At 38.9% G+C, this 54387-nt stretch overlaps 1 protein-coding gene across 1 annotated transcript; it reads left to right on the top strand.

Moving 5' to 3' along the window:
* The first annotated feature begins 24597 nt into the window (after positions 1–24597).
* CD163 (CD163 molecule) lies at positions 24598–54094 on the top strand. Its single transcript, XM_015061346.3, is given in 18 exon segments — positions 24598–24755; positions 25839–25925; positions 26921–27241; positions 30212–30532; positions 32315–32635; positions 33596–33916; positions 43760–44074; positions 44173–44487; positions 45075–45167; positions 45250–45564; positions 46610–46927; positions 47635–47943; positions 48302–48337; positions 48539–48646; positions 49919–50014; positions 50879–50950; positions 50953–51013; positions 53884–54094. Coding segments are annotated over 18 exon segments (3447 nt in total). The 5' UTR covers positions 24598–24724; the 3' UTR covers positions 53891–54094.
* Positions 54095–54387: the final 293 nt, after the last annotated feature.

The following is a 54387-nucleotide window of genomic DNA, read 5'->3' as shown; positions in this document are numbered from 1 at the left end:
ACTGCAAATTCTTTGAGGATAGGGATGGTGTTTACTTTATTCCTTGCACTTACCAAAGCTGCTGGCATAGACGGAGTTGCATTAATTAAGTTACAGAATGAATGTACTAACAGATCCTTGAAGTGCAAGTGTTCTCCTTTATCTCAGACATTATCTCAGAACAAGATCCAATGAGGGACTGTATAAAAAATGTTTTTTTAGTTTTTAGAAATTTTAAAAATGTTTTATTTATTTTTGAGAGAGAAACAGAGTGCGAGCAAGAGAGGAGAGGGAGAGAGGGAGACACAGAACTGGAAGCAGGCTCCAGGCTCTGAGCTGTCGGCACAGTGCCCGATGCAGGACTTGAACTCAAGGACTGTGAGATCATGACCTGAGCCGCGATAAAGAGTTGGATGCTTCACCGACTGAGCCACCCAGGCACTCTTACATAAAAAGTGTTTTTAACAAAATACTTTGAAACTTCAATCATTCTTCTAATCATTTATTCAGTAAACTTATTTTTGTTTAGTGCTTACTATTTTGTACCAGACTCAAAAAAATTGCTCATCTATGAGTGGCTTTTAACTGTATCCTGTGACCGGTTTTGTAAACCTAAATTTTGTTTTTGATAATTTTGTTCTGGAGTTCATATTCCACATGTCTATTGATATTGTCTATCCCTTGCAATTTTCTTTACAGACCTTAATGACACAGTCCTACCTTCCTCTGTATTTTATTCCAAACTCTTGTCTTTTTTAGAACTCTGTTTTTCTTTACATTCCCTGGGTTTTAACATGCTATTAGCTGCTAATTTGATAAAGAAAGTTCTGTTAGATTATTAACAGATACTAATGAATTCGTATGTTATTACTCTAGGACAAAATATTTGTATTTTTATCTCAGAATCAGCTCATTACATTTTTCCCCCTAATATTTTGTGATTGATATAAAGTTTTTCCCAAGATAAAATTGCTTTGTACACACTTTAACCTTATGTATGAAAAGGTAAAATATGACACATATTTCAAAAATCGTTTAATCCAGACGGTTGAATATATCTTCTCACCCAAAGGTGAAATCGTCAATATCTGAAAGTGCAGTAAAAACTGTTGACATTCATTTTTACATAAACACAAAGTAAATTGGAGGAAATGTTTGCTAAGAGAGTGACTAAAAGGTAAAAGTCATGTTTGATTGGACAACTTTTGAAAGGGAGTCAAATAAGGGAAAAAGTAAATAAAAAAATCTGTGCAACTATTTTTCTAAATCAAAAATAGTAAACAGGCAAAAGATTCTAAAATATAATGTTTCCTAAAGACTGAGAAGTAAGATTTAGAGTGTTGTGAAACAAACTATAAACCTCAAATATGCATACGTATTTCAAAAGTGTCTTCTCAGGATGCAAGTAACTTGAATGATCCTCCAGTATTGTGGCAAGTAACAGAACTCACATTTCTCCCTCCTCTTTCCAGTTCAACCTAGCAGATCAAGAATTCAAACTCCCATTCATGGCGATTCCATTTATTTCTCAGCAAAGGGCACCGGTTAAATCTGTAAACCCTTTCTTCTTTCTACATGGTCCCATTGGAACTTTATACGTGCTATGGCGATAGAGGACCCAAATCAGTGCAACTAGGTAAGGCCTTTCATCTGCTCTAGGTTCTTGTTTTTCTTGTCACTTGTCTGATGATAAGTTAAGTTAAAAATGATCTGCCCTGCCTTAATTTCTAAGACCACACAAGCTGAACCTTTTGATGTTCACAATATTATTGTGAATATTATTCCCCTTTCTGAAACCACTAGCCCTTGACTGTGTCTGTTCCTGGAAATTGCAGTGACCAAGATCTTGTCATCTGTAGTGTTTCTTTAGAACGCTTTCACAGGGACTAGAAGTTATTAATGCAGTGGTCCGGTTTAAAAAAAAAAAAAAAAAACTGGGATGGAAAGAATGGGAAGTAGACTTTTCTTGGTAGAATTGCAGTGTAATTGTTTCTGGAATTAGTAATAGTGATGAATTGTTACACAATGACAGGGAAGTTCTGAGTGGGTGACCCAGAGAGACATTGAGGCTGGATTTTGCTCTGTTCCTGTTGTTTATCTCCCCTGGCTGCGATCACTGCTGAAAAAAAAAATGGCACAACTGAGCAGATAGGAACAATTTTAAATAAACACCTCAGTCCTCATCTGGGTCTTCTGTTTTGTCATGGACTCTACCACAACCTGTGCTATGTCACTTATTCATATTTCCTACACAAAAATAAAAATTACTTCACTGAAACTCTACATCAGCTCAATATTGACCTCCACATCACAAATCCAAAAAAACTCTCTTTAGTCCTCAGATCATTTGACACAGCAACTCTTTTCTTTTTTTGTTCCTAATATTTTCTTTTCTTGACTATGGAGCCTCACTCTCGAGGGTTTTCTCAATGTATCTGAGCATTCTTTCTCTGTTTCTTTGGAAAACCATTTCTCCTCCATCACACCATTCTATGCTGGAGTTTCTTCAATGTTCATCATTACCAAGGCTCTCATGGTAAATGATCTCTTCGATTTTCACGTCTTTAATTGCCATCTAAACACTTCTAAACTTACATCTCTGGTCTAGTTGGCTCCTCTACAATTCTTAGTTGCAAGTATATTGTTTTCTCATTGCTTCCTCTTGGATGTCTCAAAGAGACTTCAACTGTCACATGTCTGGTTCTAGCTCACTGTCTTTCGTTCCAATCTGTCCTTCCTCCAGTATTCCTTACCATAGTTCATGACAACCTTACTGGTGGTTCAATCCATCATCTTGAATTCTCTCATCCCTCATCATCAACTACCAAAGTTTATCTTTTAGACTATGAGAGTGTACTTTGCCCATATCCGCTGTTTTCTTCTTTCTCTATTCTTGGGTCTCAAGTAGGTACAGTTGAATCAATGATAATCTTTGGGCTATGGCACTTTGTCATTATTGGTACATGAATACACCTTATTTATTTATTCAGTCAGTGAGTCATTTATTTATATGAATAATTAATCGCAGATGAACCCACTGCTACATCCCATCATCCACACCACATCCTTTCTTACTGAAAACTCTAAGAGTCTCTTGTCTGGCATTATTACCCCTACCTTTGCCCTTTTGCAAGCTCTTTTTATAACATAGCTCGAGTAATTGTTGGAAACAGAAATCTGATTATATTACTACTCTGCAACCACTCAGGATCTTCTTTATGCTCTTAATGGAAAATTCTTTTTTTTTTTTAATTTTTTTTAATGTTTATTTATTTTTGAGAGAGAAAGACAGAGTTTGAGCAGGGGAGGGGCAGAGAGAGAAGGAGACACAGAATCTGAAGCAGGCTCCAGGCTCTGAGCTGTCAGCACAGAGCCTGATGTGGGGCTCAAACTCATGGACCGTGAGATCATGACATGAGCTGAAGTCGGACGCTCAACTGACTGAGCCACCCAGGCGCCCCTTAATGGAAAATTCTTAACATGGCCTTAAGTGTTCTATGAGAACTATTTCTGCCCTGCCTCTGAATTCAACAAATGCCAATCTTATCCTGTTTCTATGTTGCAAATATACTGGATTTTTAGCTCCTTCAGTGCACCAAGGCTGTTTCTTATCTCCTGGATTTTAAACATGCTTTTCCTTCTACCTGGAAAGTCTCCACTTTTCCATTATAGCCATCTAACTCATCCTTCGGAGCTCAACTTAAAGGACATTTTTCGGGGCGCCTGGGTGGCTCAGTCGGTTGAGCGTCCAACTTCAGCTCAGGTCACGATCTCACGGTCCGTGAGTTCGAGCCCCGCGTCAGGCTCTGGGCTGATGGCTCAGAGCCTGGAGCCTGCTTCCGATTCTGTGTCTCCCTCTCTCTCTGCCCCTCCCCCATTCATGCTCTGTCTCTCTCTGTCTCAAAAATAAACATTAAAAAAAATAAATAAAAAAATAAAGGACATTTTTCTTGGATGTCATACAAATCCTTTAGAATTATTTGCAGGGTGTTAAGTACCCTTGTTCTGCTCCTGCCCTGTATATTACATAGAACACTTTGTTAGCTAATATTTATGTCTGTCATTCCTCCTAATGAGGAATGCTCAATGAAATTAGAAGCCTTGAATGAATTAATTTCTAATGTATTCCAAGAAACAGAGTACTTGATACAAATAACATATGAATATATTTGTTTATTAAATGCAAAAATATATGGAGTAGAAACCATATTGCATTAAGTTGGATGAAAGGAAAGCAAATTGTGAGTATCAACTGCTTTTTCACAAATAAATTTTAAAAGGGAAAAGCTTGACTTGCAAGTCTATGATGAAGAACACTGGGCAACGAATAATCAAATGCTGAGGGTGTTGAAAACAACATGAAATCTAAGCTCCCAAGGATAAAATCAGAGTCCAGACTTAGAGCAAAAAGCTTATATTGTAGGCAATGTGGAGAAAGAGCAAGAAAAGATTAAGAACAAGGAGAAAGGTCAGTGTGGGATTATCCATAACATGTAATTCAATAGCTATTGTATATATATGGTGCAGTTGAGTTTGACTAGCTGAAATAACTAAATGAAGGCTAAGAAAATGATAATTTTCTGGGGCTATAAATGCATAAGGGTATTTACAATGTTGCTTTGTAGAGAAAAACAGTTTAGACTCAATATAAGAGAAAGCTATCCAATCTCTGGCTGGTAGTAAAACAGTATGAAGAAAAGATCTTGATTCTGTCTCCTACATATTGGTTGGAAAGCAGGACCCCTCATCTTGAAACACTCATCAATTTGGAGAGGTAATCAAGTTAGTAAGTGCAGCATAAATAAAGCATATTGGTACATGATAAAGACTGTCACAAGGCAGGGGCAAAGCAGAAGTCCATTTACTAGAATTGGGGGGAAAGAAATCAGAGTTTGATGGAATCAGAGTCAGCGATTAGTCATCAGCCTCCTGCAATGAACTCTTCATATGCAACGTACACACTTTGTATGTTCAATGTAAATGATGAGTTTGCAAATGTATAGCTTAAATTTGTGCTCAGTATGCTAGAATATGAAGAGAAAATACTCTGAGAACAAGGGCAGCACTGAGTGAGGGCCAAGAGCATAAAGGATTCAGAAGACATTGCACTCTGGGGTTTTGAGGGGAAGAGAAATCAGATACAAGGAAGGGATGAAGAACTATCCAGAAAGGCTAAAATAATAATAGTTGAAAAATCTGAAAACAAGGGACTTTTGGCACCTATCACAAGGATAATCAGATGTAGATGGCCATTCTCCATGAACTGCAATGGAAGACTAGACAATTACCTGAGGAAAGGAAAAGTGGAACTTGAACTTGCTCAGTGCTACGGAGACTGCGTCTTAGGCAAATTAGGAAGAGAACCCAGATATTCTCTAGGGGTGGGTGATGGAGGACTAAAGAAAAAGCATATGTTTGTTCCTGATTTGTATAATAATACTATAAACCTGCAACTGATATGTAGAGATTTGAAACAGCATAAAACACTAGGTGATTCTGACACAGCCAAGGGCTTCATTCTAGAAGGGATACAATGAGAATACGGGCACAGTGACTTTACTAACAAGCCCCAAATCTGTTTCAAAACTCCAAAGAAGTTCCAAAATCTGGTACTACCCTACTTCTCTATTTCTCTTCCTTCTTCCATCTGCCATGCACAGGCCCATATAAAAAGGTCACAGATTGCCAACGAAATTATGTTCTAACTTCCAGGTCCACCTAAATGTCTTTTTTTTTTTACATACTCAGTTCCTCCAAAACCGACTCTCACTGGACGGTTTGCCTTGCGCCTTGAGCTGTTGTAAACCTGAAAGATGGAGCTGACTTCTCCCTTTCTTTTATCTCCCACTAGTAATTGCTCACTAAAACTTTAATAAACAGCTTTATTGAGGAATAATTGACATACACTAAGCTGTGCACACTTAAAGTGTTCAATTTTTTAGTTTGATGTAGGTGTATGCCTGTGAAACCATCAACACAGTCAAGACAATGAACATATATATCACTTACCCCAAAAACTTTCATCATAATTACCCCCTGCTGTAATCCCTCCTTTCCACTCTTCCCGATCTATCCCTAAGCAAGCACTGCTTCCAGTCACAATAAATTGGTTTGCATTTTCCAGAATTCTATGTAAATAGAATCATAAAGTATGATTCCTTCCTCTTGTAGGGTATATCAGTAGTTTATTTTTTTTTAATTTTTTTAAATGTTTATTTTTGAAGGAGAGAGATACAGAGCATGAGCAGGGACGGGCAGAAAGAGAGAGAGAGAGAGAGAGAGAGAGAGAGAGACAGAATCTGAAACAGGCTCCAGGCTCTGAGCTGTCAGCACAGAGCCTGACACGGGGCTCGAACTCACAAAATGAGAAGCCATGACCTGAGCTGAAGTCAGATGCTTAACCAACTGAGCCACTCAGGTGCCCCAATAGTTTATTCCTTTTTAATGTTGAGTAATATTCCACTGCTTGTTTACTCGTTCACCAGTTGAAAGACTTTTCATTTGTTTCTAGTTTTGTCTATTACAAATAAAACTGGCAGAAATATTCAAGTCATTAAAGGGACATATGTTACCATTTCTCTTAAGTAAACTTAAGAGTTTGTTTAATATTTAAAAAAACAGTCAAACTGGTTTTAAAAGTGGTTACAGTATTTAAATTCCCATTAAGACTATATGATGGGGGGTGGGAGGGAGGGGAGGGTGGGTGATGGGTATTGAGGAGGGCACCTTTTGGGATGAGCACTGGGTGTTGTATGGAAACCAATTTGACAATAAATTTAAAAAAATAAAAAAATAATAATACACACACACACACACACACACAAACACAAGACTATATGAGAGTTCCAGTTCCTCAACATTCTCAACAACAGTTGGTGTAGTCAGTCTTTGTAATTTTAGACATTCTAATAGGTATGTAAGTTGTATCTCCTTGTGGATTTCTCAATATGTATTTTCTTAAGGACTAATGATGTTGAGAATTACTCCATGTGCTTATTCACCATCCTGGAAATTCCTTGGTGAAATTCTGCACGAAATTATTGTATTTTTTTAAAGTTTATTTATTTGTTTTGAGAGACAGAGATGGAGAGTAAGCAGGGGAGGGGCAGAGAGAGAGGGAGACAGAGAATCCCAAGCAGGCTCCACATTGTCAGTGGGGAGCCCGACATGGGGCTTGAACTCACAAATCACAAGATCATGACCTGAGCCAAAACCAAGAGTCAGATGCTTCATGGACTGAGCCACCCAGGCACCCAGAGAATTCTTTATAAAATTTGAATACAAGTCGTTTATCAAATACATGATTTGCAAGTATTTTCTCCCAGTCTATGGCTTGTCTTTCATTCTTTTGAGATTTTTGAAGAGCAGAGCTTTTTCATTTTGATGATATCCAATTTATCAAATTGTTGTTTTATAACTCATGCTTTTGGTGTTAGAAAATCTTTGCGGAACCTAAGGTCACAGAGATTTTCTCCTGGTTTTTTTTGTTGAAAAATTTTGCAGTTTCAGGTTTTCAATGTATGTTTATGATCCATTTTGAGTTAATTTTTGTATTATATGATGTAAAGATTGAAATTCATCTTACTGCATATGGATAGCCAGTTGTTCCAGCATCATTGGTTGAAAAATATATTCTTTGTCAAAAATCAGTTATTCATATATGTGTTGATTATACTAATACAACACTCCCTTTATTATGGTAGCTTTATTAAAAAATCTTGAAATAGGATAATGTTAACTTTCCAACTTGTTCATCATTTTCAAATTTGTTTTGGCTATTCTAGACCTTTTGCGTTTTCAAATAAATTTTAAAATTTATTTGCCAATTTCTATCCTTGATTTGGTTGGGGTATTGATTTTGGTTAAATTTAATTTATAAATCAATTTGGAGAGCATTGACATTTCAATAATACTGTCTTCTAACCCAAGAACACAATACATCTCTCCACTTATTTAAGTTTTTCCTAACTTCTCTCCATAATGTTGTGTAGTTTAGAGTGTATATGATTTTCACGTTTTATCATATCTATCACAAAATGTTTTGGGTAATTTTGATACTATTACAAATGGGATTTACTTTTTCAGTTTCAATTTCTGATTTATTTTGTGTGTTGATCTTGTATCCTGTAAATTTGCTAAACTCAACTATTTGTTCTCTCAGTCTTTTTCGTAGATTCCACCAGATATACTACAGAGATAATCATATTCATTCAAAAGAAAAAAAAAGACTATTTTACTTCTTCCTTTTCAGTATGAATGCCTTTTATTTATTTTCCTTGTCTTATTAAACTGGACAGCACCTCCAATACAGTGTTGAATAGAAATGTTGAAAGTGTCTTGTCTTGCTCTTAATCTAGAGAGAAAGCATTTAGTCTTGCAACATTAAATATGATTTTAACTAAGTTTTTTATAGGTGCCCTTTAAATATTTAGTTTTCTGAGAGTCTTTATTGGAAACTGAAATTGCATCTTGTGAAAGACTTTTTACATCCGTCAAGTTGAACAAATTATTTTTTCTGTGTAAGTGTTGTAACATAATGAGTTATGTTAATTGACTTTTGAATGTTAAATTAACCTTATATTCCTGGGATCAACCCTGCTTGGTCATGACATCGATGGTTATTTATATATTGTTGGATTTCATTTGCTAACATTTTGCTTAGATTTTTGCATGTACACTTGTGAAACATATTCATTTGTGATTTTCTTTCCTTTTAATGTCTTTTTCTGGTTTCGATAGCAAGGTACACTGGCTTCAAAGGGCATGTTGGAAAGTAGTGACCAGTCTTTATTTTCTGAAAATGTTTGTTTAGAATTGGTATTATTTTTTTCCTTAAATATTTGTTAGGATTTACCAATGAAGCCAATGGGGCTTGGAATTTTCAATGTGGGAAGATTTTTTTTAGGATTTTTTACAGGCTATTTCTCCTTTAGTGGGTTTTCATAGTCTGTCTTTTAAGGAATTTGTCCATTTCATATAAGTTGTCAATTTATTGGCAAAATTTTTTATATTTCCCTCTTCTCCTTTTTAATTCTGTAGACTTTACAGTGATTCCCATTCTTAATATTCCCATTCTTAATATCAGTATTCTTAATACTGATCATTCTGGCTTTAGTTTTATCCATTTTTTTGTATTCTCTTTAGTATTTCCTGTATTCTACTTACTTTGGGTTGGATTTTCTTTTTTCTTTTCTTTTCTTTTTTTTTCATGAAGATAAACTCTTTTCTTCTTTACATATTTATTTTGGATATGCCTTACCTAGATTAAGAAAAAACACAGATTTGAAAAGCACAATATCCCTTTTATTATAATTTCTTTATATATAACTTTTGCAACCTAGATTCAGATAACTACCTGTCTTTCCCATCAAAAGAAAAGGATCCTGTACATTACGACAGGTACAAAAAGGGCATTAGGGAATAAAATATTTTAAATTAATCCAATTTAATTTAAATTAATCCAATTAATCCAATTGGAAACTTCTCCTATTTTCCTGAGTACCTTGGAAAGTGGGAAAAAGACAGAAGGAGAGAAAAATGGTACTTCAAAGAACCAGACTGTAATAACCTTAGCTGGGTTTACTACAGTCTTTTTATTTCTTCCAACAGGTACAAAGGAGGTTCAAGTGCTCTATGTAGTTGCTTTTCCATACCTGAATTTTGTGTTTTAACTCCCAGTAATCCTGGCTAGTGTTTATGCAAACTCTCTGAAGCATAGTATGCCTCAATTATGCAGAATAACTGTTTCAATGATGCAGAATAATATGCAACCACAAACAAGGGAGAAGCACATCTCCCAGAAGTAATCCTTAGATCTCAACTACATTTTCCGAATTCAGAAGTGCCAATTCAAGATGGAGAGTATGCAGTGGGAAGAGTTATTAAAACAGTAATACAATTTGAGTAAGAGTAGGAAATGCAAAATTTTAAGATTAAGAGACCTCCTTGGAAGCACACTGAAGTAAACATCATGAGAAGCAGACAGGGAAAGGGAAGAAAGCCTCACATAAGACAGTTTTTACTTAACACTCTTCTGTGCTAGCATCCCTTTCTCAAAAGGAAAAAAGATAAAGTCCATGGACAATATTTTTTTTCTTTGAGAAGAAAATTGAAGCCTCCTTTACTATATACCTTCGCAGACTTACAATATAAATTTATTATTTTATTTACCTTTATTACTTGTGTGATTAAGTTTTTTTAGAAGTATGACTAACAGGGGCACCTGGGTGGCTCAGTCACTTAAGTGTCGAACTTTGGCTCAGGTCATGATCTCACAGTTCGTGGGTTGGAGCCCTGTGTCGGGCTCTGTGCAGGCAGCTCAGAGCCTAGAGCCTACTTCCGTTTCTGTGTCTCCCTCTCTTTCTCTGCCCCTCCCCCACGCATGCTCTTTATCTCTCTCAAAATAAATAAACATTCCATAAGAGGCTCTTAAAGACTGAGAATAAACTGAGGGTTGATGGGGGGTCAGAGGGAGGGGAGGGTGGGTGAGGGGCATTGAGGAGGGCACCTGTTGGGATGAGCACTGGGTGTTGTATGGAAACCAATTTGACAATAAATTCCATATTAAAATAAATAAATAAATAAATAACCATTAAAAAAATTTAGAAGTATGACTAATGGGCATGTGTATCTCACTTTTACAAGTTTTGTTGTGTCACTTATTTTTCTTTTAGGGGTTTTTAATAGTCACCTAGATCAGGCTTTGGAAACTTTGATGTACTTATGAACCACCGGAGAACACTATTAAGAGACAGATTCCGATTTACTAGCACTGAGATGGGGCCTGAGACTCTCCATTGCCAACGGGCACAAGATGATCCGGATGAGGAGCTGGGACCCATACTTTGAGAATATGCGCCTAGATTATGTCTCTTCACTGTGAGTCAGTCTCCAAGTGAATATTTTCTTGATGGAGAAAGCAAAAGAAAATGCATTCTCAGTTCACTCAGCCTGCAGTGCATTACCGTGCACTGTTTCTTTACTCTTTTACAACTTTAAATAAAACGAATTATACTTCTAGTACAGTGAAAGGGGACTGTTTTAATTTGATCACTTTATATAACTACAAATTTACTTCATTTGGATATTGGCCCAAGTATCCAAATTCTGAAAGAATAATGCTGAGGCAGTTCATAATTTATTTATTTTTTTGGTGGATCGGTTGTTTGATTGTCTTTGATCATATCTTTTTCTTTTTTTCCCCTCTTTTCAAATTTTTATTTAAATTCTAATCAGTTAACATGCACTGCAATATTGATTTCAGGAGTAGAATTCAGTGATTCATCACTTGCATTACACTCAGTGCTCATCACAATAAGTGCCCTTCTTGATACCCATCACCCATTTAGCCCATCCCCTGCCTACCTCCCCTCTAGTAACCCTCAGTTTTTCTCTATTGTTAAGAGTCTCTTATGGTTTGCTTCCCTCTCTCTCTTTTTTTCACTTTCCCACATTTTCATCTGTTTTGTTTCCTAAATTCCCACATATGAGTGAAATAATATATTTGTCTTTGACTGGCTTATTTCGCTAAACATAATACATACACTCTACCTCCATCCATATTGTTGCAAATGGCTAAATTTCATTCTTTTTTATGGGTGAGCAATTTTCCATCATATATATATATATATATCCATCATATATATATATATATATATATATATATATATATATACCACATCTTCTTCATCCATTCTTCAGTCTATGGACATCTGGGCTCTTTCCATAGTTTGGTTATTGTTGATAATGCTGCTATAAACATTGGGGTACATGTACGCCTTTGAATCAGCATTTTTGTGTCCTTTGGATAAATACCTAATAGTGCAATTGTTGGATCATATTTTTAACTTTTTGAGGAACCTCCATACTGTTTCCCAGAAGAGCTGCACCAGTTTCCATTCCCACCAATACTGTAAGAGGATTCCCCATCCTCTGCAGCCTCACCAACATCTGTTGTTGCCTGAGTTGTTCATTTTAGCCATTCTGACAGGTGTGAGTGGTGTCTCATTGTGGTTTTGATTTGTATTTCCCTGATGATGAATGATGTTGAGCATCTTTTCATGTGTCTGTTGACCATCTGAATGTCTTCTTTGGAAAACTGTCTGTTCATGTCTTTTGCCCATTTCTTCACTGGATTCTTTGTTTTTTGAGTGTTGAGATTGGTAAGTTCTTTATAGATTTTAGATACTAACTCTTTTATCAGATATGTCCTTTGAAAATATCTTCTCCCATTCTGTAGGCTGCCTTTTAGTTTTGTTGATTTTTTCCTTTGCTGTGCAGAAGTTTTTATCTTCAGGAAGTCCAAATTGTTCATTTTTGCTTTTGTTTCCCTTGCCTTCGGTGATGTGTCTAGTAAGAAGTTGCTATGGCTGAGGTCAAGGAGGTTGCTGCCTGTGTTCTTCTCTAGGATTTTGATGTTTTTTTGTCTCACATTTAGGTCTTTCATCCATTTTGAATGTATTTTTGTGTACAGTGTAAGAAAGTGGTCCAGTTTCATTCTTCTGCATGTTGTCATCCAGTTTTTCCCAACATCATTTTTCCATTGGATATTCCTTCCTGCTTTGTTGAAGATTAGCTGACCATATAGTTGTGGGTCAATTTCTGGACTCTTGTTTGTTGGGAGATTTTTGATTACTGATTCAATTTCTTTGCTGGTTATGGGTCTGCTCAAATTTTCTATTTCTTCCTGTTTCGGTTTTGGTAGTTTATAACTTTCTAGGAATTTATCTATTTCTTCCAGATTGCCCAATTTGTTGACATATCATTGCTCATAATATTCTCTTATAATTATTTCTACTTCTGTCGTGTTGTCATCTCTCCTCTTTCATTTGTAAGTTTATTTCTTTGGATCCTTTCTCTTTTATTTTTGATAATTCTGGCTAGGAGTTTATCAGTTTTGTTAATTCTTTCAAGAACTAGCTCCTAATTTCATTGATCTGTTCTACTGTTGCTTTTTTTATTTCTATATCACTTATTTCTGTTATAATCTTTATTATTTCCCTTCTTCTGCTGGTTTTAGGCTCTATTTGCCATTCTTTTTCCAGCTTCTTTAGATGTAAGATGAGGTTGTGTATTTGAGGCTTTTCTTGCTTCTGTGTGTGTGTGTGTGTGTGTGTGTGTGTGTGTGGTTCATTTTATTTTATTTTACTTTAATTTTATTTTTTTAATTTACATCCAAATTAGTTAGCATACAGTGCAACAGTGATTTCAGGAATAGATTCCTTAATGCCCCTTACCCATTTAGCCCACCCCCCCCTGCACCCTTTCCAGTTACCCTCTGTTTGTTCTCCATATTTAAGAGTCTCCTATGTTTTGTCCCTATCCCTGTTTTTGTATTATTTTTGCTTCCTTTCCCTTATGTTCACCTGTTCTGTGTCTTAAAGTCCTCCTATGAGTAAAGTCACATGATATTTGTCTTTCTCTGACTGACTAATTTCGCTTAGCATAATACCCTCCAATTCCATCCATGTAGTTGCAAATGGCAAGATTTCATTCTTTTTGATTGCTGAGTAATACTCCATTGTATACATATACCATCCATCAATGGACATTTGGGCTCTTTCCATACTTTGGCTATTGTTGATAGTGCTACTATAAACATTGGGGTACATGTACTCCTTTGAAACCACACACCGGTATCCCTTGGATAAATACCTAGTAGTGCAATTGCTGGGTCGTAGGGTAGTTCTATTTTTAATTTTTTGAGGAACCTCCATACTGTTTTCCAGAACAGCTGCACAGCTTGCATTCCCACCAGCAGTGCAAAAAAGATCCTCTTTCTCCGCATCCTCACCAACATCTGTTGTTGCCTGAGTTGTTAATGTTAGCCATTCTGACAGGTATGAGGTGGTATCTCATTGTGGTTTTGATTTGTATTTCCCTGATGATGAGTGATGTTGAACATTTTTTCATATGTCGGTTGGCCATCTGGATGTCTTCTTTGGAGAAGCGTCTATTCATGTCTTTTGCCCATTTCTTCACTGGATTATTTGTTTTTTGGATGTTCAGTTTGATAAGTTCTTCATAGATTTTGGATACTAACCCTTTATCTGTTATGTTGTTTGCAAATACCTTCTCCCATTCCTTCGGTTGCCTTTTAGTTTTGCTGGTTGTTTCCTTTGCCGTGCAGAAGTCTTTTATTTTGATGAGGTCCCAATAGTTCATTTTTTCTTTTGTTTCCCTTGCCTCCAGAGACGTGTTGAGTAAGAAGTTACTGTGGCCAAGGTTAAAGAAGTTTTTGCCAGCTTTCTCCTTGAGGATTTTGGTGGCTTCCTGTCTTACATTGAGGTCTTACATCCATTTTGAGCTTATTTTTGTGTACCGTGTAAGAAAGTGGTCCAGGTTCATTCTTCTACATGTTGCTGTCCAGTTTTCCCAGCACCACTTGCTGAAGACACTGTCTTTATTCCATTGGATATTCTTTCCTGCTTTGTCAAAGATTAGTTGGCCATACGTTTGTGGGTCCATTTCTGGGTTCTCTATTCTGTTCCATTGATCTGAATGTCTGTTTTTGTGCCATTCTTGCTTCTTGATAAAGGCCTGTAGTGCTATATACTTCCCTCTTATGACCCCATTTGCTGCATCCCAACGGTTTTGGACTATTGTGTTTTCATTTTCATTGACTTCCATGTACTTTTTATTTCTTTAATTTCCTGGTTAACCCTTCATTCTTTAATGTTCTTTAATCTCCTTGTATTTGTGGTATTTCCAAATTTTTTCCTGTGATTGACTTCAAGTGTCATAGCATTGTGGTCTAAAAATATGCGTGGTATGATCCCAATCTTTTTGTATTTGTTGAGGGTTAATTGGTGACCCAGTATGTGATCTATTCTGGACAATGTCCTATGTGCACCCAAAAGAATGTGTATTCTTCTGCTTTAGGATGAAATGTTCTGAATATATCTGTTAAGTCCATCTGGCCCAGTGTGTCATTCAAAACCATTGTTCCTTGTTGATTTTCTGCTTAGATGATTTGTCCGTTGTTGTAAGTGGGATGTTAAAGTCTCCTACTATTTTGTATTATTATCAGTGAGTTTCTTTATGTTTGTGATTAATTGATTATATATTTGGGTGCTTTCACATTGAGGGCATAAATATTTACAATTGTTAGATCTTCTTGATGGATAAATCCCTTAAGTATGATATAATGCCCTTATTCATCTCTTGTTACAATGTTTTAAAATCTAGTTTGTCCGATATAAGTATGTCTATTTTGGCTCTCTTTCAATGTCCATTAGCATGATAGATGGTTCTCCATCCCGTCACTTTCTGCAGGTGTCTTTAGGTCTAAAATGAGTCTCTTGTGGGCAGAATATAGATTTGTCTTATTTTTTTTTAATCCATTCTGATACCCTATGTCTATTGATTGGACCATTTAGTCCATTCAGAGTGATTATTGATAGATATGAATTTAGTGCCATTGTATTACCTGCTAAGTTGGTGTTTCTGGTGATATTCTCTGTTTCTTTCTCATATTTGTTGTTTTTGTCTCCCCACCCTCACACTCAAAGTGAACCCTTTAATATTTCTTGCAGGGCTGGTTTAGTTGTCATTAACTCCTTTAGTTTTTGTTTGTCTGTCCTATTCTGAATGACAGCCTTGCTGGATAGAATATTCTTGGCTGCATAGTTTTCCCATTCAGTACATTTGAATATATCCTGCCACTCCCTTCTGGCTTGCCAAGTTTCTATGGACATATCTGTGAACCTGATCTGTCTTCCCTTGTGGTTAAGGACTTTTTTCCCTTGTTGCTTTGAGGATTTTTTTCTTGTCTGTGTATTTTATAAATTTGACTATGATATGTCAGTGATGGCTGGCTTTTGATGAATTCAGTGGAAGCTCTCTGTGCTTCTTGGATGTTGTTGTCTGTGCCCTTCTCTAGATTAGGGAGGTTTGTAATTTATTTGTTCAAATAAACCTTCTGCCCCTTTTTCTCTCTCTTCATCTTCTAGGACTCCTATGATATGAATGTTACTATGCTTTAAGGAATCACTGAGTTCCCTAAGTCTACATTTATGATCCAACACCTTTCTTTCCCTCTCCTTTTCAGCCTCATTATTTTCCATAATTTTATCTTCTATGTAGCTGATTTGTTCATCTACTTCATCCATCCTTGTTGTCATGGCATCAGTTGGGTTTGCATCTCAGTTATAGCATTTTAAATTTTGGCCTGGCTAGTTTTTAGTTCTTTTATCTCTGCAGTAAGGGATTCTCTAGTGTCTTCTATGATTTTCTCAAGGCCAGGTGTATAATTGTTGTTTACACTCCAGTTCAGACATCTTACTTATATTTATTGATTAAATCTGTGGTTGTTACTTCATCCTGTTCTTTTTTGGGGGGGGGGTGGGAGGGGATGAATTCTTCAGTCTTGTCATTTTTGTCTAGATCACTGTTTTTATTGTGTGTGTGATTGTTAAGAAAGACTGTTATATACCTGCTCCTGAGAGTAATGGCTATATGAAGAGCTCCAAAAGAGTGGGGAGGAGGTGTGCTATATGCACACTTCTGTTGTGTTTTGGATGCTCCTACCCTCAAGTCAGTCCTCTGCAGGGTTTCTCCTTGCCTGCAAGTGGGGTTGTTTGGACCTTGTTTACATGTGGCAAGTTTTAACCAGGTGTGTTTTGGTCTGCTTCTTAAAAGAAACTAGATCAAGAAGAAGAAGAAGAAGAAGCAGCTAGATCCCATTTCCCCTAGAGCTGAAGCTTTACAGCACTCTTGGATCAATAGACTTGGTGCATGAGAAGGGTTTGTGCTGGTCTTCTGCTGCACTGATTCTTGGGCCGACTTGCCCTAATGGAGATGCAACTGCAGGATGAAGGGGGGTGGGGCTTGGTATATGAAGCTCCAATCTCCACTGGGGGGTGCTGTCTCCTCCCTGGAGCCAGAAGTAGGGAGTTCCCTCCCACCATTGTTCAGGAAGCCCTCACAGAAGAGCAATCACCCCTCTTGTGTCTCTGGCTTCTGTCAGATCCCTGCCTTCATCCTGTCTGCCTCCTAGCTGTCCATCTGCCAGGTGGCACAGTACTCCTGTGTTTTATCTCAGGCACGTGGCTGAGTTTCAAAACTCGTAATTTTAGGGACCTGCCCAGTGTTGATTTGTGGGATCCTCTAGGGGAGGATCTTGCCATGCTTTTGCCATTTGCCAGTTGGTACCAGAAAAGCAGTTGCACAACCACACAATGGTTGGGAGTTTATGGTAAAGTGCAACAGAAAGCTGGTACCAAGATTTGCTGCCCTCAGTCATTGTCTTTGTTCCTATCCTTGGGAATAGGGCATCACGTTGGCACTGCTGGTTCTCTTGTTCCCTGAGATGCCATGCTACCATTCCCATATGCATTCCAGGAAGGGGTACTGCTTTCCCCCTCACAGCCCCGGGATCCTCAGATCATGCTACCCACACCCTGGTCTCTACCCTCCTTCCCCAGTGGAGGACTGCCAAGCCTGCCAGGTGATGGCATGGACTTCTAAAACTTCAGACTTTGTACTCTCCTGGTTATAATAGCTTGCAATAGTTAGCCCCTATCCTTTACCAGTCAATGGTTTTAGGGAAGAGCTTTTCTTGTGCTTTCTCCTGCCTGCTGCTTCACTCTTTCTTTCTCTCTCTCTCACTCCTCTTTCTGCGATCAAGGCTCCCTTCTTTCTGTAGCACCTGATGTTCTTTTTGCCCCCAAATCAACTTTCTGCAGCTCCTACCTTCTACAAGGTGCTCATTTTTCTACTTGTAGATGTAAAGTTTTGTTCTCTCAGTCCTCAGATTGATTTCTTGGGTTTTCAGAATGATGTGGTATTTTTCTAGCTGTGTTCAAGGGATGAGGCAAGCTTGGGGTCCCCCTACTCCTCTGCCATCTTAACCCCAAGGACAATATTTTAAAATTGATTGCAAACTGCTATAAAAATTTACTGAAGCAAACTGTAGGCAAATGGTATTTGTGCAGAGGACAAAAGAGGAGAAGGAACAGAAAGTTTCTAATTAGAAATAGCTTGTTGCTTTTGGAGGGGAGGAGTGTGATATAAGAAAGATCATATTTTCCCTCTATCTCATAAAGTTTTTTAATGCAGTTTGCTTTTGTGTGGGTGATTAAAATATCTGATGACTAACTTACAGAGACAAAGGAGAAGATAAATGGGATGAAGACAAAACGTAAGTGTGGGGTATAGATGCTAAGGAATGAAACAGTACGAAATGGTCTTAAACTGGGAGTGGAACAATTTTGTTGGAAACCCACTCAATCAATCTATCTGATTATTTTTTCTAATGTACTCAACACACGAAAGTCAATTCCAAATCCTTGCTGTGGGCAGGAAAGCATATTCTACATCTCTCTGTCTTTATTCCATTTTCTATGGAACACAGGATGGCAAATTTGTCACACTCTGAAAAGAAACAATAGTGCATTTAAGACCATTCACTGTAGGTAGGTGTCTGACACCCTATTCCTTGTGGTCCCTACCACTGGCACTACTTTCAAAATTGATATTTTGTTACCTCTCTTTTTGGGGAAAAATAAATCAAAGAGAAACTTTGTAGTTTTATTGTTTGTGAAAAACAAGTTGTTTCTTATTTTGAGGTCAGTAAAACTTCATTCTTTCCAGCAGCCATCCCACATTTCTGACAATGAATAAGACAAGCCTTTAACTCCAGCTTATGAGGTATACAGAAGGACAGAAACTATGCTTCTCATTCTCTAAAAATGAGCCAAGGGACACCTGGGTGGCTCAGTTGGTTGGCAACTTGACTCTTGATTTCAGCTCAGGTCATGCATGATCTCACAATTTGTGAGTTCAAGCCCCACATCAGGCTCTGTGCTGACCGTATGGAGCCTGCTTAGGATTCTCTTTCTCTCTCTCTACCTGCCCCTCCCCTGCTTGTTCTCTCTCTCTCTCTCTCTGTCTCTGTCTCTCTCTCTCAAAATAAATAAATAAATAAATAAATAAATTCAAAATATACATAAATATGAGACAAAATAGGTTTTTAGTCTTTTGGGACTTAAGAACTTCTGCAAAAACACCACCTGTCTCTCCCATGGACAGTAATAAGCAATCCACACCAAGAAAATCCTTATCTCAATGAAAATGGTAATTCTTGGATTTTCAGGTGAAAGCCAAAGCCATTACTATTATACAGATTATTAATTTTGTCTATGGAAGTCTTTCCTTTTCTGAAGTGTGATTAAAAGAGAAACCATACAGAGAAATTTTCTTTGTCTTAAAACCGTATGACTCATGGACTATTCTTTCACTAATGGCAGTGTCCTTCAATAATTGAGGCCTGGAATGAACCAATGATAAAGCAAAGCAAAACCAAAAACCAAGCAAAGGGTACGAGTTGGGCCAATAGGAAGGCACATGGAAAGAAATGATGGGTGGGGGGGAAGTATAAAGGAAGAAAGGAAGAAAGAAAGAAAGAAAGAAAAAGAAAATAGATTCACAAGAGAAACTCTTTTATTTGTAAGTCAGACCCTAAATAATCCTTCTCATCCCCTCAAAATTCCTAAATCTCAATGCTCTAAAACTCAAAGAGCACTAAGTACTGAAAACCAGCATCCTTTCCTAAAACTGCTTTTGAAAACACATTAGGCTACTATAGTGATTTTGCTAGTGCTGAGAATCACCTCTCTTTAAAGGACACTGGAGAGCTATGATTTTAGAGGCTTGTTGGGCTTCTTCAACCCTATATCTCGCCTTCAGAAGTACCTTTTATGGAAAGAACCCTAGGTCAGAATAATCTAAAATAATGTAACCTCTCACAGCCCCACAAAATATGGCAATGAAGGCCAGAAAGAAAAGAAAAGAAAAGAAAAGAAAAGAAAAGAAAAGAAAAGAATGAAAGAAAAGAAAAGAAAAAAGAAAGAAAAAGAAAAAGAAGAAAGAAAGAAAATAAAAAAGAAAGAAAAAGGAAAAGAAAGAAAAGAAAGAAGAGAAGTCAGACTTTCCATTAATAAATAAGGAGTTTCAGGTTTCACAACACAAAACACACATTCAAAATGCAAATTTCTGCCATTAGTCTGGGACTTTTCTCACTGATACAGAGCCCTTATTATGTTCAGAGAAACCATTAGAGGAGGGTAGCCCTCTCCCTGTTGGGAGTCTGCCTCCAAGCAAGTGAGTATCACTAACTAGATGGAGGTGTTGGGAGGGGACCGAAGTTCTGGGGTCACAGAGGAGGGAGGTGGTCTCCACAAATCCTTCCTTTCCAAAACCCAGCAGGGAATGGAGGAAATGGGGATGAGTGAGAGAGGTAGGTGTATTGTTTTAACAGCTCACCCTGCTAAGGGCCTAAAGTGCCAAGTCAAGCTGCCAGCCTCCAGATATTAGAACTGTATGATGCTTTGGGGGTAAGTGTGCTGCACTGGGAAAAAGCCAGAACCATATGGCAGCAGTGAAGGAGAAGGGGTTTAGAGGACAGTGATATACTATTGAGAATTAAAAGCTGATCCAGAATACATCAGAGCTACAGGTTGGAGAGAGATCTGCCAGTCCTCTTCTTTTTCTAAGGTGACAATTGGTGACATTTATTTATTTATTTGTTTATTTTTAATTTAATTTTTTATTTTTTAAAATTTACATCCAAGTTAGTTAAGATATAGTGAAGCAATGATTTCAGGAGTAGATTCCTTAGTGCCCCTTACCCATTTAGCCCATCCCCCCTCCCACAACCCCTCCAGCAACCCTCAGTTTGTTCTCCATAGTTATGATTCTCTTCTGTTTTGTGGTGACCTTTATTTTTCATTTCTTGTTTAATATAGGAGTTTAGTGCTATAAATTTCCCCTTGCATACTATTTTAGTGACATCCCACAAATTTTGATGTGTTTTATTTTCATTTTTATATGTTCTTAATATTTTTAATTCCTTTTTTATTTCTTCTTTGACCGTTGGATTATTAAAAGTGAGCTATTTAGTCTCCAGATATTTGAAGTTTTCCAGAGATATGTTTGTTGTTGATTTCTAATTTCATTCCAGAAATGATCAGAGAAGATATTTTGTATGATTCAAATTACTTTAATATATTGAGAATTTTTATATGTCCAGAAATATCTTAGGAAATGTTTTGAATGCACTTGAAAAGAATGTATATTCACTTGTTATTGAATGAAATGTTCTGTACATGTTGATCAGGTTAAGTTGATTGATAATTTTGTTTCATTCTACTATACTCTTACTGATTTTCTGCCTAATTGTTCTATCAATTATTGAGAGACAGAGATTGAAATCTCCTATCATAATTATGGATTTGCTATTTTTCCTTGCAATTCTATAAGTTTTTGTTTCATGGGTTTTGAAGGTCTCATGTCAATTTCATAAACAGTATTCATATGTACTCTTGATAAATGGACCCATTTACCATTATGAAATGATTTTCTTTGTCCCTGGAAATATCTTTTGCTCTGAAATCCATGTTCACTGATTTTAATATAGCCACTCTGCCTTTCTTTTCATTGATGTCAGCACAGCTTCTTTTTCCATCCTTTTACTTTTAACCTATCTTTTTCCTTTATATGATTTAGGCATCATATAGTTGAATTTTGCTTTTTAAACCAGGCTGCTAATTTCTGCCTTTTAATTGGGTGTACTTAGACCATTTACATTTAGTGTGATTATAGTTATAGTTGAGTCCAAAACTATTATCTTGCTCTTTGTTTTCTATTTGTCTAATCTATTCTTTCTTTTTTCTCTCTTTATGGCTTCCTTTGTATTAACTATCTTTAATGATTCTACTTTATCTATTTTATTGGCTTAAGAACTATAATAGCTATAATAGCTATTTTATTGGCTTAATAGCTATAACTCTTTGTTTTGTTATTCTAGTAGCTGATTTAGGTTTATACTATACAATTTATCTCATCGTGGTCTACCTTGAAAAGATATTTTGCCACTTTATATATATTACCTAAATTTTTTTTATCATATTCTTCCATTTGTCTACTTACCCTTTGTGTTATTATTGTTATTATTATTAATTCTTCTTACCTTTTAATTATAACATGTCATTTATGTAATTTAAAAACACAAACAGGCAAAATTCATTTTACAAGTCTGCACATATGCATATTTGAGGATCTGCATCAAATATACTGGAGTGCTGCCCCATGACAAGGCCTGGGGAGAGAAGAGGGTGCAGGCTGGGGACAGAAAAGGGTAAAAAAAATTAAAGTGACAAGAAATAACAAATAGAGGAGTCATATATTCAACTTTTTAAAAAAGAAGACACATTTCTTATGCTTGCTATATTAAGACTAGCAAGTAAGATGAGCAATAAATAATTATAAAAGGTATGAGTTACAATCTTCAAAGTACAGGTTATATGATAGACAAATAATGACGGTAAACGGTTTTCAAAATTGGAGTATCAGAAAGATGCTTTGGTTTTACATTTTATCTTGTAGCAATATTGAGGGTGACCAGAGGCAAGGGTGGTAATGGAAAGAAATGAGAACAAGAGTAAATGCAGTGAAGGTAGAATGTTATTTTCTATTTTTTTTAATGTTTTATTAAGTTTATTTATTTTCAGAGAGACAGAGACAGAGTGAGCGGGGAAGGGGCAGAGAAAGAGGAAGAAAGAGAGAGAATCCCAAGCAGGCTCTGCTCTGCCAGCACAGAGCCCGATGTGGGGCTTGAACTCACAAACCGAGAGATCATGACCTGAGCCAAACTCAAGAGTCAGACACTTAACCGACTGAGACACCCAGGTGCCCCAATTTTTTAAATCTACTAACAGTATAAGAAGGGCCTAATTGAAAAAAAAATAGTAGAGGAATGAAATGAATAGACCACTGGAAAATTAAAAAGATAAAAATCTTAGTGAACAAAAAATTTTTGCTTTCATTAAAGATGAAGAAAAAAGAAGTACCTTTATCCTCCCACCTGAAACAAGTGAAAAACAGACAAAACATATGAAACAAAAATTTTCAAGGCACTGAATATCAGGCAACAAAGGACAGTAATCTGTAAGAGATGAGAAACTAACAAGGTAAATCCCATGATTGCTCTAGTTTACTGCCCTGAGTTTCCACGCCATGGAATAGACCTTTATAATATAAAGTTCAAATTCTTTAGCGTGGCCCATGATGTCCTTCCTCATGTAACCTTTGTTTACCTCTGCAGCCATAATAACATTATCAACAACACCTATTACTGTAACAAAATATAGATGTTATCAAGAGCCTACCATTTGGCAAAGGCTGGCGGGTGTCTAGTTGAAAAAGAAGACACAGTTCTTATCCTTGGGGTATTAAGAGTAGCAAGTAAGATGAACCACAAATAACTATAAAAAGTATGAGTTATCATCTTCAAAGGGCAGGTTACCATGAGTGCACATTTTCTGGAGTAATTCAAGGTTAAAGTTATTTTTCCTAGTGAAGTGGTGTTTAACTGAGACATAAAAGATAGATGAGTAAGAGTTAGCCCGGTGAAAGACAGTACACACAGAAGGAACAACGTGGGTGAGAGGTTAGGTATGTCCAAGAAATGGACAGATGTCAGTATGCCCTTGAGGAACTGGATTGTAGTGAGTGTCTCCTTGGAAGACTGGGGATGCTTCTTTAACTCACCTGTTCTGGTCCCCTGGTCACTAATACCTGAGAATATTTATGCCATCATGAACCATCAAATTTCCATGTTTTCACACGCCTGTATTGTTTCATATGGGTTGTTTCTTACGCTTTGAATCCTTGTAGCTTTTCTTCGTTTGGGCAAAGTCCTCCTCATATTTTAGGACACAACTTAAGCATGTCCTCACGGAAAAGGGTTTTCTGACTGTTTATTCCTGTATCCCACTTGGTATGACCTCTTTTTTTCTCTATTTTTCACCCTGCGCTTTGAACCTATGTTTATCATCGTTAACGTGTGTGTTTCTGTCCCTCGAATTTGCGTTACTTGGAGCTAAAATTATGTCTTGTAAATTTTCATTTCACCATTTTTAGGATCTGTAATGGTCATGGCTGATTTTATTGTTGCTCTTCATTTCATTAGAAAAGAAATACAAGTGCCGTTGTATACACAATCTACACAAAATTATTCATTCATACCACATTTGATTATGGTAATAGTATTCAAAGTGCTTATAATGATAAAAAATTATTTAATTACACTTTGCTTGTTTCTCTTTAGCTTTTTGGCACAACTTGACTGCATGATTGTCCTTTTGGTTTCTTTTTTCTTTTTATGTTTGTTTGTTTTTGAGACAGAGAGACAGAGCACGAGCAGGGAAGGGGCAGAGAGAGAGGGAGACACGGAATCAGAAGCAGGTGCCAGGCTCTGAGCTGTCAGCACAGAGCCTGACACGGGGCTCCAACCCACAAAGGGCAAAATAGTGATCTGAGCTGAAGTCGGACTCTCAACCGACTGAGCCACCCTGGCGCCCCTATCCTTTTTGTTTCTACTGTATTTGTCCAAAACAAAGTACAGAAATATAAATATTCATTTCAATAACAACAGTCCATGAGTTAATATTTCCCCTTAATTTTTGTAAATCCGTAGTAAATATTTCTCAATTTCCTTTGGTTGTTTCATGTCCCATACTGCAGAAAACATGAGTATTAAAGGGAACCTCAGTTTTTTGAATGACTTCCCTTTTTTGATTGACTCCACCTCCTGTTATGTAGCCTTTCTGGATTTGTATGTGTGTGTGTGCAGAAGTGAGATAATGTTTTAGAATTTTTCGCGGTCCTCTTCTTTAGCAGAACACTCCTAGGGAATAACACAAGAGGATTCAGAAAGCGTTCAAACTTTGGACTGGACAAACTCAGAATGGTGCTACATGGAAACTCTGGACCTATTGGTAACATTTCTTATTTATTCCCCATTTACCTTTTAATGTAGCATAAAATGATTCTGGCAGTCAATGGGTCTTACATAATAGTGCTTCCATGGCAGTAACTTGTGTCTGCTATAGATTCAAAATTGAAGGTGGGAGATAAAGATTAGATTTGGCATCCATTTCGTCAAACCGCTGAGGTGAGACTCAGAAAGGGGCTGAAATGAACTGAACAGTATTGAGTCTGGAAACAATGGTTAGAAAAGATAGAACGCGCTGGAATGAATATTGATTGAAAGTTGATCACCTAGAGGAACTTTACAATAGCATCCCTGCGTGTTGAAATCTGCTTTCTGATTTCTATGAATGTGCTAAACTCATTTAGCACTTTTAATTTTTTTTCAGAGCTTTTTTATCAAAGGATAGCATGCCACATGAAAGCATGAGTCATAAGCTTACAGTTCAGTGACTTATCCCAAAGTGGGTGTTCCTGTGTGGTTACCAAAGCATTCGGACTTTTACGCAAGTGTTGGGTTAGAGTAAGACTAAGAAGTGAGAGTGATAAAAGCTTTAGAGTTTTACACTCTATACAATATTTTGGTTTTTCACAAAGAAACATGGTCACTTTATTCCATCAATGTTCAGCTACTCTTTAGCAGGCAGTATACCAGGTATTGGTGAAACAGCGCTGAACTTGATAGGTATAATCCATTCCCTCATGGAACTTTCCACCTAACCATCTGGATCAAGTGGGCTTGGAGACGGGGCATCTGTAGTTGAATATTGTTTTGTGCCTGTGGAGGGAACTGCTCCCTGATAAATTTCACAGATGCTGTTTTGATTTTCCAGGTCGTAAAGTCTGCTTTTGAAATTCTTCTCCATCCTCAACTTGCTTCTAATTCCTCACCTCTGGGTTGCCTACCAACATGAACAGTTTCAAAGCTATTTCATTGAAACTGTATGATTCTGGGTGTGAATGTGTCCATTCCGCCTTGCCATTTTGAAGGAAAGGTTCTTTGTCTTGGTTGGACTTTCCTTGTTAATCTCAAAATTCTCCAAAGTCTCTTTGGGAAGACAATACTGTTGTCCTTTTTTTTTCCCCCATAGACTTTAGAAGATGGTTTGTTCTCTTGAGTCCCTCCACTGTGGCTGTGGTCTCAGTTCTCAGTTCCTGCTTGATCACCAATTCTCTTGGTGAGTGCTTTGTCAAATTTACTTGCAGTCTTAGCCAGTCTGACAAAAATTATTGAAAAGCAAACAATTCTCCTGAAGGCTGAACAGCATCTAAAAAACACACTTCACGATTTCAAAGGATCAGATATTAAAAGTACAAAGTAAGATCCTAACCATGTGACATCAAAAAAGGAACAAAATATTAGCACACTTTCCCCCCAAATAAAATAAACTGTTACGGGGGGGGGGGGGGGCAGTGCATTTTGTTTAAAGATTTGAAATAATGTCTACCTAAAAAAAGAGGGAATAGGGTTTTTCTGGAGAAAAACCTCAGAATTATTGGGATGAAATGGAATTTTCGGAACACTTCAATAAATTCAAATGCCAAAGTTTACCTAAAAATGTACTGAGGGAGGTCAGATATATATGCGTGAGAGCACAGATTCTTAGGTTATTTAAAATAATCATAGGATGGGAGCTGAGACCTTTGGGAGGGGTTGGGAAGAAGAAGGGATTATTTTATGGTAGGAGACAGTAGGAAAATATCTCCATGTCAATTTCCATTTAAGTAGAAAAGTTTTGATCAGATTGCGCGTAGTATTTTAAAAATTCATGGTGTTTTACATATATGTATACAATGGGTGTTAAATTCCTTATGACTGGTCTCTTCATCTTTACCATTTTAGGAATTTGGAGAAACTTACATGGCTCATCCCTATACAATTCTGAAGTATGCTCTTTTAATAGTAAACTTTCCTTGGAGATTATGCAAGTTGACATTATAAAGAATATCAGAATTGTGTTACTTAGCTTTACTGGTTTTAGGTCATTACTTTATCTGAAACCTGTGATGCTGATATGTGTATTCCCAAATAGCATTCTCCTATCGTACCGTGGATGAGGCCAGGCATGTTTCTCCAATTTAGCTTTGAAAAATAAATAGTAATCGAAAGAATACTAATTTTCAACTTGCTCTTTGGATCCCGACCAACTGCTGCCTTTATGCATTGTTGCAGGAGAAGCAGAGAAGGAGCTGAGGCTGGTGGACGGTGAAGACAGGTGCACTGGGAGAGTGGAGGTGAAAGTCCAGGAGGAATGGGGAACTGTGTGTAATAATGACTGGGGCATGGATGAGGTCTCCGTGATTTGTAGGCAGCTGGGTTGTCCCACTGCTATCAAAGCCACTGGATGGGCTAATTCCAGGCCAGGTTCTGGACGCATTTGGATGGATCATGTTTCTTGCCGAGGGAATGAGTCCGCTCTCTGGGACTGCAAACATGAAGGATGGGGAAAACATAACTGTACTCACCAACAGGATGCTGGTGTGACCTGCTCAGGTAAGACTTGCAAAAGTCCAAGCCTCCGGTGCGTGGGTGGCTCAGTCAGTTAAGCGACTGACTCTAGGTTTCATCTCAGGTCATGATCTAGAGATTCATGAGTTTGAGCGCTGTGTTTGGCTCTGTGCTGACAGGGGAGCCTGCTTGGGATCCTCTCTCTCTCTCTCTCTCTCTCTCTCTCAATCTCTGCCCCTCCTCAGCTTGCACGCATGCACACACACTCTCTCTCAAAATAAATAAATAAACATTTTTAAAAAGTCAAAACCTTGACATGAAATGCTTTGTGGGAGGAACCAATATGTAGATGGGTTGAAAACGAAAAGGGGCCAGTTTGCTGTAAGTCCTCCAGTCCATGTATAAAACTACCCAATCCATTGCCAATAGACCAGAAAATGCAGACAAACCCCCTAAAAAAAAAAAAATCAAAAGATTCTGAACACTGCAATCGACGAGGAAGTGACCAGTTTTAATTTTATGGTCAGTAAACCTCCTATGAGTTTCTACTCCTTACATAAAAATATCATGATATCTAAGTTCATTCCTTGTCCTCTTTCTCAGTGACACACTGCTTTCATGCATTCACCTTTTTGTCCATTAACTGCTAATCGACTTATTGGATCAAGAAATAAATATTCCTAGCGCTAATCCTGGAGGAAGGATGTTTTGCAAAGTATTATTGCTTTCTCCGGTGCACAGTGCTGTTCATTTCATTTACATGGTGGTTTTAATTTGCAAAACATTTCGTAAATTTTATCTCAGTTGACCTTACAATAACTCAGAAAGTTATGGGTCAGACCTTTCTGCTGACAGATCCCAAGGTCATATTTATGACCCAATTCAGATTCCTGGGCTTCCCATTTCTCCTTGCTTATTTCACTGGCTTTTATCAACTCTCTCACCTCCTAGCCTCTTTCTTAGAGACCATCTCCTCCACGAGACTGGTTTTAAAAAGGACTAATCCCTATGCAGACATTGTGGTGTACGTGAGCAAGACAGGCTAGGATCTAGAAAAGTGAGGGACAAAATTCCAACTCAGACACTCGTTAATGTTATTTTGTTAAACCTTTCTGAGCTTCAGTTTCTGGAAACTCCGTGCTTAAAACATGTGGAGCTACTGGTCTAGTAAGTGGTAAAAATTAACTTTAATTTCTGCATAGCTCACTGTTTCTCATTACTTGACAACTCAGTTCTCTTTCTTTTCCTTCCTTCCTTCCTTCCTTCCTTCCTTCCTTCCTTCCTTCCTTCCTTCTTCTCTCCTTCCCTCCTCCTCCTCCTCCTCCTCCTCCTCCTCTTTCTCTGCTATCATTAATCATTATGGGGGAAGATTCGGAACAACAATAGTAACATCTACATCGAGCATCTACAGCAAAGTTAAAAATCATAATAAATTTTGCCAGGCTCTCACTATATTGCAATACAGAGCTGAGTGTTTAAGCTGAGACCCCAGTGCAGCTTTTAACTCTTGTTTTCAGTGTTTTATACTTAAGGATAGAACTAATCAAATTTGCTTTTGGAAGTTTACACAGCTAAAGCTCCAACTGGTGCACGCCTAGCCACTCAATGACTCCCTAGTTTCACAAGTTTTCAGAACCCGTATTTCTGAGATTTCCCCACCCTGACTAATGCTCAATCCTCAATGCTCTGCCTCTTGGGAGATTTTGCTATTATCACACGCACTGGGACAACAGAGTATAACAGTGAAGACAATAAACGCTGGTGTTAGACTGCTTTTTCTTTTCACATCCTGGCTCTACTCTCTTCTGGGTGTGTGATCCTGTGACAATTAGGCAAATTGAGAATGTTCTAAGTAGGGATAATGGACAATTAGGATCCTTACATAGTGGGGGATTTTAATCTTTTAAAGTAACTAACAACTAGGATTTTCATCTACACCTGCTTGCCAAAGACGATGTTTTACAGATTAAAATTTGCTTTCTGTTTTGTTTTGTTTCCTGTGACAATTAGGCAAATTGAGAATCTGTGAAGGAGGGGTAGTGGAAATAATATATAATGCCTAATGTTGTGAAGAAGGTAGCATCTATGATACAGCCGGGACACCACATGCCTATTTTAATTGCGAATTATTATTTTTCTTACTATAAATTGTCAGGATAAAAAAATCCTGTTAAGTAGAGGTCTTTGCCTGGTATTTAGAGCTTTTAAAAGTGGGTTACTTTCTCAGAAAAAAAAAAAAAGCGGATCTAAACATTTTGTTTAAGCACAGATTTTGTTTTTCGGATGTCCCCGAATTTCATCCCAAATCTCCTTTTCTTGGGTATTTTAGTTCTCACAGAAAAATCTAGGGAAGAGTGTATAGAGAGAATTTTCTTTATGAGAAAGCTGTTCTTTGCTAAAAATGGTACCAGATGCGTTGGGGAAGGGGGTAAAAAAGCTTTGATTCAAACAGGATATTGGTAGGAAATGAATTATTTTGATTTATTTTTCCTCAACTTTTATTAATTTGGTGTGCCAGAGGATGCTTTTGCAAACCATTGTGCATGCTCATGCATTTTTATTTTTCACTTTTTCCTGTTTCTAATCTTCATGCTCTCAACTGTTGCTGATAAAGCAAGATTAAAATCAAGATTTCAAATGTTCAACAAATGACCAGCTTGCCATTTTTTGCTACTTTGTTGTATGGACCGACTTTATTTTTTCTAGTCTTTTAAATAGGTGTTTGGAGTCAAATTTGTCTATTTCTACATAAAAGAGTGTGTGTTCTGTCTTAATCCTGGAGGGAAACAAAACAAAACAGATTTTAATCTGTAGAGCATCCTCCTTGGTAAGTAGGTAGAGATGAAAATCCTAGTTGTCGGTTGATCTTTAAAAGATTAAAATTCCCCACTGTGTAAAGATGGGCAGCGTCCAAAATGAGGCACCATTTTCAAAAACAGCATCAAATCTCAAGTATCCAGAGGAAGCTCATTTCCTAAAATCACTTCTGAACTCTGGTTCTTTTCTCTGCTCCAGATGGATCCAATTTGGAGATGCGGCTGATGAATGGAGGCAACCAGTGTTCTGGAAGAATAGAGGTCAAGTTCCAAGGACAGTGGGGAACAGTGTGTGATGATAACTTCAACATAGATCATGCTTCTGTGGTTTGTAAACAACTTGAATGTGGAAGTGCTGTCAGTTTCTCTGGTTCAGCTAATTTTGGAGAAGGTTCGGGACCAATCTGGTTTGATGATCTCGTATGCAGTGGAAATGAGTCAGCTCTCTGGAACTGCAAACACGAAGGATGGGGAAAGCATAACTGTGATCACGCTGAGGATGTTGGAGTGATTTGCTTAGGTAAGGACTGATCCGGGTCTGTTCTGTTCTTCATGAGAGGACAAAAGAAAGGGGGTGAGAGTCTCAAAAGCTTGAACTCTTAAAACCATAATGAAGCCTGCTTCCTTGATCACTTTATTGCCTAATTTCTGGTTCCTGATCTGATACCTGTGGAGTTTTTACCGCAGCTGAAATGAGGCTCCCTGCGTTAGCGGGGAAGGATGAACAGTGAACCCGAGATCCAAGTCATGAAGCTAGAAGGAGGTGTTTAGAGAATAATCCAATCATCCTCTCTCTTCCCCTGTACCACCCCCCACCCCTGCCAAAAAAAAAAAAAAAAAAAAAAGAAAAAGAAAAAGAATTAAGGAAAAAAAAGCAGCTTAATTAGCAACTTGTGCTTTGTGGATGAGTTTTGAAAAGAAATCACACCCCTTATCGTCCTCTACCTGCAGAGGGTTTAGCCACATTAAAACCCACCCCTTCCCAAATATTAGTTCAAATTCACAGAATCAAATGGTAAAAATTAATTTGGTTTTCTATTAAGACCTCCTTGATGCTAGTGCTACGGTACGAATAGGTTCTGTGTCTATCTGGAGACTTTCATGTTCCATGCTTACTCAGGGCAAAGGGACATTGGATTTGCATGTACAGGAATGACACTCTCCTTTTGTCACCTGAGTTCTTATGTGGAGGCAGACCTAGTAGGTCTTGAACCCCAGAGAACATTTAGAAAATATAATAGAGTGAAGATGTCCCTATATTCACCAGATACCTCCCCCCTCCCACCCCCCCCCCCTTTTTTTTTCAAATGAGGAAACTCAATTCAAACCAACTTTAAGGAAAGAGAATACTGACTCAGGAAACTGGGGAATCCACGAGGTACAGTTGGTTTCATGCATGGCTGGATCCAAACACTGAACCAATGCCATGGGGGTTTTGGGTTTTTCCTTCTTAAATTGGCTTTTTCGTTGTTGTTGAAAAACATGACCATCTATTGTTCGAACCATAAAAAATGGGACTCCTACAGAGAAGATAGATTTAGTTAGCAGAAGAAAGCGAAAGGGATATGGGAGAGAAAAAAACCACAATGGTACCTCCCATTACCATTTACCCACCAAAATCCTTCTAGGTCCTCGACCAGTACATTTCTTCTCAATGCTGAGGAATCATAATAAACAGCGTTGTGGCAGCAAATGCTAAAACCACCACAGGAAAAGGGCAGTTTTTTTATTGTAAGATACCACTCAGAATCACGTTCTGTTCTTTGAGGATATTGATTGGGGGGAAGGTGAAAGTAGTCATGATGAGGTCCCTTTTCTCTTTGCTCACTTTTGGACTGAGGAGCTGGTCCATCTATCAGGTCCATCTATCAATGGACACTTGGGCTGCTTCCATAATTTGGCTATTATAAATAATACTGCAATAAACATAGGGGTTCCCATGTCCTTTTGAATCAGAGTTTTTGTATTTTGGGGGATAATACCTAGTAGTGCAATTACGGAATCATAGGGTAGTTCTTTTTGTTTTTTGAGGAACCTCTGTACTGTTTTCCACCGTGGACCAGTTTGCATTCCCACCAACGGTGCACAAGGGTCCCCTTTTCTCCACATCCTCGCCAACACTTGTTTCTTCTTGTCTTTGTGATACTGGCTATTCTGAAAAGTCCTGTCTTCTTGCCCAAGGCACTCCTTCTTCACATCCAGTGGTTTTCAGTGGTATTATATCACTCTTTTCTGTCTCTATTTATATTTGCCCCTTATTCTTGTTTCTTTATCACTGATTTGTTTTGTGTCCCTCTTACAGATGGAGCGGATCTGAGCCTGAGACTGGTGGAAGGAGTCACTGCATGTTCAGGAAGATTAGAAGTGAGATTCCAAGGGGAATGGGGGACAGTGTGTGATGATGGCTGGGATAGCAATGATGCTGCTGTGACATGTAAGCACCTGGGATGCCCAACTGCCATCACCGCCATTGGTCGAGTTAACGCCAGTGAAGGAAGTGGACACATTTGGCTTGACAGTGTTTCCTGCCACGGACACGAGTCTGCCCTCTGGCAGTGCAGACACCATGAATGGGGAAAGCATTATTGCAACCATAATGAAGACGCTGGTGTCACATGTTCCGGTAAGTTAAGAGAAAAACAGAGAAGGAAGGACTTGTGTTCTTTAGGAGTAGGCATGGGGAGGAGACGTGAGCAATAGAAATGTCAGCTAATGTCCTTGTTGGGGATTCTTTCACAGTCTTGAGTAATCTTAAACATAGTCTTTATTTGGCTGGTTTGGAGGGTTGTCTGACTATTTTCTGCAGTAATTATTCAGGCTGCTCTCAGGGACCACATTTAAGATTCTAAATCTCCCTGGAGCTCTGAGACACAAAATGTTATGTCTTTTTCAAATATCTCTGACATGCTGCCATTGACAATTTTTTTTCTTTTATTTATTTATTTATTTATCTATTTATAGAACAAGCTGGGGAGAGGCAGAGAGGGGGACAGAAGATCCAAAGCAGGCTCTATGTTGACCTCAGAGTGTCCGATGCAGGACTCGAACTCACAAACCTTGAGATCATGACCTGAGCCAAGGTCAGACGCTCAACTGACTGAGCCACCCAGGCGCCCCCCATTGACAATTTTTCTTAAACTTTGAACCTATAATCCTGTTTGTTTTTTCTTCTTATTTTTCTTTTTTTTTTTTATTTTTTTTAACGTTTATTTTTTTTTGAGACAGAGAGAGACAGAGCATGAACGGGGGAGGGTCACAGAGAGGGAGACACAGAATCCGAAACAGGCTCCAGGCCCTGAGCTGTCAGCACAGAGCCCGACGCGGGGCTCGAACTCACGGGCCGAGAGATCATGACCTGAGCCGAAGTCGGCCGCTTAACCGATTGAGCCACCCAGGCGCCCCCCTATAATCCTGTTTTTAACCAAAGTCATGGCCTCTACTGGCCATTAAAAAAGCGAGGGGATGGATAAGCCATAATTTCCAAATGCCTCACGGTATCTGGGAAGGAGCAAGGTAAAGAATATATCCTTTGGGAGCTAACCTCCATGTGTATCTGTGGCCTAAGTGTGTGCTTCTTTTGCAGATGGAACAGATCTGGAGCTAAGACTTGTAGGTGGAGGCAGCCGCTGTGCTGGGACAGTGGAGGTGGAAATTCAGAAACTGGTAGGGAAAGTGTGTGACAGAAACTGGGGACTGAAAGAAGCTGATGTGGTTTGCAGGCAGCTGGGATGTGGATCTGCTCTCAAAACATCCTATCAGAGTTATTCCAAAACCAAGGCAACAACAACATGGCTGTTTTTAGGCAGCTGTAATGGAAATGAAACTTCTTTCTGGGACTGCAAGAATTGGCAATGGGGTGGACTTAGCTGTGATCACTACGAGGAAGCTAAAGTTACTTGCTCAGGTAAGACTTTCTATCAACATGTGAAGAACGTGAATTTCAAGAGTGTAAATTTCCAGTAACAGCCTTGAAACTGATGAAAGACATCGGTCCCTAGGACTAGACATCACTCAAGCAACCAGAAAATATCTATCCCATTGCGCAAATTTCAGAGAAACTTGTCATTCATTTTGTACCTTGGTCGCAGGTTTGTTTTTATTTTTGTGTTTGCTTTTTGTCCATTTTAGCTTTTGAGTAATTTTTCTTTTTGTTTCTTTTTTTTTGTTTTTTGCTTTTGTTTTGATTTAAATTCTGATTAGTTAACATACAGTGTAATATTAGTTTCAAATGTACAAGTTAGTGATTCAATACTCACAGGGGTGCCTGGGTGTCTCAGTCAGTTAAGGGTCCTACTTTGGCTCAGGTCATGATCTCACAGTTCACGAGTTCAAGTTTGAGCCCCACGTTGGATTCTGTGCTGACAGCTCAGAGCATGGAGCCTGCTTCTGATTCTGTGTCTCCCTCTCTCTCTGCCCCTCCCCCACTCATTCTCAGTCTCTCTCTCTCTCTCAAAAATAAATTAAAACATTAAAAAAAATACTTACATACAACACCTGGTGCTCATCACAAGTGCCCTCCTTAATACCCATCATCCATTTAACCCATCCCCCTGCCCACCTCCTCTCTGGTAACCATCAATTTGTTCTCTGTAGTTAAGAGTCTGTTTCTTGGTTTCTCTCTCTCTCTCTCTCTTTCTCTCTTCTTTTCCTTTGTTTGTTGGTTAAGAAACAAAACAAAACAACTGAGTCATTTTTAAATCCGTAGAAATATGAAAAATTAAGAAGGATCAAAATTTTTAAGGTAGACCTTAAAAGTGTCTTTCATGGGAATGTCAACCAAATGATTTTTAAAAGTATGTGAAAAGTATGTGATTTTAAAAAGTAAAAGAAGGATTTTCTTCTCTCCGAATATTTTTGTGTGTTTCCCTGCAACCTCTTTTAAATGTTCCAAAATGAGCTGTGAGTTGGCCTGGCTTATGGATAATCTCTAGTATTTTATGCTAATCACATTTATACGAATGCTAACATTGTTGAAAAGTGGTGCCTTTTTAACAACTGTAGGGTAACATATTGCAGATATGGTAAAAGAAAGACTTCAGAGAAAGCAATGTAAGAACAAAACCATTGAACACATGGAGATCAAGTCATACGGTGCTGTGTGTCCACGAACCAATGGCTTTATTCCAGATACATCCTAACCTAGTTGTGCCCCTGGGTGGATTCCCTGATGTTACACAGTAGAAGTGTCTACTTCTATTTACATAGAAATTATCCTCTGACTGTAAAAAGACAGTTTTTTAAGATGCAAATTTGAGGATACATATCTGCTTTTCAATCATCCTTCTTTTCATTTTTTTTTTTTAATTTTTTTTTTAACGTTTATTTTTGGGACAGAGAGAGACAGAGCATGAACGGGGGAGGGTCAGAGAGAGAGGGAGACACAGAATCCGAAGCAGGCTCCAGGCTCTGAGCCATCAGCCCAGAGCCCGACGCGGCGCTCGAACTCACGGACCGCAAGATCGTGACCTGAGCTGAAGTCGGACGCTTAACCGACTGAGCCACCCAGGCGCCCCATTCTTTTCATTTTTAAAAAAGATTTCTGTAGGGTGCCTGGCGGCTCAGTTGGTCAAGGGTACAACTTCAGGTCAGATCATGATCTCACAGTTCTTGAGTTCAAGATTCAGCCCTGCATTAGGCTCTGTGCTGACAGCTCAGAGCCTGAAGCCTGTTTCAGATTCTGTGTCTCCCTCTGTCTCTCTGCCCCTCCCCTGCACAGACTCTGTCTCTCTGTCTCTCTCTCTCAAAAAAAAATAAACATTAAAAAAAAATTTTTTTAATATATATTCACATGGTTTACACTTCAAAATTAAAGTGTAAGCTCTTCCCAAATGCTATCCCCAGCTGTCCAATTCTACTCTACACAAACAAGTCATGTGGTTGGGGTATTTATATATTCTTTAGGAGATATTTTATGTAAATACAAACAAATCCATGTATAAGTTTCACCCCATTTTGTTGTTCAAATGGTGGCATATTAGGTAAATTGTTCTGTACCTTAGTATTCACTTCGTAAAGTATTTTGACCACAATTTTGTACCAATATTTAGAGACCTTTCTGAAATTACTTCTCTATCCAGGACATTTCTCTTCTGATCATTTATTATTGTATGATTTTATTTATGCTTTTAATTTCTTTTATTAGAGAAAGTGAGTGTGGTTTATTTAGCGTTTTTTTAATGAACTAGCATTTAGATTTTTTTTAATTAATCCTATTTTTGTTTTCTAATTCATTACAGTTTGCTTTTCTCTCTATAATTCCTTTCTGATTTCCTCCTAACTTAACTTCTTGAGTTCAGGGCTTGACTAATGTTGATTTTTTTCCTAGTTATTAATATAAATATGTGAGGTTATAGGTTTTTCACTGAGTATACCAGTGACTGTATCATATAATTGATGAATTGATGCTCTATGAATCTGGGACATAGATCTTCCTATGACTGTTATGTGGTCATTGTGAATTGTTCTTTTTAGTATTATAAAGTTTCCCCTTTCCTTTTTAAAATTTTTTTTAAATGTTTATTCATTTTTGAGAGACAGAGAGAGACAGAGCATGAGTGGGGGAGGGTTAGAGAGAGAGGGAGACACAGAATCTGAAGCAGGCTCCAGGCACTGAGCTGTCAGCACAGAACCCCACGTGGGACTCAAACCCATGAACCATGAGATCATGGCCTGAGCCAAAGTTGGACGCTTAACTGGCTGAGCCACCCAGGCACCCCTCCCCTTTTCTATGGTTAAACGATTTTTGTCCTGAATCAGAGTTGTCTGATGTTATTACCATCAGACTTGTCTGATGTTATTACCACAACTATTGCTTTATTTATTTTCAACCTTTATGAATCATTTTGTTCTAGGTGCATCACTTGTATTCATCATAGAATAATGATTTATTTTCCAAAAAAACTCTGATTGGATTACTTTTTAGAGATGGGAGATATATTTGACTTTAACTTTAGTCATATTATGCATTTTTATGTTGTCATATGATGTATACATAATATTTATTGTCATCATGCATTATGCTACAACTATGAACTATATTTCTCTATATAACTTTTTGGGGGGGACTTTGCCTGTGTTTGAGCATGTGTAAGCATATTCGTATGTCTGATTATTTTCTTCTATTTAATTTTTAAATCCTTTTATGTTTATTTTTGAGAGAGAGAGAGAGAGAGAGGGAGCAGGGGAGGGACAGAGAGAGAGGGAGACACAGAATCCTAAGCAGACTCCAGGCTCTGAGATGTCAGCACAGAGCCCAACATGCGGTTCAAACTCATGAACCATGAGATCATGACCTGAGTCAAAGTTGGACGCTCAACCAACTGAGCCACCCAGGAGCCCCTTCTATTTATTAATTTTTTAAGTTTATTCGTTTATTTTGAGAGAGAGAGAGAGAATGAGCAGGAGAGGGGTAGAAGGAGAGAGAGAATCCCAAGCAGGCTCCCCACTGCCAGCACAGAACCTTGAAGGGCTCGACCTCACGAACCATGAGATCTTGTCCTGAGCCAAAACCAAGCATTGGACACTCCACCGACTGAGTCACCAGGCGCCCCTGATAATTTTCTTCTAAATATTTTCCTATAATTGTATTTTGTATTAATTAGAATTAAGTTGGGCAGCATCCAACTTGGCCGAAAGAAAGCCAAATAAGAGTGGCTAAAGAAAAGCTTACTTTTTTTTCATTAAAATAAGTCAAATAGGTGGCACCTGGGTGGCTCAGCTGGTTAAGCGTCGGACTTTGGTTCAGGTCATGACCTCGCAGTGTGTAAGTTCGAGCCCCGAGTCGGGCCCTGTGCTGACAGCTCGGAGCCTGGAGCCTGCTTTGGATTCTGTGTCTCCCTCTCTCTTTCTGCCCCTCCCCCAATTTCTCAAAATAAACCTTAAGAATTTTTTAAGTAAGTCAAGTAGGTAAGCAGCTTAAGGCTGCTTGGGTGGTTCTGTGGTCACCAAGAAATAGCGAGAGTTGTTTTGCCGCAGTAATTACCAAACCTTATTGGTCAAGAAGAATGAGTTGCCCTGCAACTGACTGAGTTCCCTGGTAAGCGAATCTCATAGGCCAGGTCCTGCCCTCTGAAAAGTTGTCCTCTGTCCGCTGTCCTTCCTGGGCCCAGGTGCTCTTCTCCGGGCAGTTTCTCCTACGGGAGCTCTCCACGGTCATTGCTGAGTGCGGTTTGAAGGCTGAACACCTTTCACAATCCGCTTTCTGCTGATATTGGCTCAGGGGCCCTTGGATTGCTTTATGGGTTATCGTTCACAGAGGTCAGCTGTCCTCAAAGTCAGCAAAACAACTCTCCCCAAACTTAGTATGCTTCTGGTCTGTTTTCTTTCATCTAATGCTACGTGAAATACCCACAGTCAAGGAATATATTTACAAACTTTGAACTATGCTGTGAGCAGCCCGTTCCCCTTGATTTATTGGCCACTGCCCTAAGGTCATTTGAAACCAGGGGTCTGGGAGGAAAAACAGGACTTAAATCTTATCTTTGCTGATAGGCTCATTGTCTATGTATGTGGAGAATCAATTCTATTTTCTGCTAAGCCTACAGTTTTATCACCACCTCAGTTTGGGGGACAGGATACTTAGGGTTTGTTTTTTGTTTTTTGTTTTTTTTCGATCTTGCAAGTTCCAAATGATAGGCCTGTCAATTAATTATGCATTAGTAGCTGCAAGGAGAGCATGCCTCCTTCACAAAATTGGTATTTTTCTTTCTGTTTCTGCCTTGCTGTCTGGCTACGTCTAGTCTTGAGTTTTTCTCTCCCATAAATGCGGAAAAAGTGGCAAGGAGGATTTATGTCATGCCAACATTCTGATTTTGTTTTTTTTGTTTTTTGTTTTTTGTTGTTCTCTGATTACGTTCTCTGAGTTTTCGGCTTCAGCAAGGATGTGGTTTTCTTTTCAAGGTGACATTTGTCCAAATATCTTCCCTAGGATAACAAGACATTAGCTTTCCAGCCTATAACATCTGGGTTATTATATATTTTGTCCATCGATTCCATTCAACTGCATCCAAAATTTACCTCACTTACGGTAACATATTCTGAATTAGTTAGGGTTCTATGCAACTGCATGTGATAAAAATCCTGAGTAGCATAAATTTGCAGCGTGAAGTGGACCTCTTTGTTTCCAGGACTTTCTTTTCTTTCTTTCTTTCTTTCTTTCTTTCTTTCTTTCTCTTTCTTTCTTCTTTCTTTCTTTCTTTCTTTCTTTCTCTTTCTTCCTTCTTTCTTTCTTCTTTTTTCTTTCTCTTTCTTTCTCTTTCTTTCTTCTTTCTTTCTTCTTTCTTTCTTTTTTCTTTCTTCTTTCTTTCTTTCTTTCTTTCTTCCTTTCTTTCTTTCCTTCTTTCTTCTTTCTTTCTCCTTTCTTTCTTTCTTCCTTTCTTTTTGCTCGGTGCCAGGTGTGTTCACTGCTGTCTTTTGTAAATTCTTTTGTCATAATCATGTAGCTTTTGCAACCTCTTCTGCTGGCTTGGGGGCATAGGTCTTTAGCTCTCTTCTGGTTTTGCTAGAAACAGAATTTGTAATTTTGTGTCTTGATTTCTTGATACTTCCAGAAGATTTCCAGGGGGAACATCATGGAAACACTATGTCTCTGCCTGCCAAGTTCAAACTACAAATTCCATTATCTGTTTACATGCTTAAGAGTTCTTAGTTTTGTAGAGCACAGGGCTTTAGGGATGAAAAGGGCCAAAGAACTCAACAGGGTAGGAAGACTAGATAGATAAAGCAACAATTTATCTCTGATGCACAGTTTAGCAAAGCAGTCACAAACAGGTCTAGGAAATTTTGCTATAAAACTACTTTGAATCCTAAACATTTTGTCTGCGACAGCGGTTTGTGTGCTATAGTTTCCTAAAGTTTGAGAAATAGTTTTGATACTAGAGTGATTTAAACTTCTTCAGAGTCTGAAAAGGAATAAATGATAAAAATGTATTAATGCTTCTTAAAATCATATTGTGCATTTACCTATTATTACACAAAAGGAAGTATTTCTAACAAATTCTTTCTTATATTTGTTCTATGTGTCTTCATTTGAATACAGATTCAGTTACTTATGCCAGGGGAAAGTTTAAATTATTGATCAAAGGAGCTAAATCCAGGCACAGAAATCCAATTTACGGCTTTTATGTTAAAATGCAATCACAGGTTCAGCAGATAAGAAATCTCTTAAAGGAGTAAATCTTGACTATTCTAACCTTGTATGCAGATAAATAATATAAGGAAGCCAACTCATGGTGTAGATCAATGTGTTACTATCAGATTTATGGGGGAAAAAAAGCTAGAATGGAATCTCCAAGTCATTTCAGCATGGGAGAATTTCCCTTTGTCCAGAATTCAAAATTTTAGGAAAAAGGAAAAGAGGATATTTAAAGAAGGGACTTGCTTAGCAAGTTTTCGCCATGAAAGAGAAAATTGTTTCGTTTCATGTTTTGGTTGGTTTTTGCATTGGTCGTTATTTTATTTTGTTCGAGACGGATCCAGGTGAGAGAGAAAGAGGTTATAAGAAAGCTGAATTTGGCTCAATCTAGGAAACTGATTTTATTTAAAGGTTTAGGTCTGTCCAAAAGTGGGATGGGATCAGATGAATACCAGCTAATGATACCTTAGAGGAATTTCACGCTCAGATAATGATTTAACAAGAGGAAATTAAGGACTCAGCTCCAGAGTCTCTCATTATTTGTGGCGTAGAAGGACTATTTGCTTTATACTTGGGAACTGCGTTTAGAAAGCAACATGTTCTTCCACTCACATTAAGATAGAAACTCGCCTTGTACAGATTTAATGGATAAGTGGTGAAATTTTAACATGTTGGGTTGTTTTATACTGCCACAATACAGAATATAGTCAGATCTGAAACATTTTAGGAAATTGGCAAGTGCTGATAGGATATCTGTGTCACACTGAGAGTGATGTCAAGGGGTCACAAGAATGAGTGATCTTTGACAGCAGGCATTTCTAAAAGAAGTATGCTCTTTAGAAGGTCCAATTTCAAATACACTTCCTTTCTTTAAAAAATAAATTAAGGGGTGCCCGGGTGGCTCAGTCGGTTAAGCGGCCGACTTCGGCTCAGGTCATGATCTCGCGGTCCGTGAGTTCAAGCCCCGTGTCGGGCTCTGTGCTGACAGCTCAGAGCCTGGAGCCTGTTTCAGATTCTGTGTCTCCCTCTCTCTCTGACCCTCCCCCGTTCATGCTCTGTCTCTCTCTGTCTCAAAAATAAACGTTAAAAAAAAATTTTTTTTTAAATAAAAAAAATAAAGGGAATAGTTTGTATCTCCCAAATAATTTGAATCAGTTTCGAGTGTGCCAAAAGAAACCCCTACCTTGATGATTGGACTCCTCAACTTGGTAAAGAGAATCCTTAAAGCCTGAGCTCCATTTCTTTAGCTTAATTTCTGGTGTATCTTTTCTTTACGTTTTTCAATCCCACTCATACTGAATTATTCATAATTCCTCAATTACACTGTGCTGTTTCATGACTGTATCCTTTAGATGCAGATTCACACACTGTTTACTTGTTAAATTCTGTATCTTCTTATTTCAAAACTCAGTTCTGACTTATGGCACTCTCTATAGTTTTCGTACCGATCCCCAAACAGAGCTGGTGACACCTTCATTTGCTAGTTTTGTACTAACATATATTTTTAGTTTTGGACCCATCATTCTATGAACATGTATACGTATATCTTCTGCTAAACTGTGTGTTCTTGGGGGCGAGGGCGATCGGTAAGAAACTGAGCAACCTTGAAAAGAAGTAGCTTTTTCCCAGGTACATAGGTTGGGAAATATAGACGGAGAAGTTTCTGCAGAGGCACAGAAGCGTGGCATGACCAGGCTTCTTTAAGGCTGGGGCAACAGGTATGATTGATAGAGTAATAGATACGAAAGCCTTCAAGGTGACGTCATAAAGCATTTTAAAGTTTGCGAAGAAATTGGTATTTATCATCTCTCTTTAATTTTAACAGATGGCTGCCATTAGGGAATCTCCCAAAGCTCTCTGTATTTCCATTCCCTCAAAAGAAAAGTGATTAGTAATTAATGCTACTTACTTCGCAGGAATTACCCAGTGAGTGATCAACACGTGTTAACTGCTGTGGTTATGATTGGTAGTAGTAGATAGTAGTAGTATTTATTCGCACTGACGGACTGAACTGTGACCGACAGTTTAGGCCACACAAATGCCTAAAACGTTGTAGGCACTTAACACTATTTGTTGAAAGGATAAACTGTTGTATAAGTAGCAAAGAAACATTGTCTTGAAGACAAAGAAATCATGTGAAAATACTTGAAATGTTATAACGCATCTGTGATCGTGGCATAAATGTATTAGAAAGAGGGCTCGGAAAAAGGAGATTATTCAGGAAGCCATTGCAAAGGTCTACGTGACATGGTAACAAATTATGTTAAAGTAGTAGCAACAGATGTGGAGGACTGACAGACCTCAATGATTTTCCACATGTGCAGCATACCGTGAGGGGCCATATTCTAGGCTCTGGAACATACTGCCTGGATCAAATCCTGGCCTTTCACTAACTCCTTACGTGACTGTTGCAAATTACTACACGTCTCTGTTTCAGTTACGTTGTTTGTAAAATTGGGATGATATTAATAATTATCCCCTTAGGGATTGATCCTTAAGGATTATATGGAGTGGTGTTTGTTCAGTACTTAGTAAAGTGCTACATAGAAAGGCTCTCGTTTAATGTTCAGTACTATGACTGTGACCATTGTTTATGAGATAAATTAGATAAAGAAGTTGTTGGATTTTAGGTGATGCTCTCTCTCTCTTTTTTTTTTTTAAGTGTATTTATTTATTTTGAAAGAGAGAGAGAGTGAGCAGGGAGGGGCAGAGAGAGAGGGAGACAGAGAATTCCAAGTAGGCTCAACACTGGGCTTAAACTCATGAACCATCAGATCGTGACCTGAGCCAAAATCAACAGTCAGACACTTAACCAACTGAGCCACCCAGGTGCCCCTTCAAGTGATTTTAATTTGGTTTGGATTGCATTAATTGAGCAAAGAATACTTACTGTGTTCCTGTCAGTGCAGTAATTCACTCACTTTTGAGCCCATCATGTTCTGATGTCCAAGAAGATATGTTTATGAACATAAATTTAAAGAGAAACATACGGATGAAAACATATGTATGGGCAGTTAAGGGAAGGTGAGAGAATGGAGGATAGAACCTTGGTCAGGGAAAGCGTGAAAGGTTCTCATAAAGCAGGTCAGGCAGGAAAGAAAACAGGAGAAAGGAGCATGTCATGTGTCAAGCGTAACATATAGCAAAGGGAAGAAGAAATCCCACGATTGGTTTGAAAACAGGAAGTATATTGCAACACTTTACATAGAACCATTCAGAGAGATCAGGCCACCACCAGACTGCAGTGGGTAGAGATCTGAGTATATGGCTAAATAATACAAAAAGATACACAGTATCTAATACAAAAAGAAGATACACAGTATCTATGGTCTTCGGTGTTATGAATAACGTATATAAAATATTGAAAGGAAAGAGCTATCATGCTTCTGGGAATGGTTGATTCCAAGAGACAAAGTTCTAAAAATTCTCTCAGGTACGTTGGTCCAATGAGGAATGGGGAGATCTAGAATTCACTATGCCCAACTGTAGGCAGAACAGCCAAGGGGGACAAGTATGGTAAAATCATTAAACACCCTAGCCTCCCTTTTCTAACCCCATCACGAAGGAAAATCTGGGAGTGATGTCATTTCTCACTGAAATACTATTATTTTTCAGCCCACAGGGAACCCAGACTAGTTGGAGGGGATATTCCCTGCTCCGGTCGTGTGGAAGTGAAACATGGCGACACATGGGGCACCGTCTGCGATTCTGACTTCTCTCTGGAAGCTGCCAGTGTGCTGTGCAGAGAATTACAATGTGGAACAGTCACCTCAATCTTAGGGGGAGCTCACTTTGGAGAAGGCAACGGACAGATCTGGGCTGAAGAATTCCAGTGTGAGGGACACGAGTCCCATCTTTCACTCTGCTCAGTAGCCTCCCGTCCAGATGGGACTTGCGGCCACAGCAGGGATGTTGGAGTCGTCTGCTCGAGTGAGACCCAGAGGACATGTTCAGTTTGTTCCCGTACTGCCAAGAGGGTGGGATGAGGTCATCACAGACATCTTTTTAAAAGTCCCGTCTCCTTCCAGGATACACGGAGATCCGCTTGGTGAATGGCAAGTCCCCATGTGAGGGAAGAGTGGAGCTCAAGATACTTGGGACCTGGGGATCCCTCTGCAACTCTCACTGGGACATGGAAGATGCCCACGTTTTTTGCCAGCAGCTCAAATGTGGAGTTGCCCTTTCTACCCCAAGAGGAGCGCAGTTTGGGAAAGGAAGTGGTCAGATCTGGCGGCACATGTTTCACTGCACCGGGACCGAGCAGCACATGGGAGATTGTCCGGTAACTGCTCTGGGTGCATCGCTCTGTTCTGCTGGACAAGTGGCCTCTGTAATCTGCTCAGGTAAGAGGATGGACAGCTGGTGACGAGCTTTTCCCGTGGTGGCGTGCCTTAGAGGCAGGTGTACCTGTAGGGGAAAAGGACAAAAATAACAGGGCATGCTCTATTTCAAAGGATCATGAGAAGTGTGCCAGAATATTAATCTCCTGTGTCTTTTAAAAAATATATTTTTTATGTTTTTATTTTATTTTTGAGAGAGAGAGAGAGATCACGAGCAGGGAAGGGGCAGGGAGGGAGGGAGACACAGAATCAGAAGCAGGCTCCAGGCTCTGAGCTGTCGGCCCAGAGCCTGACGTGGGGCTCGAACTCACAGAGGGCTCATGACCTGAGCAGAAGTCAGACGCTTAACCGACTGAGCCACCCAGGCACCTCTCTCCTGTGTCTTTTTAGAAAGAAAGGAAACTTAATTTTCACAGACCTCATCATTACCCAGCGCTTACCACATGCTGGCTTTTTCAAAGCACCTGATTCATTCCCCCCCCCCCCACCCCGGTTGGCCCACCACCTTCCTGTTTGTTCTCAGCTCATCTGTCCCCTCCCTTCCTTACCCTTTTTGTATCTTGTATAACTGAGCAGTTTGGTGTTTGCAGGAAATCAGAGTCAGACACTATCCCCGTGCAATTCATCATCTCCGGACCCAACGAGACCTACCATTCCAGACCCCAGTGCTGTTGCTTGCATAGGTGAGAATCAGTGACCAAGCTATAAAAAATGATCTCAAGCCTTAAGAATGTGTTTTATTAATACTTTATTTTCCCTTTCCAGGGAGCGGTCAACTTCGCCTGGCAAATGGAAGCGGTCGCTGTGCTGGGAGAATAGAGATCTACCACCAGGGCTCCTGGGGCACAATCTGTGATGACAGCTGGGACCTGAGTGACGCCCACGTGGTGTGCAAGCAGCTGGGCTGCGGAGTGGCCATTAACGCAACTGGCTCTGCTCATTTTGGGGAAGGAACGGGGCCCATCTTGCTGGACGAGGTGAACTGTAATGGAAAAGAAACTCATATTTGGCAATGTCGTTCACACGGCTGGGGACACCATAACTGCAGGCATAAGGAAGATGCAGGGGTTATCTGCTCGGGTGAGTTCTGCACATAAGCTCTGGTCACAATTACATAAGAAAGGACGGGGGGTGGGTGGGGGAGCAAAGTGTAGTGAGGGATATTAATCTGAGGGAATCCTGAAAAGCAGGTTCAGAGGCAAGGTAGTATAACCTCAGAAGCGAAAAATACAGAAATAAGCTTGCCCATCATGAACATGACCCCAAAACTATTATCGAGAAGCCCTTTTATAAGTATATGTGGAGCTTCCTATCACTGTCTAAAGAAATCGATTAAAAGGGACAGGAAGAAATACACCCAGCACTCCGTTCTACAGAGCAAAAGATAATTATTATACCCAAGTAATTTTTCATGATAGCCAAATGAACTTTACTTGTCACAGGAGCAAAAATTATCATAAGAGGCCACTGCCTTTATTGCATATACATGGCGAGCTTTAGAAACTACTGTGAAGCAGAAAAACGGAGTCCGTCGTAATGTATTGGGGAAAACAAAACTATGACTCACTTAGGGAAGTGAAAAGTCCCATACGCGTTTAATGACATAACCTGGTAGAGGACATACACAGCCGACTGTGAAGAGTCAGAAAAGGAAATATTTCATTTCAGGGTCAGGTACACAACATCGGCTGTAGTGCCTGAGTGTCTCCCTAAAATTTGCCAAGAGAGCTGCAAAAAGAAGGCTAATGAAATAAAGTCTTCAGGCTAACATTGCAGTCATTTAGGGAGAAGAATCCAAACTGTGTAACGGATAGAGACGTCTCTGAGCTCTTGATTAAGACTGAGAAATCAATTTCGAATCGTCGGAGGCATTCTAAAGAGTTCCTTAAGTACAAAACTCCATACTAGAAAAACCGTAAGCCGTATACCTAACTATACTGTATTTAGTCTAGAAAATACTGTATTTTACCAAAATCGACTGAAGCATCCAGAAGTTACGAAAGAATTACTGGTAGTTGACATTTCATACCTATTTTTAAAGCTGTGCTCACCTTAGAATAAAGGGAGGGAGTCCTCTGAGCCTTCAGAGAAAACGGGAAACTACTAACTCTGTGTTTTACCCCAGAGTTCATGTCTCTGAGACTGACGGATGAAACCAGCAGAGACCCCTGTGCGGGGCGTCTGGAAGTTTTCTACAATGGAGCTTGGGGCAGCGTTGGCAAGAGTAATATGTCGGCAACTACTGTGGCGGTGGTATGCAGACAACTGGGCTGTGCGGACAGAGGGACCATCAGCCCTGCATCTCTGGACACGTCGTCCAGGCACATGTGGGTGGACAACATTCAGTGTCCGAAAGGACCCGACACATTATGGCAGTGCCCGTCTTCTCCATGGAAACAGAGACCGGCCAGCCCTTCAGAGGAGACCTGGATCACGTGTGCTAGTGAGTACCCGCCAGCCTGGATGAAAACTCTATATTCTAATTCCCACTCGCCTCTTCGGGTCTCACGAAGTAGGCCTGAATGACCTCTGGTGACAATTCTACCCGGATGGCTAATCGGTTTCATTTCATTTGGCCGATAGGTATTCAGGATCGGGGATTATTTTTCCAAAAAGCGTGACACGCCCTGTGGTCTTCTTTAAAGTTTATTCGGTTGCTTTCTCTGAGAATGAATGAGGAGCACGGAATACGTAATTCAGTATTTGACTCGTGAACAGTCTACCTTCCCTTTCCCACTTTTCTTTCAAATATTTTCTTGCTCTACTCATGTAAGAAGGGAAGCCGTCAAAGAGACCAGTGCTGAGGTATTTTGCCATGCCATTCTCTATCTACTTAAACTGGAAGAGATTTTTTTTTTTATGTACCTGTCTCCTAAACCCTTTCTCCTTGAGAGAAATTAACATTATGCAATGTTCATTTTGTTCATTTCACATTTCCTGAGTGGCAGGCATGAAATGCACCCAGTTTGCTGAAAAGACACAGAGTTTCAAAAAGGATAGGTTTTGTTAAAATATATTTTTAAATGCAGATTAAATAAGTAAAGTATTCAAATAGAGATTTAAAAAGAATTTAAAATCTCTCTTTTCGCCTGTGACCTCTTGGAAGTTTTTGTGTTCTCAGAAATGATCTGGGTGTCTCTGACTTTTCAGACAAGATAAGACTGCAGGAAGGAAGCTCTAATTGTTCTGGACGCGTGGAGCTCTGGCATGGAGGTTCCTGGGGGACGGTGTGTGATGACTCCTGGGACCTTGAAGATGCGCAGGTGGTGTGTCGACAGTTGGGCTGTGGCCCAGCTTTAGAGGCCCTAAAAGAGGCAGCATGTGGTCAGGGGACGGGGCCCATATGGCTCAATGAAGTCAAGTGCAAAGGAAATGAATCTTCCTTGTGGGATTGTCCTGCCAAAGCCTGGGGGCACAGCGACTGTGGGCACAAAGAAGATGCTGCTGTGAGATGCTCAGGTGAGTATCTGGAGCCTGGACTAAGTGTGGAATCCCTGGCAGCAAAAAGGGGGTGGGCAGTGAAGCGCACTGTGCAAAGACTAGACGCATCAACCCAGGGAATCTAGTAGGAAGAGAATCATGATGCTTCCAATCTGAAGGAATGAAGAAAACATTTGTGGTTGTACATTGGCTTCACCAAAGGAAGAGCATGTAACTATATGTATCTCTGTACGGAAGGAATGAAAACAAGGGGACCCTGGTATTAGGTGGGAAGAGTAATTTACTTGGTTGCCGGGCACCAAAGGCTCACATAGGAAATAGAAATATTTGTTCTACATATTACTCCCCAAAGTGAGTCTTCTCTTTTCTCCTGCAGAAATCGCCGTGGCCCAGAGATCATCAACGGCTGCAGGTATATCATGGGGTTTATGAGCCTGGGTCCAATTGCCTGTGTTATTTAGAATCTTTTCTGCCAAGAGACTTTAGGTCAGAGGTAGTTCTGAGGATCTGAGGTGTACTTTGGCAATCCTGTATTTCAGAGAAGGATGGTACTAGAGATCTGGGTCCTCCAGCTAAGACACGATCGTCTCTTGTGATACTTCCTTGCCCTTAGGTCGCTCATCGCTTGTCGTATTTGGGATCCTTGGCCTCATTCTGTTGGCCTTTCTCGTTGCTCTCCTCTTGTGGATTCAGAAGCGAAGACGGCGACAGCGGCTCACAGGTATCAGCCAAATTATGGTCTTTCTCATGTCTCTATGGGATTGAAGCTTCTTGGGATAAAATACTTATTATCTCAGTATATATCCATAGTAGACGCAAGGATATGCATATTAGACTCAAGTATAAAACAGCCAAAAGGATGGAATCTAGAAGAGATTTAGGCAGCTTCTCAAACAGAGGGAACAAGATTTCAGAGGAGACAGGGGTTTGGGCTGTTTGATGATTTCTGCATTCTATCTGTATGCTAATTGGGACATTCTAGAATTGATAGTTTGGGATGAATATGCTTATATGGTTTAGGAGGAATCCTTTCTTGCCCAAATACTTATTTGCTGTCACTATGTAGTTCTTATTAATTTTACTGTTCAGTGAAGCAACGTGCTAGGCTCTGGAGATACAGACATCGATAGTCAAGTGTTTTTGTCTCCATGGCATCTCAAGTCTAGTGGAAGAGATATTCATGCAGACAAATAAGGTGCAATGTGATAGTGCACAGTAAGATGGATAAGGAAAAAAGTGGCACAGAAAAGGCAGTAATTAACTGGAGGGGCAAGGGGAGAATCGGAGGCTTCTAAGAGGCTCATTCTGAAAATCAAGTTCAAAGAACTGGGTCAGGTGCTTCATAGGGAAAGAGAAAAAATATGTACAAGGGTGGAGAAGCTTAAAGGATGGGCATATATGCTGTTTTGAGGGGAAGTAAAAGTTGGGTTGCAGGAGAGAAGCTGCCGGTAAGTCGGTAGAAGGAGGAGGAACAGAGTATGTAGTCGTGTACTCCGTGGTAAGAAGATTAATAGTCAAAGAATACTATGTGTGTGTGTGTTGGGGAGGGGGTGAAGTAGTCAAGCTGTTTTTCAGAAAGTTCTGTTTGATGACAGGATGTATGAGGGGTTGAAGGAAGACCATGTTATTGACCAGGGTAGCATTTCGAAATCGTTCAGATGGAAAATGACAGGGGCTTTAGTGAGAATGGAGAGAAGAGGAGAGATTTTAGAGAGATTTTTTTTTTTTTAAAGCTCTGATGAGTTAGAGAAGACCACTGCCTGCCTTAGGGGAAGAAACTGGGAAGTCAGGCGATGGCTATAGGGGAGGTTTCGCCTCCTCCTATTGACTTTAATCATGGCCTTGTAAGGGAAAAGCTTGGTAGTAGAACGGATGGAAACAAGACAAGGGCATGGGTAAAGATTCAGTACGTTTGCATTGCTGCGGAAAAGCACTGGTAAGGAGGGCGACTTTTATTACGAGCTGATCCCTAACCTAGGGCCTCTGTTGGCAGTTTCCTTGAGAGGAGAGAATTCTGTCCACCAAATTCAATACCGGGAGATGAATTCTTGTCTGAAAGCCGATGATCTGGACGTGCTGACTGCCTCAGGTCTGTGGGTTCTTTGAGGGTTCTTTGAGGGTCTGTAGCCCTGGGGTTCAGACGGGTAGCTACAATTACAGTGGAGGCATTCCACTGTGCACAGCAGTGGAAAGGAATCTCGAACATGGAATAGGAAGTTATGATGCACAAAAGGAAGAGAGGCAGAAATGAACGACAGATTACTCTTGGAGAACATAAGAATTGCAACCGTGCAATCTGGCTTAGAGATCTATGATTATGTCTGATGGAGGGACAGGGAACCATGTAAGAAGCATATTATGACTTGGACCTCATCTTCTTGAAACAGAAACTAATCTTCTAAAGGGTGGTTTCACTCGTCACGTCTCTCATAATTTCTTGCCTTCTTACCTCCTGCTGCTTTCCTTTCTCTTACTTGCTATTTATTATATTTCCCCCTAAAAGTCTGAAAGCTTAAAATTTCTGTATCTTTATCCCATAGAAGCCATCACTATTCACAGGATTACTCTGATTTCCCATTACATGATTCTTCTTTCTTTGTCCTCCAACTTCTGCTTAGTGACAGTGCATGAATTCTGTCTCTGGGCGGCAGAATTCTGCTGGGTTGGAAGAAATCTCTCCACACTCACTTTCTCCACAAACACTCAACACCTTCTCAGTATTCCTTACCATCTGACAAGGGCCCACATCACTTCTTCAATCCCAGGGACTTGGTATTTGCTGCAGCTGTGTCAGGAAAACATGTACAAGGCCTGGGAAAGACTTTCTGTGCCCCTTAAATCACACTTGGTTGCCTTCCTAATTGTGGGCAATGTGTTTAGATGTTCAAAGAGCTGCTAAGGCACTTGCGGGGAGGTCTGATTTATTTCCCAGTAATTATTTTCTTCCTTTCAGAAAATCCCAATGAGTCAGATGATTTTAGTGATGCTGGGCTAATTTCTGTGTCTAAATCTCTTCCTGTTTCTGGATGAAAAAGAAGACCATTCTGAGGTGCACTGAAAAGGAAAATGGGAATTATAACCCAGGGAGGTGAGTGAGGAGAATTTATTCAGTGTTGTTCAAAACAGGTACATTTTGTTTTTGAAAGTTGAGAACTCCTCTGGTATTAGGAAAAAAGAATATATATACACGTTTCCATATATATTAATATATATGTATATCCACTTTCGGAATATATAACAGCTCTTTACAGATGTGACTCATTTTTTTGTTTATTTATTTCTGAGACAGAGACAGAGCATGAGTGGGGGAGGGGCAGAGAGCGAGGGAGGCAGAGAATCAGAAGCAGGCTCCAGGCTCTGAGCTGTCAGCACAGAGCCTGACGCGGGGCTCGAACTCACAAACCATGAGGTCATGACCTGAGCCGAAGTCGGTCACTCAACCGACTGAGCCACCCAGGCACCCTGATGTGACTCTTGGCCAACTCTTAGTTGTATATTCTAAGCAATAACAATGGTAGATCATAGAGTTAAGGAGGAACTGTGTAAATTAGTATGAAAAAATCTTTTCAAGATATTATAAGGGTCATTTGGGGAAAGAGAAAAGACTTATGTCAACACTTGTATAATGTTATGTTATGGTAAAGGTAGTATAAGATGCCTGTAAGAATACAGAAAGTTTTCCTAAGAAAGTTTGAGATTCTGAGGAAGATGTGACACTCAAGGGAAATATCAGATGATTGAAAGATCGACAACTTTAGGGCAAGGACATAGCATGTACAAAATATGGAGGCATAAAAAAGAACCACATCTTTGGGGAACAATAAGAAGTTTTTCCTTCCAAAATATGTATTGAACAGGGGCATCTGGCTGGCTCATTCGGTAGAGCATGCAACTCTTGATCTCAGGGTTGTTAGTTTGTGCCCCACGTTCGGTGTAGAGATTACTTAAAAATAAAAATCTTTGAAAACATATGTATCGAACGTGTTTGTGGTGACAAATGGTGTTCTGAGCACTGAAGACACATAACTAAAAGATACTGTTGACAAAGACACGATCGTTTAATGCAAATCTTGCAGTCTACCTGAGAGAGAGGAAGTGGTGAGAATCAAAGCAGAAAGGTTGCGTAGACCCCTTATTATAGGGATAATGGGCGGCTTTGCCTGCTCCTGTTAGGGAGGCAGTGAACTTTGAAAAATGAAGCTGGGGCAAGACACAATCAGGTTTACATTTTATAATTTGCTTTTCATGCAGGAAGTGTAACAAGGGAAAAGAGTGAATAGACAAGAAATTTGTTAAGTTATACATCAAAAAGAAAAATGGTGAAATGAGATAGTGGAGAGATTTTCTATCTTTAAAAAAAACTATTTTGGGGGGACTATACATTTAGAAATTATATATAGCAAAAGTATTGTTTTGTTGTGGAAATAAATACAGACTGAGACACAGGATTAAAGTCGGAACTCTTAAAAGTATAAAAATGTAAAGTGTCAAATCATTTATGTACATATATACACATAGAAGCTAATAAATTATATATAGCATTAAAAGGATACATATATATACAGTAAAACCTTGGATTGCAAGTTACTTGTTCTGTGAGTGCTCCGCAAGATGAGCAAACATTTTTAATAAGTTTTAACTTGATAAACAAGCGATGTCTTGCAATGAGTAGTACGCGATGCCGAAAGTCACATGGTCACAATGAGCCAATGGTTCATGAAATTCGCTTTGATCTACAAGTGCTTTGGATTACAAGCATGTTTCTAGAACGAATTATGCTTGCAAACCAAGGTGTAACTACATATATATATATATATATATATATATATATGTAGTATATGTAGTATACATATAGACAGAGAGAGAGAGAGTAGATAGATAGATCTCTCTATCTATATACATATATCTTAACAATTGTTAAAGGATAGCATGTGATAGATCACTCGGCAAAGCTATGAAAACACAACTCACACAGAATGAATTTTGAGTGACACCTAGACATTTACAAATGCTCTAGTTCACCAGTATGTCTGGGAGGTTCCAATTACAATTAACACTGAGATATCACTTTATATAAAACAGGCCACCAAAAATTTAAAACAGCGCCAATATTGCTGGTGGGAATACAGAGAAAATTTTAGACACTGCTATTGGAAATGAGAGGTGTGATAGCTTTTGCCGAAAGCAACCTAAAAAATGTCTCTTAATCATTTTTTAAACGCTTCACATCCTTTCATACAGAACTTCTCCCACTGAGAACTTCATCCATGCAGATGAAGCCACTAGTATGTAAGAGCTCACATATAATGATTCCTTTCCACAGCATTGTTAGTAATGGCAAAAAGCTGGAAAAAGTGAATGACAGTGACCTAGTGGCTAGAAAATTATGGTGCAGCCAGTTGAAAAAGGAAAAATCATCCACAAACGGCAATATCATTCCATTTATGTGCTCATGTTATCAAATATAATTAAATATGTTTACATCTATAAGATTACATGTATGTGTATATATGTATAGAGAAACATTAAAATCTAATAACATTATTAGATTAAGACTACAAATGCCTTTTGATTTATAATCTTGAACATAGGAATATTATTCTGATGTAATGAATAATCATTAAACTACTTTTTCCTTAAAGCGTAATCACTGCTGAAGCACTGTTTCAGAATTACATGGGGATGCTTGTAAAAATGGTATTTTGGTATACATCATAGTTTTATGAAAAAGGCATCATTCTTGGGCACACTGAAGTTTGCAGATCACTACGTTTAAGTTTTCTGTTCAGGAAAGTAGCATGCTGTTTAATACATGTGAGTTTGTGTGTGTGTGTGTGTGTTTTGTGCACACACACATGCATGCGGTAATAGAACACATTAGATTACATTATAATGGAATTCCTTACAAGTGTGTATGAAGAGGAAAATAACAGTTTTTCATGTATGGGTTTTGTTCAGCCTTTAAGACACCTTGATGAAGAAGACCTGAACTATTGAATAGAGCAAGAATCCCCCTCGTCCACTGAAGATTACAGTACGTTCCTGTATCTCCTCGTATCCCAAAGAAGGCTGCTGAATTTGTAAAAATTAAATTGGTGAATGTAACTATTCAAAGCTGTTTATAAGACTGTCAAAGGGATTAAATAAAAAGGAATATTGCTAATTTGAATTTGTCTTAACTTCCTGGTCTTGATTTTATGAATTTCTGAGTAGGCTTTCTGATTTTTTTAGGGGTTTGATAAATGTAACATGATGTCTTTTCATTTGAAAATGTTTTCATTTGCATATATGTTTTTTCTAGTTTGGTTTAAATAATAATTTTTCTTCGTATTACCAAATCAAAACAAATTTGTTTTTCTTTAGTTTTTTTTTCAAATTTTTATTTAAATTGTAGTTAGTTAACATATAGTGTAATATTGATTTCAGAAATAGAATTCAGTGATTCATCATTTACACATAATT

The sequence above is a fragment of the Acinonyx jubatus genome, chromosome B4 (assembly GCF_027475565.1).
Source record: "Acinonyx jubatus isolate Ajub_Pintada_27869175 chromosome B4, VMU_Ajub_asm_v1.0, whole genome shotgun sequence".
Lineage (NCBI taxonomy): Eukaryota > Metazoa > Chordata > Mammalia > Carnivora > Felidae > Acinonyx > Acinonyx jubatus.
Note: the sequence above shows the minus strand (reverse complement) of the source record. Positions and strands in the feature narration are given on the sequence as shown.